The sequence below is a fragment of the Adiantum capillus-veneris genome, chromosome 28, assembly GCF_014529385.1.
Source record: "Adiantum capillus-veneris isolate H3 chromosome 28, ASM1452938v2, whole genome shotgun sequence".
Lineage (NCBI taxonomy): Eukaryota > Viridiplantae > Streptophyta > Polypodiopsida > Polypodiales > Pteridaceae > Adiantum > Adiantum capillus-veneris.
Genome location: NC_140958.1, coordinates 25348266 through 25420354, shown reverse-complemented (window position 1 = coordinate 25420354; position 72089 = coordinate 25348266). Strand labels below are relative to the sequence as shown.

Here is a 72089-nt window from a genome sequence, read left to right as displayed (position 1 = left end):
GGTCGAGGGGGTCCCCAGTAGAAAAGTTAGGTTTTTGGCAAATGCCAGAATTCCGACCTAACTCCACATATGGTTTGCTAATGAGGTCCATATACTATGTATATGATTCGTTTGGTGAAATCCATCAAGCAAAGCCCTTGAAAAGCAAAAAACGGCTCGAAAATTACAAAGCGTCAAATTCGACATACGGGGTCAAACTAACTCCAAATGAGCCAGAATTGGACAGATTGCTTCACGACTATGTTGCGGATAAGTCCAAAGCCTCAAAGTTGATCAACCAACCCAACAGACAGAGTAATCACAAAAAACGGTGATTTCAGAGTCGACAGAGCACAAAGTGATGCCGGCATGACCAAACTTGACCAAATTCAATTTAGGACTTGTATTAGGTGTATTGAACATGTCTAGGTCAAAATTTGTAGGTTTTGCAAAGTTTTGGTCACTGTTGTAAATAATTGTGATTATTTACTTTTGCATCAGTTTTGCTTGGAAATTGTAAAATCGTCTCACCTATCATGTGTACACACCTATTACATACCAAAAATCAAGTATGAGCTAAAATGACCACCCATTACTTGTAAAATTGCCAGAAACGCAAAGAAGTCTTTGCAAGCCAAAATTTGGGTTATGGCCAACATTTCTTGATCCAAATCACTTCATATCTCATACCCGAGGTCTATACAATGCCTAGAACTAATTTGTACCAAAAAATATCAATTTTGGAAGAAAATTTAATAATCTCGATATTATTTACTTTTTGATCAAAATTGTGGAATTATGATATTTTTCCATCATACATCCAAAGTACATGATGTGTAGAGCCCACTAGTCAATTTTGAATCAGGTTGAAGCTCAAAATCTCAAATTTCCTTTATATCTACTGTTTCAGAGACCTAAAGCCAAAATCTGGTACCATTTTCACCCTATGCATCCAAATGAATCCATAATTCAGTCAGAGCATGTAATTGGTATATACTTCAAGCCTATAAAGCCAAGTTTGCAAAAAGTTGAAAATTTTTCTCAGTTGTAAATAATCACGATTATTTACTTTGGTTTTAAATTTTTGTTTTGACCATACAGTTTTGTTCCTTGAAATTTTTTATGCATGTTTGCTTGTTCAAAAATTGATTTGAAGCAAAGTGGACCAAATTGTCAGCATTTCAGTCTAAAAGGATGTTAGCAGCTGGACACACCCTACGGAGAAAGATTGCTCGACGGAATATTATTTTTTGTAATTATTCTTAATTTGTTAAAACCCGACAGTTCACCTTTGTAAATAGTGGGGCTTGCAAAAGCTTCCAAATTGTATCCCATTTTTGACATTTAGATTGAGTAGATGGTTAAAGTGGAACATTAGGATTTGAGATTGTAAGGTATTTATACCACTTTTGACCTTACTGAAGAGAACCTTTGTCATTTTTAAAAAAGTTTTGCATGTGTGAGTGAGCGTACTCTGTACGAGAGAGAGTGAGAGTTTCATCTTGACGCTACACGCGCACCGGTGGTCAGAATGAGAGCGGAGAAGTGCAACGTGTTGCCCCCGATGAGAGCTACGCGTCAACACCTACATTGCGGGTGTACGGTCTGGTTTTACAAACACGGCCCACAAGCTACATCTGGTGATTCGGTGAGCATACGTTGTCTGTTTTCGCATTTCAACATATCCACGCGTTCTCATTGAGTAGAGCTACACATTAGGCACTTTAGTTTTTGGAAACGATGACCTATAAATTTTGACCAGACATCCTACGTGATTTTACACCAGGTGTTTAGGGTTGGGATTTTGGTTCATGGACCTTAGGGAGAGTAACCTATTGGTGTTATTAGGGTCTCCTTCAAGTTCTGTGGCGTTTCGAGAATGTTTGATGGGTATTTGGCTCTTGAAAGCGTTGTAGGAAATGTCTCCTTATGCACTCCTGAAGGTTGAAGCTTAAACATTGGGTAGAAACCTCTGTAGGAATTAGTCGAGAGTCGGTCGAGTGTAGATTGACACCCTATGCTTGCTTCCACGCGCCTGCAGGTCGAGATTCGTCCTTAGTTGACAAATCTTGTTAGGTGAGTTCTCGTTGTGCTGACGTCCGTCACGGCGTATCCGCCAACATTGGCACCGTTGTCGGGGACAAAAACCCTAAGTAGGTGACCGAGACTAGTCCTTGAGGATAGGGATTCTCTGGCTTGCCAGAGTCTCGTTTTACATTTAGATAGGATCAGAGGGTGGAGGACTCTCTAGGTCTTAGAGGGAGTCTAAGGAGCGAGTGTCTGGCCTAGATCCTTTCACTTAGGTAGTCTTAGGTAGACTTAGATAGTTTTAGGTATTAGTTGAGTTGTTGTGTAGAGAGTAGGAGTTGGAGTGGCAGAAGCGGTGAAAGGAGAGCTTGAGTGTCCGGAGAGGCCAGAAAGCAATCGAGACACCAATTCACCATTTCACATGATGAGTAGGAGTAGGGTAAATAGGACATCATGATTTATGATCTGGAGCACTTCATGCATGTTATACTTGTTGTTAGGCTCATCACAAGGTTGTAAAAGACGCAAAAGAGTGTTTGAAAGCTGAAGTGAAGTTCAAAAGTTTCTGTGAGTGTTTGTGAGAGAGCTGCAGAGCATCAGGAGAATTTCTGTCAGGAAAAAATTACATTTTAAGCCAAGAGACATCCTACGCGTAGGATGTCTACAGGCTGATCTGGTGGAAATTTTGAAATTCTGAAGTTGACCAGCGTGTTTAGAAGGTAGGTTTTACCCTATTTTCACCTGGAAAGTGAAAGTTTGACCACATCTTGACAGGATAAGGCCAGATAGACAGAAATTTCCATACATCCTACCCAAATTGTGCCAAGGCATTATTTTAAGACCAAAACTATAGGATGGCTGCATGAGCATGATCTGCATGATTTATTGAGTGCCTGAGAAAGGTTTCACCTCAATAGGGTGAGAAAATTGGGTTTTAAGCAGCAGACTTTAGCATTTTTGACTGAAAAGGGCTAGAATAGCTAAAATTGGGGTCTTTTGAAATCCAAACCAAAATCTAAGCTTAGCACTGGGTTGCTGACATCAAAGGGAAGCCGGGGCTCAAGTTTGGGGTAAAACAGGCCACATAGACATCCTACGTGTAGGATGTGTTCTGTGTGATTTAGCACACATCCTACGTGTAGGATGTGTTATGTGTGATTTAGCACTCCAAACCCAGTTTTGAGCATACCAAAGTGATCAGCACCTTAAGAGGAGTCTGTGCTTTGCATTTGAAGCCATTTGGAGCAGTTAGACATGCTACGCGTAGAATGTCTAATGCATGAAATTGAAGCCAAAAGATGACTGTAGGCATAGTAGGGTGTTGTATAGCCTGAGGCAAGCCTCCTAGTCAGTTTGGTCCAAATTGGAGTTGATTTGACTGGTCAGACCAACATCAGGCTGCTAGAACAGATTTCTGATCAATTGACCAGCTTGTAGGTGTCCAAATCAAAAAGTAAAAATAGTTGTGGACTCAGCACATCAAGGGGAATCTATAGTACAAAAGCCAGGCAAAATAGAGCAGGAGTCATCCTACGCGTAGGATGTCTACTGGGGCTTAGTGAAGTGAAAAGCTGACTGAGGACATAGAGTGATGTTCCAATTGAATTAAGAGTTCGAGAACTTCTTTCAGAAGTGAAATTGGACCTTGTTTGACCTTTTGACGGAATTAAGACTTTCCATGTAAATTGACCAACATCCGAGGGAAGTACAATTCCAGATTAGCAGACCTAATCCAAAACATCATAAGTGTATAAAATACAGTAGTGGTTGGGGTTAACCCTCCAGTTATACCAATCATTACTAAGACCACCTCTAGCGGTTAAATGCTTTGATTTGATTGCCGAAATTAAACGCTTGTGTACATGTATAGTCAGCGGCAAAGCAAGAAGTTGTGCGAAAACTAATCCTTTACCATGTGAGTGGTTGGATTTGTGTTAAGTTGCATTGCTAAGTTTGATGAATTTAAGATCAGGAAGACACATTCTTAGAGATCAAAAGGTGGCAGGTGACCAGGGTAGCTTAGTGTCCCACTGAGGAGAGTGTAACTCAGACAAGGCTAGATCCACTAGCACCGATCATTGAGGAGGTTAGTGATACTGACACTTCATCAGATAAGTCCTTCTTCATGATGGGTAGTCAACAGCCAGGAGGTTTCTCCGATGAAGGACCAATGCTAGGAGGAAGCACCTCCCTAAATCCTTTGAACGATTCCAAGTTCACTATAATCTTCTTAGAAGGAACAAACTCTAGGGGAGCCCTAGTTTATTCTGACTATCGAGGATGCAAGTGTATTTGTATTGAAGAAAGGCCTACTCAGAGACTGGAGATAATTTGCATCTATTATGATGGAGATAGATTTCGGGTCGAAAGGGGAACCACTATCTGATAGTTAGTAACCCTGAGGATTACAATAGATATGGAGATAACGTGGCGAAAGGAAAAATGGTTCAAAAACTCAAGAACCGCCTCCAAACATTGATTCGACATGGAGCTCTTTTTATGTATGATAAGAAAACAACCAGGGTCTCAACCTATGATGAAAATGTGGGGATTTACAAGCATGAGAGCGAGGGAATAGTCTCTTACTTTCGTTGCAAAGAACCCTATCCAAATGAACTAAGCAAAGACAAGGTTCTTTACTTATTCTCTTATGAAATTGCTATGGGGAAGGATATCATTTTTGTTGATAGGTACGGGTGAGAATACAAATGTATTCTCCTAGAGGAGATCGAGAAAAAGCAACAGGTCCAGAAACATCAACATATGCCCTCTAAGAAGTGCCAAGGGTCACCTATACTCCTAGCAAGTCGACAAATCCATTTTCAGAAGAGTACGACACAACCTCACATTCTACCCGACAACAGATGTTCAACTACCAAAACCAACCAGCAACTCAGCCATCATTGCAGGCATGGCTTCGATAGAGTGCAACATTAGAACAAGACCAAAACCGAGATGGTTATCCAGCCGCACGAGGGCTAAGGGATCTACAAGAACCATCACTATATTCACGGTATCAAGGCGAGAGTAAGCCAAAAACCCAAGGGTCAACAGAGCCTGGAAGACCACCCATAGAACGAGTTCAACAAGATGAACCATATCTTGCAAAAATCGTCAAAAATTACAGCTTAGGAGCACCACTGGGAGAGGAACCCGCCCACTACCGAAGGCCAGAGGAGGTATATCGATTAGGACGAGGAGATCCAATGATGAGATTTGTAGACCATTGTAGAATTAGACCTTCTCAAGTGCAAAAATGGGTAAACAAGAAATACAGGGGAAACAGAGATCCTAGAGATCATGTAGCAGCCTTTGTGCGTGTAATTAGAGTTGAAGAGGTGTTAGACTTCCCTACCCAATTTGCAGGGTTTGGACTGACCCTAGAGGAGGATGTTGCTACTTAGTTTGACTCTGTGGAGCGTAGAGACTTTGAGTCTATGGAGGAGGTGTTTGACGAGTTTATTGAGGAATTCTCACAAAGGGGGATAGCTCATAATACTCTCTCACAAATCCACAAATTCCAACAGAAAGAAGGGGAATCTGTGCAAAAGGCGGCCCTAAGACTAAAAAGATATGTTAAGTTCTGCCATGTGGAAGAACTGCCAACTCAGTCATGACTTATGCTTATATTTATTCAAGGACTGAGGAATGCAGATCTCCAGAAGGACTTACATATGAAGAGGAGCACGACGTTAAATGAGTTAACTAAGGAGGATCTTTACCTTGTAGACAATTGTACGGTCTACAAAGAGGGTGAATTGACGATGATTCATCCTCACAACAAAGTGGAAGCAAGTCCGTTAGGACAGCACCAAAAGGAGAAGTAGCTGTAAGCCAGGAGCAACTTGTAGAGGAAGTGCTAAAAAAGATTAACCTGTATACCAAACCTCAGGCTAAACAGCCAAAATGGTGTGCGATTCAACAAAAATGGACAAACCATGTGACGGAGGAATGTTATTATAACAAGGGATATGTGAGAGAACGACCTTATGCTCCCCAGGGTCAAGTAGCATCTCCTCAACTTCCATCGATGCCTAGGTATCAAGTAGGCAACCTACCAGGACCTGTAGGCGTAGAAAGACCACAACCAGTGTTGGGACAGCAACCACCCCTACCAGGATTACGACCAGTCGACGTAAGATACACACCAACAATAACCAAACCAGAAGATAAGGCTTTGGTGCCTATGCATGCATATTACGAAGATCCCAATGGATATTGTGCAAATCCTGTGTATTATCCACCGGAAGAACCCTGAACGCCAGAACCATGGAGCATGATGGGAAGTGCAGGACCACCAACAGCTGCACAGGCAGCAGGAGAAGGAAGATATAGCTTGGATGAACGAACATTTTTGTTCATAGCCAACGGAGGCATGGGCGGGCAGAGACATGCATATCAACAAAGAGGAGCTCAAGGATCACCTCAACAGCCTAAGGGACCCTGCTACAAGTGTGGTGGAGACCATTGGCTAAGAGACTGTCCTCATGATGAAATCATTAGAGTCAACGCATATTGCACCGAGTGTGGAATTACTCATTTGATTCATGATTGCCCTAAGAACCCGAGAAAAGGAGCAAAAACTACCTTGAACATGTTGGAAGCAGTGCCTTCCAGTGGAGGGTCAGAAAACGAGACAGTAATACTTATTCAGGCAGTGACACGAGCCCAAGCTCAAAGAATGACGAACGAACCCATAATTGAAGAGCCAGAAACCGATGCCCCAAGTTCAAAAATGAAAAATCAGAGAAGCACTTGGAAAGCTGGAAAGGCGCGTATGAAAGCCAGGAGAGAACGAGAGCAAATGGCTCTATCCGAGGAGTTAAAACACACAAATAATAGATTAGAGCAGTTAGAGGATCTAGCTAATCTAAGCTCACATACTAGGGCAACCATAGCACCCAAGGAAATCGTAGAACCCAAAAGTGCAGGATCAGGAGGATCAGTGCTGGCAGGAAAGGTAAATGCAGTTAAACGCACTTTTAAAAGCTTACGAAGCTAGACTCAAAAACAACCAAACCCAAGAGCAAAGATGGATGACTTATCCATATGCCGGAATAGAAAAACAGAGGTTGGAAATGTGTCGAAAGATGATTGAAACAGCCCAATCCTTGATAGAAAACCCGCTTGGTAAACCTGCTAGTTGGCATGAAGTACCAGCTCCAACCCCTATCAAACCAACTTTAGAGAAACAAGTAGACATTAAGGAGGGACTCACGACTACCTTTGAGTCTAGGAGAGAACCTATCATAGTTTCAAATACAACAGATGAGACAAGTGATGGGTTCCAGCCTAAAACAGTGGTAGAAATGGGTAAGGATTGTAACGGTCTAGATGACCTGTGGAAGCAAATCTGTGATGCCAACGAAGCCAACAGGGTGAGTTACCAAATGCATAGCACGAGAAAAGAGAAAAATGAGATCTTACCTCCTATTGAAGAATTTGAGGCAAGATCACAAATGAACTTTGATATACATTCACAAGGGGAAGACCAGGGATCAATTAGTTCGGGGCACAGCCCACTAGACTCGCTAAAAACTCTACCCTCTTACCTAGGGGATTATGAAGCCAAGTCTGAGGTGAGAGAAATCCCATCTCAAAGACTTCCTTCTAACAGAGTGATGGATTCACAAGGGTTGATTGAGGTATTTTCCACCCTTGTGGCATGCACAATCACATTAGCCGAACTCCTGAGGTTACAACCAAACATGTGGACCACCGTAGGCAAATGCTTAGAAAAATTTGGAGTAAAAGACCCCACCTCGAAGCTTCAAGAAGGGATCAGAGAATTGGACATGCCTCAACATAACACTAGGCTAGTACCTTTAAACAAGGTTGGAGAGTATTGCGAGGGAGAAGATGAAACACCACGCTACCAGTAGAATTCCAAGGAGTAGTTTCCAAATCTATTCTTGATAGTGGAGCAGGAGTCGCTATCGCCACCAAGGAAATCTAGAAGAAATGGAAAAAACTGGCTTTGAGAGCTACCATAATGAAATTTCAACTGGTAGATGGGTTCATGGAAAAGCCTCTAGGACTTTTAGAAAAAGTAATTGTCACCTCGTGCGGAATCGAGTATGAGCATACATTGCAATAGTCGATTTCGACAAAAAGAACAATTACGAGATCATCTTGGGAAGACCATTCATGAGACAATTAAAGATGGTCCAAGATTGGGGTTACGAGACAACAACCAAAATACACCTATAAGACCATAGTTACAAAGATGTGAGCCAGACACCAGTGGAAGTGTTTGATTCAGCTACATTGGCAGGGTCCGAACTCCCAGCATGGTTAGGGCAAAAAAAGAGCTATGGATGTGCGGAGCTTCACATTGTGGAAGCTTAAAGAGAGAGGAATGTGTCTTAGAAAGAGCTATTGAGGACAAGGATTATATTCCGGAACCTTTTCCCGAAGATGCCTTAGAACCTTTGGAATGGGAACACATACTAGCAACATTGGATGTCTGTACCATTACAGATAGCCCAACGACAAAATTTTGCGATAAGTATGGCTATGATGTGCTACCCTATTACATGGTAAGCCTTATACCAGGAGGAGATGAGAACACATACTAGCAACATTGGATGTCTGTACCATTACAGATAGCCCAACGATAAAATTTTGCGATAAGTATGGCTATGATGTGCTACCCTATTACATGGTAAGCCTTATACCAGGAGGAGATGAGAATGTAGAACCACCAGAACAAGAAGAGTTTTATAACTGCTCTGAGCATCTGGAGGTAAATAACGATGCAGATAACGAGTGTTCGAACAGCTCAAGCAAGCGTGGGGAGAAAACAACGAATATCCAGTTTTATGATTCTGCCAATCAGCACCCTAGACGCAAGAACACTATAAAAAAAACGATCAGAAAACAAAATGAGAGAGAACCTGATGCCCAGGATAAAAGATAAAACTCACTATCTAATGCTTGTCAAAGCAGAGGATTGTGTAAAAGACCAAATATGAGGCAGATTCTCAAAAGTTCGAAGGGAAGGAACGCAAGAGGAAATAAAACAAGTACAAAAGACTAAAACAGAAACAAAATCAAAAAAATTTTAAAAATCAAAACAGGAAAAAACAAAAGACCCAGAGTGGACCAAATTGGAGCGTAAAAAGAAATACCAAGAACTAAAACGGTCATTACGAGAGGTATGGACGACTGAGGGAGAAAGTGATGGTAAGGAGGAGTCAGAAAAAGAAAACATGAATGTACCATCCCACTATCAAAATTTCACCATCCAGAACAGAAAACTCATAATGACACCACCAGTCAGGGAAAGAATAAACCAAGAATCTTACGATGGGCTAGAAAATGCAAAACAAATAGACCTCGCGGAGCCATGAGAAAAGCCTCAGCCGATCTATATAGCAACTGATTTAGAGCCTGAAGAAGAAGAACTGCTAACACAACTTCTCAAGAAGTATAAAGATGTGTTTGCATGGTCCTACAAAGACCTCAAAGGAGTTGATCCATTGATATGTCAACATACAATTCCATTGAAATCAGATGCCAAACCTAGCAAACAGCGTCCTTACACATATAATGACACATTTGCTAAGCGAATCAAAGAGGAGATTGACAAGCTGATGGATGCTGAATTCATCTATAAAATCAAACATACAGATTGGGTGTCACCCATTGTGGTTGTCTCCCAAAAGAACGGAAAGCTGCATGTGTGTGTGAACCTCAAAAAAGTAAATGCAACCACCATAAGGGATAATTATCCCTTGCCGATCACAGAACATGTACTTGCGAGGGTGGCTGGGAAACGGGCTTATTCCTTTCTAGATGGGTTTTCAGGGTATAACCAACTGGCAATTGCAATAGAGGATCAACACAAAACAACGTATGCCACAGAATGGGGAGTATATGCATATAGAGTTATGCCTTTTGGCTTGACCAATGTCCCAGCTACCTTTCAAAGGTTAATGACTCATGCGTTCAAAGAATACCTGAGAATATTCTTAGAACTATATATGAATAATCTCTGTGTCCACTCTCTTCTACGAGAAGAACATATTGACCATTTACAAAAGGTATTTGAAAAGTGCAAAACATATCAAATCTGTCTTAACCCGGAAAAGTACATTTTTATGGTTAGGTAGGGTCGCATCTTAGGACATATTGTCTTAAGAAATGGCATAACCACTAACCTAGACAAAATCAAAGTCATAGTAGACTTACCCAGGCCTAATAATGCCAAACAAGTACAATCCTTCATGGGACACTACGGATATTATCGAAGATTCATATATATGTATGCAGTCATTGCACAACCTCTGTATCGCTTATTAGTCAGCTTCGACTGGAGTGAGGAGTGTGAAACTTCATTCCAAAAGCTTAAGGAAAACCTTGTATCAGCACCTGTACTTAAAGCACCAAATTGGGAAAAGATATTCCATGTTCACATTGATGCATCTGCATATGCAATTGGGAGTATTCTGGCTCAAGGAACTATGGATTTTCCATTTGTTATGCAAGCCAAGAGTTAAATAGTGCAGAAAAGAACTACACAACCACTGAAAGAGAGGGGTTAGGAATGATCTATGCTGTAAAGAAATTTCGACATTATTGGCTCGCAAACAAATTTGTGTTCTTCACAGATCATCAAGCTCTTTTGTATCTAGTAAATAAACCATGCAATACTGGAAGAATTGTATGCTGGTTTAATATATTTTTAGAGTTTGACTTCACAGTGGTAGTCAAAAAGGGTAAAACTCATCTACAGGCTGATCACCTTTCAAGGCTGCAAAACGGGGAAGCTCCTGAAGGAGTAGATGATGACATACCTGATGCTTATCTTTTCAATATTAAAATGATACCCAAATGGTCTCAGGAAATTGTTAGCATTCTTTCCTTTGGAGGTAGATTTGATAACAAGGAAGATAGATCCAAACAACAAACAATTCGACAAACAAAAAACTTCCAGTTGATTGCAGGACGACTGTATCATCTAGGATCGGACCAGATTCTACGATTATGTATAAATCTGGAGGAATTCGAGTGTTATCTTGAAGAAGCACATGTCCAGGATTGTGCATTTCATTGTTCAAGAATGAAAACACACCAGAGACTGAAACAATTAGGGGTTTATTGGCCAACTATGTATGCTGACACACACACTTATGTTAACAATTGTACTATATGTAATGCCAAACGACCAGTGGATCACGCAACATTGTTTCAGGTAAACATTGCACCTGCATGGAGTCAATATATCATTGATTTCTTAACAACAAGAACATTTCCTGAAAACATAACAAAAGCACGGAAAAGGGCTATAGAGTTGGAGGCTCGTGACTTTAATTTAATTGGGAATCAACTCTATAAGCGAGGAAAGGACAATCAACTTAGAATCTTTGCAAGTGAAAGTGAATACCTGCTGATTCTAGAACACACACATAGAGGAATAAGTGGAGGCCATTTTTCAGGCGATGAGACGGCAAAAGTTATCTTACGGCGTAGGAATATGGTGGCCTACATTGCATATGGATGCTGAGGAGTTTGTAAAGCATTGTGATGCATGTATTTGTTTTATAGATTTCTTGAATGGTCAAATGTGAGTACAAACTGGCCGGCCGGACATAAATGGCCAAAGCTCATAAAGAGCACTTGAATAATAACATGTACATAAAATATAATATCCTTTTGCAATAGCCTAGCTCGGTTAAGTCTTTTCCACCTGTCAGCTGCAATAAATAATAAAATATCAATTCCATAACATACCTCTCCGTTGGAAAGCAACTGTCCTCAATTGTTGCAAAGATAAATCTGCACACAATACTTGTCAAAAACAAGGATTAGAAATCTGTATCAAAGAGTAAAAGAAAAATCCATAAAATTAGACAACATTGCTTATGCCTACCGTCATCCATATACTACCTATTCTAGTGTCCCATACCACTAGAATAAGCCGTATATGTCATACCCTGATGAATCAGGATATCATTGGTCACACTCATCATTCAATAATCAATTCTCATCAATTTGAAATCCAATTTCATAAATACTGTCATGACAGAAAAGCATCGACATATACCAATTCCCAATCCAATATCAATTCCACAATATAAGTCCAAATCCAAATCACTTTCATTATGTACCCGGGTAACAAAATCGTACCAGTTGCAGTGGTGGCCAGCCACTACAGCATGATTTTGAGATCGGTGTTGCCTCATCCGACGAGTCTACACCAATAAAACGTGCTGCCTAAATCGGCGAATCTGCATTAATGCTGCCTAAATCGGCGGATCTGCATTTGATATTGTTTAAAAATCATAAATCTGATCTTTAAACAATATCAAATGCAAATCCGTCGATTTAGTCAGCATTAGTACAGATTCGCCGATTTAGGCAGCACGTTTTATTGGTGTAGACTCGTCGGATGAGGCAGCACATTAATAAACTTCAGATTTATGATTTTTAAACAATATCGAATGCAGATCCATCGATTTATGCAGCATTAGTGCAGATTCGTCGATTTAGGCAACACGTTTTATTGGTGTAGACTCGCCGGATGAGGCAACACCGATCTCAAAATCATGATGCAGTGGCTGGCCATCACTGCAACTGGTATGCTTTTGTTACCCGGGTACATAATGAAAGTGATTTGGATTTGGACTTATATTGTGGAATTGATATTGGATTGGGAATTGGTATAAGTCGATGCTTTTCTGTCATGACAGTATTTATGAAATTGGATTTCAGATTGATGAGAGTTGATTATTGAATGATGAGTGTGACCAATGATATCGTGATTCATCAGGGTATGACATGTACTGCTTATTCTAGTGGTATGGGACACTAGAATAGGTAGTATATGGATGATGGCAGGCATAAGCAATGTTGTCTAATTTTATGGATTTTTCGTTTACTATTTGATACAGATTTCTAATCCTTGTTTTTTGACAAGTATTTTGTGTAGATTTTTATCTTCGCCAACTGAGGACTGTTGCTTTCCAACGGAGAGGTATGTTATGGAATTGATATTTTATTATTTATTGCAGCTGCTGACAGGTGGAAAAGACTTGACCAAGCTATGCTATTGCAAAAGGATATTATATTTTATGTACATGTTATTATTCAAGTGCTCTTTATGAGCTTTGGCCATTTATGTCCGGCCGGCGAGTTTGTACTCACATTTGACCATTCAAGAAATCTATAAAACAAATACATGCAAGAGGGAAATGGTCACTCTTGATGTTATGCTGCTCGCACCTGGTGCTACTCGCCTTGGTGATGTGTGGAGGATGCAGAGAGTTTTGCGAGGTTCAATAGCGTGATGTGAGGATTATTTGAGAGACTAAATTGGGGGTGATTCCTAATTTCCTACTATGCAATGAGTCCTTGAGATTGCTCCTTATGACAGGAGAGAGAGACGGAAAAAATAAATAAAAATCCGTTACAGCTTCATCTTCCTCGTTGGGTCTTCTCCTTCTTCTTCTACTTCTTGCTCATCGAAACTCAGGCTACCTTCCTCTTCATAAATCTATTCTTCTTCCTTTTTCCCCTTTGTCAAATTCTCTCGTGGATTTCTTATCAGCTACCAACAGGCAATTGAAATCTAACATTCCTCACCTGTTATCCTATATTGTGAGTCATAGACGAACCTTGATATCATGAAAGAGATTCTATTCCTCTCTTGTTATTGCATATTGCCATAAGATTTCGAGCATAAGATTATGTTTAATCTATTCTATCAATATGTTCAATTAACATAATTATACTAATAACTACTATATCATGATAATAAAGAAAGGATTCTCTTCAATTTCTAAAGATCACTATCTATCTCATACAATCGACACTAATAATTATTATAAATTGAAGAAATTAACAAAACCTACGAGCATAAGAAAACAAAACACTTAGTTGCTATTTGTCAAAAATCTTTAGTCTTGGAGCGTAGCCTATGCTCTGATACCACTGCTACAAATGGAAACGTCACGAGCCCTACAAAATAGCAAAAACAATATCCTACAAGCCATGAAACGAACAAATCTGCATACCTCGAATCACACGATGCATAATCCAAGTTGTACACGAGGAGAGAGAGAAAGAGAGACTGATAGAATGAGAGAGCACGTGCAGGCGCACCTCCTAGAGCGGAGTGCTACGCCGGCACGGCGAGAGAGAAGAGGGAGAGGAGAGAAGAAGTACACAGACACTGGGTGCTCACTACAACACTACATGAAGATATCGACGCGTATATATCGACGGCCATGCTTTTCCACGTGTATATCGACGTAATTAGCGTGCGTCACTATGCGCGTCAATATACGCATCACAGTGTGCATCGATATACGCGTGGAAAGGCTTTATTTGCCACGCATATATCCACGCGTATAGCGACGCAAAAAATTTTGGGGGAAAAAAGCGAAACCCGCGCGCAGGGGCCATTTTCGCCTGCTCAGATCTTGGCCGAAACTTGCTGCGCAGGTATTATGTCCATCTCCGGCCCCCCCGAACCCCTCAATTACAACCTCCCACCGTGGCTTGCCATCAAGAAGGGTCATTTGATATTAAGCTTGATTGTACCTAGTAAGTTCAAGGAAAAAAACATGGATGTTTATCTAGCTCCACTAGTTGACGAGCTCCAAGAGTTATGGCATGGGATCGACATAGCAGATGCGGTTGAACCAGTAGGACAACAGCATGCAAGGATCCATGGACTTCTTATGTGGACTATGCATGATTGGCCAGGATACGGAGAAGCTTCTGGTAATGGTTATTGATTTACAAAATTCTCCCTATTCGCAAGCCCTTTGCCTTGGCCTGATTCATGCTTTAATATATGCAGGGCTAACAACTTCGGGATACAATGCATGTCCAATTTGTGGGCAGTCTTTGGATGTGCGCTATACTGCCTCTCTTTGAAAGACAATTTATCAAGGCCACCATCGTTATCTTCCAGATGGCCATCACTTGCGCGAAGGTCAGCTTGGTCGCGTCGAATGTCGTCCTATGCATGTACAAGAATGGCGTCGCCGATGGGAGCAACATGAGGGGCAACCTGTTCCAGGAATGAAACGTTTGTCCATTCTCCATACGTTGCCATACTGGGGTGATCTACTAATTAACCATTTGCTGGATCCAATGCATATATTCAAGAATGTGGGAGAGCTCCTCTGGAAGACAATCATGGGAATGAAAGACAATCGAGCTTCAATGGGAATGCAAGACAATGGGAATGCAGCTCGGAAGGCTCGGCTCGCTGAAGCCTTCGGGCATCCCACACGAGACGTGGCTCAAAGTGGAGTTGTCAAGCTTGCTACATTAGCAGGTGAAGAAATGCCAAATTGGATTAGTGGGTGTCGACTAAAAAAATATCATTTACCACTAACATAGGACATGCTTCAACAAATCCATCAAGAAAAACAAAAGATGAAGGAGAAACAAAGGGTAGAGAAGAAGCTCAAGCAGAAGCAAAAGAACGCATTGCAAAAAGATGGCTTCTACGACAACAACAACAATGTGGATCACCGTTGCGAATAAATGCTATTCGACTAACGAATTTTGAAGACACAGTGGAGCCAATAATTGCAGTCAAAGTGGATAGCAATCAAGTTGAATTGACGGCATTGCTTGATTCTGGAGCTCAAGCAAACTTGATCTCTTACATATTATACAAACAGCTCAAGCCCGAGGGTCAACTACATCCTACTCCACAAGTGTTGGAAAGTAGTACATCACATACGCTGAAAACATTGGGTTGGACTATATTGCATGTACAAATACATCAATATATTTACTTACACAAGTTTTATGTGGTTGAGGATGAGAGCACACAACACCCCATGTTGTTGGGACAACCTTGGCGAAAAGAGTATAATGTGCAGATAGATTGGAATGCGGATGCAGTCAAAATTCATAATGCACAAGAACAACAAGTGGTAGCCTTTGCTCAGCAACCTAGGAACAACCAGATAGCAGCACCACAATCACTGGATAAAGAACCAATGGGATGGATGTCACTAAAGAACAACACTATATCCATGGCGAACAAACAGGGAACTGCCAACCATGTTCACTACAAACATAAAACAACACAGACCACAGTGCCAAGGTCAAGGTTAGCAACACGCGACAAACAAGTATGGGTGTGGAAGGATAGAGATGACATGGCAGACAAACCACAATACAATAGAAGAAGTCAACAAAAGCAGACATTTCAACCAAAAACCAAGGGAATAAAAAAGATATGGATCCCAAAGAAAATGCTCAGCAACAACTTTAATGCGACTCGCATTTGGATCCCGAAACCAAAGCAACGGGAACTCCCTTCAGTACAAGCAACATTGGCATGCAGACACACACTACATATGAAACCGGCAAACCAATCAATATGGGTGCCCAACAGCAACACAACAATGAAAACCGTGGAAGTAGCAATAAACCTACAAAGACAATGAGTATGTTTACTGGTACCACAGGTGTACTTTGTGATGGCTCCTCGGTAAACTCAATCAAGTTTAATGGCGTGATCTTCGATGCATTTAGATTATTTGGACATTAGGCAATCAAATGATCTATGCCACATCGATTACACATAAGTATCGGCATTGTAGACGTGCTCGCTTGATTGGTTTGCATTAGTGTGGCGTTCTTTTGTAGCCTAATAGGACACTCGCCTACACGATGTGGACCTCCACACTCATAGAATTGAAGAGGTGGTCTCTTAACAGTGTAATTGATCTTTTGGCCTCTTGCAGCAAGAGCAACTACTTGATAAACAGGTTTGACTTGTCCCCAATATGTAGTATTGTGGACTTTCTTCAAGCACATCCATCCCATAGGCAATATTAGGATCTATATCGTCCTCACAGCCTTCCAAACAAGCAATAGATGACTCACAACCCACTTGATTCACAGAAGTGATTCTGAGATGTGGTGGTTACGGTCCTAGCACTGGAGGTGGTAAGGGTGTTGTTTGAACAACATTTTGGGCCCTAGGGACCGTGTTGTGCTATTTGTTCAAGAGCTGGGTCCGGCATCAATGCAGGCACTCGAGGTGGGTTTGTCCATGCTAAGGTTGGTCTATTGGCCATCGCGTGCTTAAATACTATGCAATCCTTAGTTTGATGACCATACCTCCCACAGGCATTGCAGTTCCCATTGAATTTTACTCTAAAAGTAGGGCATTCACTGGTACTATGCGGTCCATAGCATACTGAGCACCATTGTTGCTCCCTTCTTGGATACATATTATTGTTTTGCGGAGCACGTTTGTCTCTAAGACTCTCTTGAATAGCCTTGGTGAGATCTGCTAAAGTCATCTCAGATATCTTTGGCTCCTTAGCAGCAGGCTTTAGGGTCATTGGATGATGCCCCGATGCTTGCGAGCTAATAGATTTAGGCTCAACAGACACTCTTTCTCCTTGAATCATTAAATTATCCTCCAATTGGATCGCATTGGTGGTGACAGCTTCCCAAATGGTGATACCTCTACTGACTAGGCCATTGTAGATATCCTCATGCCGTAATCCCCTAATGAATCTATCAAGCAATTGATTATTGTTGAAGCGTTCATTTGGATTACAACGAGAATTCAAATGCTTTAAGCGACTAATAAAGTCTCTCACCGACTCTCCTTCCTCTGGTTGGGCTTTTTGGAGCTGAGGGGCTACACCCCAAAGTACTCCCTCTGATATGTATTCTTTCAAGAACAATATCCTAAGAGTAGGGTAAATCATTTTTTCTTCCACCCTTAGGGTTCTATACCAATCCCCTGCCTTCCCACTAAAGGTTAGGCTTAAATCATTACTCTTATGCAGGTCATTGTGTTCTCCTAGAGAATCGCATATTTGTTCAAACACTTCGATATGCTTTCTCACATCCCCATCTCCACTAAATTTTTGTGTGAGCTTGGCTATTTGTAGAACCTTACTTCTAGGCTCTCTATTAGGCGTGTTACGCATATTCTCAGCGATAAATCGACCGATAGCTTGAGCAAATGTTGCCAAGTCACCTAAGTGAGCAGGAACTGTGGGTGGAGGTGCTCCAGAGACTACATGTGGAGTAGGTATTGGCATTGGACTTGGTGCATAGGAAGCGCTTGGGTTCCACGTTGGGTACGATGTTGTGCCATGTGGTGGCCCAAAGTTCATATATGTGGCCCTAGGCATAGCAGACGTCGGATGTGACATGCTAATGCTAGCCGGTATCGTCCCATGGAAATAAGAACTTGGTTGTTGTGGTTGTGGAGGACCTATAGGTATATACGATTGGTACACACTTGTAGGTACTGTTGCAGGCATTGAGCTACCATGTAGTAGTGATTTACTAACAAATGAGGTCCATGGTGTGTTTCTTGGCATGCCCATCATTGGGGTAGGCATGGTAGGCGTGGCGTCATCAAGGGAAAGATGAGCTAGACTTGGAAAAGTAACACTATCATTGGTGGTCTCAGATTGCATTGAGACCCCTGGCGAAACAACATATGGAGGATCCATCGGACTTACCGAGGGAGTCTCCATTTGCGATAAGGTCGGTTGTTTAGCCTTTTCTGTATCCAAGAATCTCATGAGACCTATTGAAGGCATGTTGATCCCCTTGTTCTGTCTCTCTAACTCAATGACCCTATGGATGACCTCACAAACTCTTTGTTGTTGATCCTCCACACTAGTAGCACCCGTTGTGGATTGTAGGACATCTAACCAACCCACGTGATAGGCGTGACCTCTGTATAGGTCGATTAGAGTTTCCGTTTGTAGTTCGTACTCCCAGTTCTCATTTAGGAACGCTCCATCTAGGCTTGAGGTGCTAGGGGTGTCCTTTGAACGAGATGCAATGTGGCTCTCTATGGGTTGACCCTTAGTGGTCGCTAATTCAGGAGCACTCGATTGCTCTCCTAGCAAGGATATTGACATAGGAGCTTTCGATTCTAACTCTCTTCGTTGCTCCGCCTTGCATAAGCTCTCAATTTCCTTTTCCCTCGCTGTAAGGATATACCACTTAACCTCTTGCACTTCGGCAAGGCTACTACCATCAGGTAATATAACCTCGGAGGGAAATAGCTCTGAAGAGTTAGGGGGTGCAGTGAATGGAGTATTCACGTGCACACTCTCTAAGAGCATAGGGTCTACCTTGGTCATGAATGGTGAATTTACTTCCCCACCCCCCTCATTTATATCGTTAGCTCCATGTTCGGAGCGAGTGGCTCTACTAAAGGTTTCCTTTAAGCAGCTAAGCACGCCCGGCCCGGACCGTGGGCCCATGGCATGCATGTCTTGGCTTGAGCTATCGGGATTAGGCATTGGAAAACCCCATATGACATAAGAGTCACTAGCTGCTATGTTTGGGTCTTGGTTTGTACTACCTTGGGTCCCCGCCGAGGGCCCGGAACCTAAGGTAGGTGGATAATGAGAACTCGCGTAAGTCAAAATGCTCTCTAGTTGCTCGGTCTCTAGCACATGAGCAGAGCGCACATGCATGTGCCTTTGGCACCCTACAAGCGTCGGTGAATAACTTCGAAGGTTAACCGCTTACTTTTTTAGGCGTCCGTTTTCACTCGTTTTTTGATGTTTTTTAATGATCATTTTTTTAATTAAAGTGCGTGATAGCTCGAAACAAGCGTATCACTCAAAGGATCGCGGTGTGATTTACAGCACAACGTTCGGTCACATGAAGCTCCGTTGGTCTTCAAAAAGGTCGATTTTTAGCTACGTGTGAGGCTAAAATATGTAATTTTAAAGGGCGACTGAGGCCTGTGAGCCTGAGAGTGAGCTTGGGCTTGGGTCTAGGAGATATTCCCAATCTTGGTCCTACCTTTAAATTTTATTTTTAATTTTTTTTAAAAATAGTTTTTTAAAATTTTTTATTTTTTTAATTTTTTTTTTGGGATAAGGTCACGGCGGCCGCGATGTGCGCGCTAGCACACACACACACACCTAACCTACCTACTTACCACTAATACAGCTATTGTTACACACTAACACACTACTACAACTCACTAGCTAACAGAACTACTTACTATACTTTACGCAGAACTAACATTATGGATCTACAACCTTAATACTAACACCTTCTCACAAAGAAAACACAGTACCTTTCAAAACCTTATTAACAAAGAAAACACAATACCTTTCAATTTCTTATTAACAAAATAATACACAGTAGCAAAACAAACTTCTTCTTCTCAACACACACACCTTCCTTCTCTACCTTTGCTACAATTGAAATTGCACCACGAAGAAGCACAGAGTGCCATTCAAGCTTAGTGTATGGCATTCCTCGGCAATGGCGCCAAAAATGTGCACGTCTGTTGTACGTGTCAATGCAAGGGACTTGCCAATACACTGTGTGCGAACCACAAATGGCTCCAAGCACGCAACTAGCCTAAACTAGTAAGCTCAAAGATGGCGATGGTGTGTCACTCACCGCTCTACACTTGCTGTCGTGGAGGATTCCTCGTTGCGAAGAAGAAGGAGCCACCGCTGCACCGCACTCAACCGCTTCGTCGCCGCCGTGCCGTCGTCGCAATGCTCGATTGCACTCTCTCTCTCTCTCATGCATACACACACACACACATACACACACACACTCAAGGAGATGAAGAAGAAGAAGATGGAGATGGAGCAAGAGCACTCTTCAATTGCACAAATGAGAGAATGAGTGAATTTTAGGTTTAGTTGACTTTTATATGAGCTCGTCCCATTCACACTTGGGCGCCCATGCTTAGCCAACTAATCCCTTGAATGTTCTAGTTAGAGTGCACCTCTCACTGGCGATCACTCTTACCCTTTTCCTATTGAACCGACAAGCCCGATACCTGACTCTACCAAATAAATAATACAACGTCTGTCTTAGGTGATAGGAATGTGCGTGAGGATTAACACTCTTTCTCCCACAGCTCGCTCAGGTCATGCAGACCAGGATCTGCTACCTCTTTCACCATTGAGTCCGAATAGCTCCCCCCACTGGTCGAGCAGTCTTATGTTCTAGTCGCCCTGAAGCTTTGCATAGCCATCACCCTTTTTCACTCTATTTTGAGCCTCTTCTATAGGCCGCCCACTCACACAAATGAACCTGGCTTGCAGAAATCGACCTGGTTGCTCATGTGCTTCAACGTCATCTCATAAAGCTGCCTTTTTGGTCGACCTTCCCACGGTCGTGTGCCGATTCAATGCCCACTACACTTGCACCTGGTTGCCATCCATGGACGCAATTATGAAACCTGCAATCAACATCTCACTATCAACAACAACCCTACTGCACCACCAAAATCTACAACATCTAGCCCCGCCATCATCTACAATTAGTGCTAATACCTGCTCAAGAGCTTATTCCTTGCATCGAGTGCATCTTTGCCAAGCGCTAACCAATACCTACCTCATCCCGGCCTCGTCTTGCCCCACCTACTACGAGAACCTGCACATTCTTCCGACTGGGAGCACATTTGCCATCAACATCAATAGTGCACCACGTTCCAAGTTGCATTTTGCCAAGGTGTTACCATGTTACACATCAAATTAAGCTTAACATTATTTTTTTTGTTTTTTGGCCATAGCAGCCGTTCTCACTTCAAACATTGACGGAGTACACCGAAGGTTTTTTGTGTGTTTTGTGAAGAGGTGTTCCACAATAGTGGAAAGTGGCTTCACACTTGGTTAAAACCATTGTAATTTATTGAGAAATTGGTGTACACATCTGCACGAGGACTAGACACTGCCCATATACTCGGGTAAGACCTTCCTAATATTATCAACCTATTGTGCAATAGTCTCTCTCAAGCTCTACACTAATCTCTCCAAGTATGCCATTACCATGAATGGCACACTAATTCACCCACCTTAACCCTACACTTCCCTTGTGAACGAAGGGAGAGGTGGAAGAAAAAGTGTGAGGTTTCTGTCTAATATAATGTATGTGTTTTACTTTATTTCCTTTTCATTTTATTTTGTTTTCAAATGATAATGTGCAATGTGCACCTTTTAACTTTATTATTTAAGTGGGGCCTTTTCTAATAAATAAACCATTTAACACCATATTAGAGAGTTTGAGACTTTAGAGATAATTTGGGAATCACCTACATTTTGAAGATTTGGCCATATGGACAAATCTCTAACTCTCTTTTGAGACCAAAGACTTCCACAAGGTAGTACTTGAAAAGATATTTTGAGTCATACTCTCAAAACTTTCACGAAGATTAGACTGTGCAATAAAATCTTAAGCTCTTTTAAAAAGTGGGAAATAAAAAATTTCCAAATTCTCTAATATGGTGTTATTTGTGATTAGGTCTCCCCAATCTCAAAAAAATAAAAAATATTTCAAAACATATTAAGTGCGTAAATAAAAGGTGAGTTTAGGGCATGAAAAGACAGATGAAGGTGGAAAGTCAAAGACATATGAAGGTGAAAATTCAAAAGACCTTTTATGTCCATATAAAAAGGTGGTTTATACATTGGTATATTTGTGTTCTCTTCTCCTTTATTTTTGGCCTGCCCAAAGGGCTAAGGCCATAGTGATGTGTTCCCTTTTTCTTAGTGAAAAATCTCATTTGTATTAAAAAAAAAAAAAGAATGAAAATGTTTGATTGGTGAGTTGCCACTCAGTGCTGTAGTGAACACTCATGAGAAAGTTAAGAGTGATAGTGAGTGGGTCATGTTTTCTCAAAAGATATTGAGATATCCAAGAATGTCTAGCTCCTCTTTTCCCGTGCAACCTCCATCTCTCTCGTAACCCTTGCCTTTGCACAGAACAGAGCTCCCTCCACCTCCTTCTTGTCGCCTCCGTAGGGCAAGGGGCAGCCCTACGAGAGTGCTCTTAATAGCCACAGTTCCACCCGTCCCCCTTTCTCCAAGTCAACCCATGTCCGAGACGCTCTTGCTTAGTGGCTTGCAGTTTGGCTTCTACATCTCGCAACTTTGCATGTGAGATGCTCCGACTTAGTGGCTTGCGACTTGGCTTCCGCATCTCGGTTCTCAGCTCGCGAGCCTCTAGCTGTTGGTGCTGCATACCGGTTGTTGTGATGATGCCCCTTGGAGGATCAAGTTGAGATACATCATACAATCAATTCACGAGGCCTGCCAATGACACATAATGCAATCGATGATGCGGGAGATCACCGCCAAAGGGTTCTGGCATCCGGCATACTCAGAAACAGAGGAAACGAGGCCTTCCAGGCTCGAGATTGGAAGCTCTCGGTCCAGTTCTATACTGACGCCCTGCTCTTGCTGCTGAAAGACGGAAGGCTTGGTCCCGATATTCAACAGCTCACCGCCTCGAAGCCCTTGCTCTGTGCGGAGCTTGTGCTTGTGCTATCCAATAGAGTTGAGGCCAGGTTGCGGTTAAAGCAGTTCGAGAAAGCTGAACAAGATGCACACAATGCTTTTAGTCTTCAACCATTCCATATTAAAAGCTTGTATAGAAGAGGACTGGCCCTTCATTCCCTGCATCTGTACGAGGAAGCAGCACTCGCCTTCAAAACAGCCATCAACCTAATTACTAAGCTGCAAAGCAGCAGCAGGAGCAGTACTACTGACACTGGCATCATGCACGAACTACCTAGGGCGTGGGAAGCAAGCAGATTATGCCATAAGCAGGCTTCAACCGGCAAGTATGACTTTGCTCAGATTTGCAAAGATGAGGATCAACAAAGAGAAGCCATTTGCGCAGAGTACATTGGCCCAGTAGTGATTGGGTGAGCGAAGGACAAGGCCCTTGGTAGGGGATTGCTGGTAACAAAAGACGTGGAATGTGGAGAGCTGCTATGGTGGCGAAAGCAGTGGCAGATTCTTCTTGCATGAGCGAGGGAGCTGAAAATGTTATTAAAGTGGAGAGGGTGGGAGCTGCAAGTCCTGCAGGGTGCAAATCGAGTCGGCCAACTTACTTATTATACACGTTGAGATACATCATACAATCAATTCACGAGACCAAGCGACACAAGCAGCAGAGGTGCCGATTTAGCAGGGACTCATGCGAAAAGAGAGGCGGTGCCTCCTGTTGTGTGTGCGTGTGTGTGTGTGTGAGAGAGAGAGAGAGGTTGTCCTCTAAATTGAAATGTGGGAGGGAGGGAAAGATCAACTGCCTCAAAATTTGGCCTATCTTACTTCCAACACTTTCTGACTTAAAATTGAGTCTAATTTCTCCCGGGAATCCAAATTCCAATGACCCCATGGTTCATGGCACATGCCCATTCCCTCTCTCCTCGGTCCTCACGTATGAATGAGCGTTGTCTCGTCGATCGATTTGACCTCTCTCTCTCTCTCCCCCAAAAAACCTGCACGCCATAGACCTGTGGGGAACCCTCTCTGCCTTCACCTTTCTCCAGAACCTTGAATGCAGTGTTCCGAAAAAATGTGTCTCAGCTTAATATGATGCCGTTTGTGCACCTTCCTATGGAAGGCCTCGTGATTTTATCACTTTTTTCCCTCTTGTTCCTTTAGCGTTTTCTTCTCTTTAAAGTGTCCTCTCTCTCTCTCTCTCTCTCTCTCTCTCTCTCTCTCTCGCAATGTTGTATCCTTCCTTCTCACATCTAGTTGATACTGTTGCAAATCTATGTGCTTCATCATTGCCCATTTGCGTGATATAGACTAGCGCATTGTTTTTGTTGTTGTTGAGGAAATCTTTGAATTAGGTATACCTTTTATTTTTCTTAGCCATTAGGTATACTTTTTAATTTTATAATGTATTTTATATCAAAACACAAAAAAAATTCATGTAATAGTAGGCACTCACCTTGTTTTTCTTTGTTTTAACAAAAAGTAAATTTTTCTATGTAGCAACACGACTGTTCCCGCTCGAATGATACAATGAGCGTTCGTGAGTACTATCAGGGTTGCCTGACCGCACTTGAACCTATGACCCAGGTCACGGAGGAGAAGAACTCATTTAACCAAACTAGCTCCTTTGGACATATAAAAAGTCAAAATTTTAAACATGCCATTCTGTATAGTGCTTCTTTGCATTAGCTAGTTCAACCAGTCTTTTTGTGTGAGAATCAAGTTTTACTTTGGGATTGTGTACAAGCTTAGGAGACATGAATCAATGTGTGCTTCTTGAATTTGAGTCAATGAGAAAATGTTCAATTTTTATGCAGATTCTTATGCAGACGCTCTCAAATTATACACGGATGTTGTTATACAATGTGGTAACTTAGGCCAGTTTTCCAAGAATTGGCCTACATTAACGTACACATCCTCTAACATGATTCCATTGTATCCGGAGATTAAGACTAAAATCCCTTATGAAAAAATATTCGAACGTCCATTTTAGTCCTTCCAAAGTCCCAAAAGCTCCCCTCCACCTTCCCCACCAGTTTATGCTAGCGCTCCATGAGACATTCACACAGCCACCCAATCTAAACCTTCATATTCCAAGGTGGTTTCAAGTAACAAACACAATTCTAACTAAGTTATTTATTTTCAACCAAGAAATTTACATTACAAAATGGGATATGCGAGCACTGCTACAAACTCCTCATGGTAAAGATTCCCCTATTATCAAGGGGTACCTCTTGTAAGTTTAAAGATGCGTCTCTTTCTTTTGTCAAGGGGAGTTGGCCTAGTGGTAAAGGTGAGGGGCTTTAAATGCACCCATAATGGTTCAACCCCTCAGACGAGACATGTGGATGTGGGTGAGTGGGCGCAATCCCATAAAACTAGTTAAAGCAAAGCTTTGAATGGTTAACGTTACATAATTGACCATAAAACCAGTAGGGGCTTCAATTCTTTTAAAGGAAAAGAGCAAGAGAATCAAGGTAGATTCTCTTGCACAGTTGTTTAACGGAAAGAAGCCTACCTCGCGAAAGTGCAACCGTCGTCAGACGTTGCAGTTCCTTACATGCGACGTGGTGGGCGTGATTGCAACTCGATCGTAGCATGCAGAGGAGAGAGAAACGGGAATGTACAGTGATGCAGCAAGCGGAGCAAGCAGACGTATGCAAAGGCAACATTGTTTTTTTGTTATATGACAAGTCGTGAGCTGCAAGGTGACTGAGGCACTGAAGTGGTTTATGAGAGTAACTGCAGGATAAATCTTGCCTAGGTGGGGGTTCGATTCCGAATTACCCTTTTGTAGGGGTAGAGGAGACAGACGGAATCTCAAAGAGCATCTCAAGCAGTATTGAATAAAATGGAAGGAGAGCGAGTAGTAGACCAAGTAGTAGGACTCAAGGCATCTCCCTTGATTCCCCTTCAAATGACATGGGTAGTGACCTACGTAGTAGACCAAGTAGCAGGACTCAAGGCATCTCCCTTGATTCCCCTTCAAATCCCCTTCAAATGACATGGGTAGTGACCTACTCGAAAAGTAGTCCATCTCAGTCGAAAACGTGAGTTATTAGGAGTGAATCATTGTATCATACGAGTGTTGTTGCGAGGGAGCCACCGAACCCAACCCCCCCCCCGGCGCCGCTTTCTCTCTCTCTCTCTCTCTCTCTCTCTCTCTCTCTGTGTGTGTGTTTTGTTGCTGACAAGGAGAATGGAGAAGGTGGCGTGTGTGACGGGAGCTTCTGGTTTCATAGCTTCTTGGCTTGTGAAGCTCCTTCTTGAGCGTGGCTACACCGTTCGCGCCTCTGTGCGAGACCCTGGTATAACATACCATACTCCCCATATGCTAAACCCGCGTTGGGCAGGGCATGCGCCACAATGCTCTCTAGGTACTTACTGCCTTTTGTTGTTTTACAGACAATGTGCCGAAGACCGCCCACTTGATGGCTCTACCACACGCCAAGGAACGACTCCATTTGTTTAAAGCTGACTTGCTGGAAGAAGGGTCCTTTGATGCTGCTTTGGATGGTTGCACGGTTGTTTTCCACACCGCGTCGCCTTGCTTCTTCACCACAGATAATCCTCAGGTTCATCCTCCACTTTTCTGTTCTTAATTTACTCCATCTCTTGGGCTTTCATATGTCCTTAGATTTTCTGTTGTTTTTGTGTGTATGTGTTTTTTTGTGCAGCATAAGTATTAAGAATTGAGGGCATTGTATGTTCAATTTGTGCTGTGAATATGTATGTATTGGATTCTTTGACCACACAAGCACACCCACACCCACACCCACACGTGTGTTATGTATATGTATGTGTTGATGGCTCTACCACACGCCAAGGAACGACTCCATTTGTTTAAAGCTGACTTGCTGGAAGAAGGGTCCTTTGATGCTGCTTTGGATGGTTGCACGGTTGTTTTCCACACCGCGTCGCCTTGCTTCTTCACCACAGATAATCCTCAGGTTCATCCTCCACTTTTCTGTTCTTAATTTACTCCATCTCTTGGGCTTTCATATGTCCTTAGATTTTCTGTTGTTTTTGTGTGTATGTGTTTTTTTGTGCAGCATAAGTATTAAGAATTGAGGGCATTGTATGTTCAATTTGTGCTGTGAATATGTATGTATTGGATTCTTTGACCACACAAGCACACCCACACCCACACCCACACGTGTGTTATGTATATGTATGTGTTGCATATTGCTTCAATAGATAATAGATGACAATGTCTTTTGGCTTTTCTTTTCAAGGAGATATTTGTATTCAACAAATGTTGTTATGGAATCTCAATTGGATTACATGTTTTCTGTCCTTGTGCAGTATGTATGTTCTCATGATTATGCTTCCCTTTACTTACAGAAGGACTTAATAGATCCAGCAGTAAAGGGGACACGCAATGTTCTTAATGCTTGCGTAAAGGCCAAGTCTATAAAAAGGGTAGTTGTTACATCATCGATGGCGGCAGTGGTAAATTCACCGTACAGAAATCAAGAAGATGTATTGGATGAAAGTTTTTTCAGTGACCCTGGATACAGGAGGCAAAACAAAGTAAGGAATAATTGGTCTCTTGTGGTTTTGAAGCAATTCAAATGAATCATTGACTAGAATAGTCTTGCGCGCACACACACACACACACACACACATTGGTTCATTTATGAGCTGTCTTGTGTGATCATCACATTGCGACTTTGGTGGCTCTCTCAGCACCTGCACCCATAGAGTTGTGGGTTGGTTTTTTGGTGCCATGTCATGTGTTTAGGGTGGATCTTCTTTGTTTGCTAATTTTTGTTTTTTGGGCTGTTCTAGTCCTGGTATGCCTTATCGAAGATAGAAGCCGAATTGGAAGCTTGGAAGCTCGCAAAAGAACATGGATTGGATCTAGTGACAATCAACCCAGGAATGGTTATCGGACCTCTTCTACAACCGGCTCTGAACACCACCTCGGAACTTGTGCTGAAACTCATTGATGGTGCTTCACCCCATTTAAAAGAAGATTCATGCTTTTGGTTTTTATTTTGCTTTGGGATGTGCATGCTCATTTTCAAGACTGCCCTGCGCATGCGAGCTATGCATCGGCGTGATGTTAGATCTAATTTACGCACGTGTCTAATGCTGAATACACATGCTTATGTATGTAGTGGGGGTCACTACTTACATGTTGTTGCAACTCATTGCTTAGGACGTGTGTATGCTTTGGTATATTTTCGTGCACAGTTAACTACATGTGCCCGCATATCCAATGGGGAACATAAAAAGTGGTACCGGTTTTGGGATTGTTTGCATGTTGATAATATAATCCTTTGGAATTAAAGTGGTGAGTTGCTGCTATAGGATCTACTTCAACGTATGCGAATGCTGCTTACGGATGGGTGCACGTGAGGGATGTTGCTGAAGCCCACATTCTGGCTTATGAAGTTGCGGAAGCTAGTGGCCGCTATTTATGTGTTGAAAGCGTTATGCATTATGAAAGGATAGTGGAGATTCTCTGTCCACTCTACCCTGATCTTCCAATACCAACAAAGTATGAATTTCAAAGGCCTCGTCTGTATGCAAAAACTTGAAAGCGTATTTGGCTCTCTCTGGTGTTTTAAAAAAAAAAGAGAGTAGGAACCTGAAATTATAACTCACACCCGACTCCGTGAGGTGAAGCATCCCAGCCGGATAAGGTTGGCCATCCCATCATATGGACTAGGGGAACAGCCCCTAGGGGCTACATGTCACACGAGCTATCAAGGGGGTTTGAACCCAAGACCTTAAGAGGATCTTGCTCGATCAACTGAGCTAGCACTCGTTGACAGCTCTTTCTTGTGTTGATGCATAAGCAGATGCACGTCGAGATGCAATGAAAAGTTCCGCTCATTTTTTTTTGGTTTTGGGAAACTTCAGGTGTGCAGATGAGGTGTCGCCTCGTGATCCTGGATATAAGGTTTGTACAGACAAGGTGAAAGGTCTTGGATTAGTCTACACTCCTATTGAAGATACATTGAAGGACTGCGTACAAAGTTTGATGAAAAGGGGATTCCTGAAGGCGTAGTGTCACAACATTCAGTACAGCTAGATGTCAAGAACAATAAATCATACCCTGAAATGCAGGATTTGTTCATCATACATCTCCATCAAATTTGCAAGTGGATATACAATGCAAAAGAATCTGTAAAGGTAAATGCAGGATACGTTGGACTTGGAGATTTTCTACTACAGCATTAATGTCTTCTGGTTCTTGGGAGGCTACATTCTGATAAAAATAGTTGGACGGAGCATGAATTGAAAACTCGTAGCGCCTCCGTCGGTGTTCAGGAAATCGTTTTTCACCATACACACATAAATCCCTTTAAGACAGTCCTAAGCAGGAGATTATGCAAAGTAAAGTGTATTTTTTTGCCATTTCTTCACTATATTAGTCCATATTTTAAAGGGATTGTTTCCTTTTCCCTATAGATTATGCATACCCTCCTCCGGCGCAGAAATTTTTCATGCTGTACTGACCGAAATGCATATTTTATATGCATGCATTCAAGTATATACTCAGATTACAAGGAAAACTAGAGAAGTAAAACATGTCAAATATTATCTCATACCACAAAAGAATCATCAAAATAGTAAAGCCATCGGTCTCACCTTCAATACAGCAAGTATTCTATCCGGATAGAGCGGCGCCTGGGGGGATTGAGCCACGACCCTTATACACCCACACATTCACCTTGACCACTTAGCATTTTGCAGGTTTCCACTTAGCATTTTGCAGGCACCACATACGTAGGCGGGCAGGTGCTATTGGGAATATGGGACCTTTAGCCCGCACCTAGCAATGTGTGAATTATTTGTAGGAACTTGTCTATAACACGCGGAGTGGGGTCTTTTGATATTTAGCTATTGCCTCGATCTTAAGATTTTAGAGAAATTAAGTGTGTGTTTCTATCTTAGCCCCACTGGACTTTTGTGAGAAGGAGAACGTGGGCTTTCACTTTTCTTCATTAGAAAGTTTTTTTTCTTTTTTTTTTGGGGGAAATCTCACAATATGTGAAGTTATATCCATAGGAGAAAGCCCCATCCCCGCAAACACCACATTGATGTAGACTTGGTAGTAAGAGTTATCCAATTCCACTCGTTGTAAGTCTTGTTTTTTCCAATCCCAATAATAGTTTGCTTGCTATCATGGATAATCTCTGTGTAGTTGGTTACCGAGAGCTCCTGGAGGAACACTCAACCATTCATGGCCTTCCAAACATCGTGGAAGAAGCAAAATTCAACGATCTGAGTACAAAGTAGAATCGATTAGCTTATCATCCCTTTCCCTCCAAGGAGCAGATCATTCTTGGAATACCCAACTTTCCAAGTCCTTTGGATCATTTTGCACACCTTACCTGCCAGGTCTCTTACCCTTGGGCACTCTAGGAATAACTGAGTCAAATCCTCCCTAGCACTTCTGCAACCTGAACACCTATCGGAGTCTATCCTTGAGCTAAGATCTTGTCACATGTTGGCAAGGCCCCTCATAACATCTTCCATAGAAAAGGCTTCATGGCGAAGGGTGTTTGAGGGTCCCAAATGCTCTTAGTAGATGCCAACCACAGAGCCTCCAACCATTGCTTGTCCCACCATTTGTTCAGGGGGGCGAACCGGTCTACCTTGTCTATAAGAGAAGATTTATGCCCTTGGTGTGTGGTTTGAGGAAGTGGGCCACTCAAAGTTGGGTACACTTAAGGGTATTAAGAGGTTGCCTAGCCTTTCCAAAGCTCTTCTAATCCGCACCCTCTCCATACCTTTAAGGTGAAATTGAGCGGCCACAAAGTCTGCCTCTTTCCAGTTCAAGCTGATGTCAACCCGCAAGTGGGTTAAGACGCTGCGTTATTCACCTTTCTAGCAATCTCTCTCCAGTAAGGGTCCAAACGTATACCAGCAGCTATGGATAGCCATGGGGACCAGAATGTTATACAGTTCTTTTAGTATCTGGTTAAATCCCCCCACTTCAAAGCCTCTGTAGCTTTGTTGAACTTTTGCGCCAACTCACCCATTATGCCGCTCATTCTCAATGTGGCCCACTGAGGGTAAGCAGTTCGGACCTCGATCGCTTCCACTCTCCCTTCATAGTAGAGCTTCACCAAATCCATCATAATGTACGTCATAATAGCCTATGTCCCGTCTTGTTTTGCGATCAAAACCACAAACTTGGCACAAGGGGCCTCTGTTATTAAGTATGGAGCCTGATTTACCCCTTGTAATTTTCAGTATTAAAAAAGCACATATGTAAAGCCCCCGTTATGAGGAGAAGCCATTGTGTGTGAAGAAAAAGCACTCACCGAAAAACCAAAATTTCCACGGCCATTCGCAAGAATATTCTTTTTCGTCGGAATATTATGATCGGACGGTGGTCGAAAAGTGGTAAGAAAACGGTCGGTAGGTTGCTCGATTGGCTTGTAGCCAATGGTCAGTGGCCGGTGGCCGAATTCAAGGAGGACTTGTCTTCTTAAGGGCGGCCATACATGGGGCGCATTGGAGAGTCCAACTTGGACTTGTTTACACAAGGGCGGCTACACACGGCTGCCTCTCATGAGAGATGGTAGCCCTGTAGCCCTTTTGGCTTATAAAAGAGACTTCTCCTACACATAAAAATGCATTGTGGAGTATGGTGAGAGTGAAGCAAAGCAGAAGCTCTATTAAGGGTATAATCCCTTTGTAACCTACTTCTTGTTTGAAGTACTAAAGCCATTGAGTAAATGATTTCCCGTGGATGTAACCCATATTGGGTGAACCACGTATATCGTGTTCTCTCTCTCTCTCTCTCTCTCGCTCTCTCTCTCTCTCTCTCTCTCTCTCTCTACTCTATTATCTCTCGTGTGTGAAAAATTATCTCTTTCCATTAAGTAAGCTACTCTCGTAGCTAAAGTATCTGAATGAAAGGATTCCTTGAATTGAGTGGGAGTAATGACGGAGGAAGGGAAGCTCAAGATCGAGAAGTTCAACGACAAGAACTATCAACACTGGAAGATGTAGATTTGAAAACTATCTCTTCCAGAAGCTCCGGGAGTGCACTATGTAATCATATTAATGTATAGCGTGAGTTCAAGAGGAGGGGTTTTAAAAAGTAAAAATTTTAGACGGAAATACATTAAAATTCATATTTTAAAGGTGGAAAGATTTTGTGGAGAATGAAGCAGATACCAAAGTTAAATGTGACAATGGAGGCGAATATTGCAGCTAAGATTTTGAAAGATTTTGTGTTAGCAATGGCATTTGGAGGCAAAGGACAACATCAATGACACCTCAACAAAATGACATTTCCAAAAGGATGAACATAACAATTATGGAGCGAGCACAAAGCATGCGGCTACATGTAGGCCTACCGCTTGAGCTTTGGACGAAAGCAATAAGTACGTCTGTGTACTTGATCAATCGATCACCCTCAATGGCATTGGATGGAGGACTCCCAGAAGAGCATGAACAGGTAAACCGACGAATTATGCATTTCTCAGAGTGTTTGGGTGTGAGGCTTTCATGCACATAGATAGAAGCAAAGTCCAAAAAGTGTTTCTTTATTGGCTATGGAGAAGTTGACTTTGGGTATCACCTATGGAATCCTGAAGATGGTCAAAGCTAGATGCAAAGTTCAAAAGTATTTCTTTATTGTCTATGGAGAAGTTGACTTTGGGTATCACCTATGGAATCCTGAAGATAGTAAAAGCTTTAGAAGTAGGGATGTAATTTTGAACGAACAAAATATGTAGAAAAATTACTTGAAAAGAAAACAAACAAAAGAAACAGGTGATGAGTATATGGAGCTTGAGGACGGTGAAGACTCAAGGAGTGCAAAGAGTGACAACGTGAAACAACGTCAACCAAATAAAGAGCCTTAATCTATTCCCCGAAGATCCACAAGAGCAAGTAGATCTCCAAAAAGGTTTGTTCCTTTCTTCAACCATCTCTTGGTCTCAGATTTTGGAGAGCCAGAATCATACGAAGAAGCTATGCAACACAAATCCGAAGAAGAATGGATGAAGAGCATACAACTGGAGATGAACTCATTACATCATAACCAAACATGGGATTTGTTTGACTTGCCTAAAGATAGGTGGGCACTGTAGAACAAATGGGTGTATAAGTTGAAGGAAGAAGAAGGTGGGAAGAAAAGGTACAAGTTTAGGCTTGTGGTAAAAGGGTTTTCTCAAAACAAAGGTATTGACTTCAATGAAATATTTTCTTTTGCTGTAAAAATGAACTCAATTAAGCTTGTCTTAAGCCTTATGGCTGCTCATGATTTTAATCTTGAGAAAATGGATGTCAATACAGCATTCCCTTCATGGTGACTTAGAGGAGGAAGTTTACATGCTTCAACCAAAGGGATATGAAGTAAAAGGTAAAGTTTGTAGATTAAAGAAGAGCTTGTATGGTTTAAAGCAAGCATAAAGACAATGGTACTTGAAGTTCGATGGATGGATGTTGGATCACGGATTTAGAAGATGCAACTCAGATCACTGTGTCTACACAAAGAATTTGGGAGATGGGAAGTTCATCATCCTAATGTTGTATGTTGATGACATATTGATTGCAAGTGCTAAGATGCAGGACATCAATGGCCTAAAAGAGGAGCTGTCTAAATCTTTTTCAATGAAAGATTTAGGTGCTACAAAGAGGATACTGGGTATGAAGATATCAAGGGATAAAACAAAAAAGACAGTAAAGCTATCTCAAGAGGATTACATCAAGAAGGTACTTAAAAGGTTTGCAATGAAAGATGCAAAATTGGTTTCTAAACCTTTGGCTAGTCACTTTAATCTAACCAAGGATATGTGTCCAAAGACACAAGAGGAGATACCCTATATGTCTAAAGTTCCATCTACTACAACGGTAGGTTCGCTAATGTATGCTATGGTCTGGACAAGGCTAGATATTGCACATGCAATGAGAGTTGTGAGTACGTTTATGACTAATCCACGTAAAGAGCATTGGCAAGCTATGAAGTGGATACTTACGTATCTAAAGGGGACAATGACTAATGCTTTGTATTTTGGAGGCACTGACATTTTCTTGCAAGGGTATGATGATGCACATATGGCAAGTGACACTCAAAGGAGCAGTACTGGCTACATATTCACAATTGGAGGCACACCAGTAAGTTGGGCTTCAAAGCTGCAGAAAGTGGTCTCACTTTCTACCACGAAAGCAGAATATGTAGCAATGACGGAAGAAAGCAAAGAGATTTTGTGGCTTCACAGATTCTTGGAGGATCTTGGTACAAGTAAGACAATTGCGTCTTATACAGTGACAATCAAAGCGCTATTCATCTTGCAAAGAATTTAGCCTTTCACTCAAGGACAAAGCACATTGAGGTGAGATATCACTTTATACGTACTCAAAGGAGGCCTTTTCTACACACAAAAATGCAATGTGGAGTGTTGTTATGAAGTTGGGTATGAGTTGGGTGTGAGGTGGTGAGAGTGAAGCAAGGCGGGAGCTCTATTAAAGGTATAATCCTTAACCTACTTATTGTTTGAATTACTAAATCCATTGAGTGGATTTTTTCCCGTGGATGTAGCCCACATTGGGTGAAATATCACATGCTCTCTCTCTCTCTCTCTACTCTATAATCTCTCATGCGTGAAAAATTGTCTCTCTTCATTAAGTAAGCTACTCTATTATCTACTTAGCGACTTTCTATTTCCTAACATCCGCATGAACGGAAGGGTTGAGGATACAACACCACCTTGCTCCACTAGTCTCGCGACTACATCCTATTTTGCCCACTGCCAAGGTGTCGAGACTTTGGTGTTAGTTTTTCATAAAAACCTTTTGATCAATTCAAAAACTCTTTCCAGATACATCTGGCTATTTTTAAGAGCCAGCTAGTAAAGCAATGTAAGGGATCATGAAGGAGTTGATCACTTTGACTCGGCTCGGGAAATGCATAAGCACATACTTCACCTTCTCATCATGCTCCTGATCTTACCTTTGTATGTCTATTAAGCCCACCCCCAAGGGGGCTTCTAGATGCCAAAAAAATTATTTTTTTGAGAAAATTCTTCCTGTCCAAAAAGATGGGTCGAATGAGTTGTCCTCCAAAAGAGAGATTATCCTTGATTTTCAATATTGCATTTGAACCCTAAGGCAACAACAAACATCTGCAAAATCTCAAGAGCCTTCTGAAAGACTTGGGGGCAAGCTTTTAAAAAGAGGAGTGAATCATCTGCAAATAAATTTGCCAAGAGCTAGTTGTTATGGGGTAGGGCCAACACTTGTATCTCCCCTCTCGCAGCACAATCTTTAAGCATAGTGATTAGCATGTGCGAGCCGATGGAAAATAACAAGGGGGCAAGAGGGCACCCCTATTTGATAGATCTTTTGACTTTGAAAGAGCCCACAATCCTATCATTGAACAAAATCTCAGAGTGACTACCATCTCCTTGAGTATGGATCAGTCGGACGTAGTCAAGACCCAACGCCCAACGATTTCATGACATCTTCTATGAATGACCACATAATTGTGTCATAGGCCTTGACCAAGTCTAGATGTAGTAAAATATACTCTTTCTTAGTGAAGGAAGCATACTCAATTCCAACCATTGCTGCCAAAATATTGTCATAGATAGACTTGCCTTTTATAAATCCATGCTGATAGAGGGAGATGGCTTTATCAAGCAATGGGAGATCCTAAGGGTGACAACTTTGGAAATGATCTCATATGATATAGACATCATAGAGATGGGGCACCAATGCTTCAGCTGAGAGTAGCATAAAATCTTTGGGATAGGTCCGTCTAGCAATTCTTGGTTAGCCATACTTGTGATACGGGCCTTGAGGTCAACCCATAATTCTCTGAAGAACTCTATAGTCAGTTCGTCCCAATAAAGAGACTTCTCCTTTCCTAGAGCTTGCAACGCAAGAGAGCATTCATCTTTTGAAAAGGAATTCTCAAGGAGGTTGGATTCAGCCTAAGAAATTGTCTTGCAGACACTACCGAGCAAAAAGACTCTGGCTTCTTCCACCTCCTGTGAGCAGGTCTCTGGCTAGCCAATAACTTGGCTCAGATGCTCAAGAATCATCTTGGCCATTTTTTCTTGGTCCTATGTATCATTCCCAACCCCATCCACAAGAAATTGGGGCCCCTATTCCTCTTCATTTTCAAGGCCCAAAAAAAGTGCGATTGATTAGAGGTCTCAGGCTGAAGGAAGGTCTCTTTCTCGAGCACCCTAGGCGATCCCTAGCTCTCTTGACCTCCTCAAGTTGATGGTCTGCTAGATCAGATTTAACTTTGAACCACCTCTTGTGCTCTTCTTTGGAAGCTGACTTAACGATTTAAAAAAAATAATAGAGCCACTTCATTCTTTAGCTGCTTCATACGCTCATCCCGGGCCTTTGTCATTGTGGGGCCCACGCTTTTGATTTCTTTTTGTATACTCTTGGTAAATATCTACCAAGATATGGGGGTTTTGAAATCAACATCTTTATTAAGCTTACATAAAGCTTTTTTGGTTAGGCTTTTGATTAGATGTTCCCATGAGATTAGAATGAGAAAGCTTTCCTCCCCATTGGATTTGCTGAATTTAATGGACAGTGGCAAGTGATTTGACATGTTTGATGTTGTAATACGTCCAACTAAACTTTAGAACAGTTACCGGGGAGATGGTGATAGCCCATTTTTTTTCAAGTTGGGGTTCGTTGTATTTGAGGTCACAAAAAGTTCAAGATGCAACGAGGTTCTATGGACAACCATCAACAAAGTGGATTTTTATCATGGCTTTGCAAAAAGGGAATCTGGTAGTCCAGTAGGAAATGGGGAAAAGCGTGAATTGGTATAAGAGATGGATTTTTGGGGATCCTATAATGGAAGGTTTCAAAACTCAAGGGTATCAAGCCTTGGTAGGCCGCCACATGGCCTTCAAAGGTCCCATATGCGAAAGGGGGACCAATGGGAGCGAGCTATAAAGGCTGGGGTGAGACCCTCATATTGTCAATCAAATGGAGCAAATGGAGAAAGAGGGAGCTCCAATGGAGATCTCCTCTTCTCCTCTCCCATGCGCACAACACCGGTGCTATATTGGCTTTATCGGGTGGCTGTTTGGCGGCTCCTGGTGCGTTGGGGGCGACCTACCGTGTGCATTGGAGGCAAGTGGTGTTTCTGTCGAACATTGGTGGAAATTTAGTGATGCGTGTAAGGGCTTGTACAAATGCGGGTTCCCCAAAGGCGTCCCCCCTTTAATAATTGAAGGAGGACCCCCCCCCCCCCCCCCCCCCCCCCCCCCCCCCCCCCCCCTTTTCCCGCAATATCGCTAGTGCTCGAGTAATTGAGCGAGAGAGTGAGAGAGAAGTGGAAGCTTGAAAAGCAAAGGGGCACCGCCCTCCAAGAGATGCCAAACCAAGCCAACAAGTGGACCAATGATAAAATAGCTTCCAAAAATGTGATGGCACCTCTATAAAGAGGTTTTTTAATCATAAACATGGTTTTTTGGAGCTATTGAAGCCTGCAAAGGGGTTTTTTGAGACAGAGGAGTGTGCCTCTCAAACCCATGAGGTGCATTTCTTAAAACTAGCCATAGTTTTGGCATTGTAAGTGTTGTAAATGGTATTCTAAAGCAAGATCAAGCCCATTATTGCCCATTTTGGTGTCATTTTCCTATTCTCCCCTTATCTCTCTCCTGCTCTTCTCGTGTTCCATGGTGTTGGTAGTGTGGATGTGTGTGCCCCCTCCAACCGGTGGTGTTTGAGCAAAGAGAGTGAGATAGAGTAGTTGTTTGAGTTGCAAGGGTTGAGACAAACCGTGATGTTGCGTGTGTACGGTTGGTGATCTTACAAGAAGGCATGTGTGCATTGGAGTGTAAATAGACGATGGTTTACTAGTGTAATCTGCTCTTTTTGAATGTGTTTCTGAGAGGACATGGGTGATGTGAATGCCTTGAGCTATAAAGAGGCAATCTGTGTGCATTTCGAGTGTGTTCCTGATTCCCCCTCTCTGCCCCCATTGAGGAGCTCACTGATTTCTTCTAGGTTAACAAAACGGCATACTTTTGTACATTGGTAAGCATGGCGACACAAAGCTATGGACCAATTTTCACACGCACAGAGAATCGAGATGAGCGGATTGCAAATTTTGACCTGTTCATGCTATCACTAAATATGCATAACCAGGATAGCAAGATGCATACTTTTTCCTTGGTGATGCAATCGAACGCCAAGGTGTGGTTTAAAGCTTTGGAGCATGAGTTGAGGCATGCATGACCATCTCTATGGGTGCAATTTCTGTATGATTTTTGCAAAGAGATGTCTCTTGAGACGAATGTGAAGCTAAAGGCTCTTAAGCAAGATGTAAGTGAGGATTTCAATCTGCTTCTTGATTCTTTTGAAGCATGTTGGGCAGAGTTGGCGGTAGCCATGCAATTGGCTAATGGGGGATACTTCAAGCTAGACGAGTTCATGGTGTGCTTTCATCCCAAGATGCAAGAAAAGGTAAACTTTGAAAGCCCAGAAAAATACAATGGTGCAGTGGAAATTGCACAATCCAAGAGTAGAAAGATTAAGAAGAAGATCAAGCAAGGCATGATAGGCCACCATAGAGTCCTTGTGATGACGTCTATGATGAGAATCAGGAAAATCAAGGTATGACATCTTGTTCCATAGCATTGGGTATGCACGGTCCATGATTTGTCCGAGAAAATGTAGGAGTTGCGGTTAAATCATGATGGACAAGTGACAACGAAGATGAGGAAGAGGTAGGTCTAGGCCACTACTTGGCCAATGTTATAGCTTTGGAGAAGAAGGTCATTATGCTTCGGATTGTCTGCATCCTCCTAGGGAAAGATGAGGCATGTACCCATTGTTTGGCAGAGGTCGAGGGCAAGGGTAGTTCAATGGTGAGGGAGCAGGCAATTGAGAACTCGGTACCGCAAGATCCGTCACATAATGGTAAGGTCCCTAGACTCAATATTATTGGTGTGGACAAGCTGGACATGCATGTCTTGGCTAACAAGAGGGCAAGAGGTGAAAGGGAAACATAGACTGACTAGGAAACCAAATCTCGCAAAGGGAAGGAGAAGGTGTATGCAGGTAGAGGGCACCCATAGACTAGCAAGAAGAGAAGGTTTATGCAGGTAGAGAGCACCCATAGACTAGCAAGAAGAGAAGAGGTCACAAAATAAGCAGGCCAACTTTCAGCTTGGGCGAGGTCATCCCGAATATGATCTGGTGAGTGATTTCCAAAGTCAAAAGGCTAATATTAAATTTGGGTGGCTGTTGGCATTGAATTCCAAACCTCAAGTCCCCAAACTAAGAAGGAATTGATCTATAAGTGTCAACACTAGACTTCCAAGGGTTAAGGGTGATGTGCATGTTGTGCAAAATATGTCTTAAAGAGGAGGAAGTCCATCATATATTCTCCCTCTTGTGGATGCTATCATTAAGAAGAAGATGCAATCATGCAAGTGCAAGCAGAAATCGACAAAGGAGATCATTTTCGTGTCATGATAGAATCAGCTATGAGGGATGCAGGTGTCAAAGCAGTGACCAAGTCGAATGTGCGAATGAGGATGAAAAACCATGCTAAAGCGAGGTGTTTGGGCATGGCTCAAGATGTGAGGGTGGGAATAGAGTGCCTCATTTTTTGTGATGAAAGTAGGTGAAAACGCTTAACCTATCATCATGCTCTACTCCAGTGAACTCATGAAATTTCAATTTGGGAAGGCCATGGCTTCTTGCAATAGGGGCCAAGAAGGACTTGAAGAGTAGGGGGTTCACCTTGACTAAGAAAGATAAGGGGAGATAGATAGTGATGGACCTAAAGGCCAAAGAGAACCATTTCCACCCTATGGTGGGAGGAGGGAAAGATGATATGACAACAAGATATGAGTACGAGACTGAGATGGCTTACGATGAGGGCTACACCAGTACAGAGAAAGAGGAGAGCAATGACGACATGTTGAATATTGATGCGGATTTTTTTGTTGTTACCTTAGATGATCCTCATGCGAAAGAAGGTATGCAGCCTCATCTTGATGGTATAGGTGCAGAGGAAGTGGTTGGTATGTTGAGTGAGGAACTGACTAGACAAGAAAAGGAGAGTTATGTTCACATGTGCTCTTCCTATCTTGATTTGTTTATGACGGAGTACAAGGACCTATGAGGGACGAAGGGTGTGGAGCACAAGTTTATAATCAAACAGGGATATATGCCAAAGATGTAGAAGATGAGAAGATTGGGGGAGTTTCAAAAGGAATCCCTATAACAAGAGATTAACAAGCTTTTGGATGTAATCCAACAAAAGAGTCGGAGTGGGTTTCACTAGTTGTCATCACCCTGAAGAAGAATGGAAAATGGAGGGTGTGCATTGATTACAAGCCATTGAATGCTACTACAAAGTAGAATAACTACCCTTTTCCATTTCAAGATGAAATCTTAAACCAGGCAGCGCTCATGAAAGATACTCAATTATGGATGGGTTTTTTGGGTATTTCCAGATAAGTATTTCTCTTGAGGATCAACTGAAGACTACATTCATTTCTCCATGGGGATGTTTTTCCTATTGTAGGATTCCCTTTGGCTTGGTGAATACACATGAAACTTTTCAGGATTGGATGAACATGGTATTCTGGCCATACTTGGCATGCTTATCAGGGTGTTTATCGATGCTATCAAGTGCTACAATTTCAGGTCACATCATCTATTAAAGCTAAGAACGTGTTTCCAAAGGCTTGAGAAGGAGGGTGGTCAATTGAACCCCAAGAAGAGCAAATTGGTGCAACCTCGTGCTCAATTGTTGGGACATGTGGTGTCGCAGAGAATGGGATAGAGATTGATCGAGAGAAGATGAAAGCTCTAATGCTGATGGAACCCTCGTCAAGTGCTCAAGGTTTGGCTTCATTTGTGCATAAGCTGAAGTATTTGTCATGGGATTTTTGGATGCTTTCGCTCCTCTTCAAAATATGATTCATCAGGTTCATGGTTTTGGGTCGACTAAAGAAGCACAGGAGGCTTTTGATAGGGTGAAAGAGATTCTTTGTCAGTTATCAATGGTGTGTCTTCCAAACCAAGAGGATGATTTTTATGTTGCCATGACGGTAGGTACTGCTGTTATTGGAGCCATGTTCCTATAGAATTTAGGGAAGGAGCTGCAAAACCATCTACTTTGAGAGCAGAGTGATAAGTCCCTGGGAGATAATCTACACTGAAGCAGAGCAGTGGGTGATGGCTTTGGTTTTTTCATGCAAGAAGTTTAAAGTGTACTTGATTGTGCACAAGATTTATGTGTCGACATCTAATAATCTGTTGCCTGAAGTGGTGCTGCATTTGAAGCCAAGGAAGCGCATCATGACATGGGTGATAGAGCTGCATGAATCGAGTTTGAGCTCAAGGTCGACCATACCAGCCGGTTGCACTTAATATATATTTTGGTCAATAAGGGTGCTAGTTTTCCAATATATCCAAGGGTAGTACGAGATCAAGCTACAGAAGATCCAGACTTGGAAGGGACTTTTGTGATGTGGTAACAAAGTGTTAGTATTGAAAGAGCACATCAAAGTCAAAGATCAAGTTTGGATACACGACTCACAAGTTTAGCCTCAACAACTAAAGGTAATAGGGTGGGGAGCATCAAATGAGTCAATCACTACTCAAGGATACTTTCAAGAAGTGATTGACTCATTTGATGAAATTTAGAGTGAGTTCACACACATTATTTCTCTTTGGCCTAATTTGACAGTAGCGGATTATACGCTTGACCACATTTGACCCTGATTTGCTGTAGAGATTCATTTGTGGCCTTGATATTGACCAAATTATGCTAGTTAGAGCCCATTCACATGAGAGATTTCAACTTGGTCTAACTTTAGCGATTGATCATATGCTTGTATATGATTAGACACCAATTTGATATGTTGACTGCTTTTGACCGCGACTTGGATTGAGAGATGATTTTTAAAGCTTGTCCACACGTTGTCAGAAGTTTTTTGGAGCAAGGGATTGCGCATATGTACATACACATGCAGGGTGAATCGAATAAAGGATTGCCCATTTTCCTTAGCCAGGTGGTTACGTGGGGCGCACATGTGTACAGGTAGGACACCATGTACATAGTGCATCGATTTTCACTACTACCAGTACCAGTGTGTTTTTTCTACAATAATGAGGAGTTGGTAGCGTGTAAAACTTCTCGAGGAAGCTATCCACGGGCCGACGACATGAGGTAAGCAGGTGCGTTAGATGGCATCTAGTGGCGTCAGGACGTCGAATGGGGTCAGTACTTGCACGCGGAGAAGTACAGACACGACGTGGGTGTTTTCTTGTGATACTTATGCAGAAAGGTCATCATGAGGACCAATTTTTGGGGCTAATTCACGTGGTTGCGGGATGCATTATTGGGAAAAGCTGAGTGCCAGGTGTGCGGGTGATGCAAAAAGGTGACTACTATGTACTGCGAGGTCAGTTTTTGGCCTCTTCGGGGTCCGTTTGAGGTCATCTAAAAGGCCAAGGGTGCCCAACTAAAAAATTTAAGTGTGGGAACTGAAAAAATAGAGAGAAGACCAGAAAAAACGTGGAGAAGAGAGGAGGAACAACTGCAGGTGTGTTTTTGGGGTTTTTGGAGCCTGTTTTGGCCGTAAACTGCTCATCCGATGTCGGATTTGAGCACTTTGACATTGTAGACTGTGGTTTTGGGCCATTCCGGACGCGATGGCACTGTCCTTTTTGCCAAATTACTCATTCTTTTTCTGCTATTTTGGCTATGTAAGTTTCTCCTATGAGCGAAGCTTCTGCTTCAATTTGTGATTGTATCTTGTATCTTTTACGCATATTGTGTGAGCTATTTGCGCCATTGGTGTTGGCCCAAGCTCAATTGTATCTAAAAATCAGATATTCTCCTCTTTTGAGCTGATTTTTTTGGGTGTTTGAGTGTGTGTGTGTGTGTTTGTGTGGAGTGGGAAAGTGGATAGTCTCTCTCTTCTCACTCCAGAGGTGTGTTCCCTATCTCGGCCAGGTGTGTTGTGTAAGCCGAGTGGTGCCCCATAGTGTGTGTGTGTGTATCTTCCCAAGAGTGTGTTTTGGGTCGTTATAGAGGCGCTGTGTGTGTTTTCATCCCGACCACATTCTTTTGGCGCCCCCACGGAGGATCTTCTTCGAGTACCTTCTGCTTCGAGCTTCAAGCTTCGCGATTCGGGATTATAGGTTGCAGGTTGCAGATTACAGGTTACAAGTTACAGGGACAGGTACAGGTACAGGTAGCTAGAGTACAATGATATACTAGCAGTGGTGTCACTTGCAGCTGTTGTGGGTATGCATCATTTGGCGCCTGTTTGAGCGCATTGTCTGCTGGATTGTACGTTACTTGTGGAAACTTCCAATTGTACGCCTTTGTGGAGCCATACTTAGTTTTTTTTGGCAGTCCCAGCCATTTCTGAGACTTGGTCTGGAAGATAGCCATTTCTGAGACTTGACTATACGAGATTTGCATAAGCCTTTGTGTGAGGGTCGATAGCGTGAGGTTTTATTGAGCTGGGGGATTCTCAAATGTAGAGATCCTTTCGGTGATACAGGTAGCTGGAGCACCCTTTTCGTGACCTCGCCATAGGCTATGTACTAGTGAGTCCTATTTGATGCTCGAGTTCTATTGTTGACAGTTTATGCATACATATACAGTCTATATTTTGGGTTCTTACTTCTCTACTTCTGGGGAAACTCTGTCAAAATTTTTCCAAATTGTGATGGCTGGTTTTTTGGTCTTTTGAGCCATTTATGCTGTTATGCTGCTGAAATTTTGGCAAAATCAGAGGATAAGATAGGTGTGCTTTTTTGGGAGCTTCATGGTTAGCTTTAATGGATGATCAAAATGGACCTCAATTCACTCCTTTTCATTTAACACAGAGAATCCAGATAAATGTTCATGTGTCCAGGAAGATTTTTTTCCAGCAGTGCATAGTCTTTATGTTCGGGCCAAGAAGATCAAGAGAGATCCTGGAATGTCCTTTGCCTGTTGTAATTCCGATGATCAACTATGAAAACTCATTTGATGTGCATGTGTTTGTCCTTATCTAAAGTTGAGCTCCATTGAAGTTTCTGAGAATTGAGTCAGTAAAAGTTTTGGGTTCTTGCACGTGTGTTCAAAGGGGTTCTCAAAGCATTGAAACTTGGGTAGCCATGGATTTCTCTTATCCGGAGTTTCATGGAAGAAGTGATGAAGATGTGGAAGACTTTCTGGAAAAGATGGAGGCTGCCTGCATTAGCAACCAGATTCATGACCCTGCGCAGATGCTACGTCTTCTCCAGATCTGTTTGAAGAGTGATGCACGAGTTTGTTCCAAAGCATTTGAAGAGGAGTTGCGTGTGGCTGATCCACCCGTAAGATTGAGTTGGGCATGGATTGGAAGTGGAGTTTGTGAAGATAGAAGATCCTGACAAAGTGTGGCAAGAAGTACAAGGTTTGGTGCAGAAAGAAGGTGAGCCAGTAGATGCGTACATACGTAAGTTTTCATTGGCATGGGAGCGAATGTGCAAGGCCTTAGCACCACAGGTACCCCTGCCTGACATGATGAAGAAGGACAGGTTCTTGGCTGGTCTTTGGGAGAATATACGTTGGAGAGTGGAGCTAAAGAAGCCTAGGACATATGAAGATGCATTGGAGGTAGCAAGGAACAAAGAGTGGAAGTTGAGGAAAATGAGCCAATTAGGGGTGGAGTCTTTGCCCATGAGGTCTGAATTTCATCCTATGGACTCTTTACAAGGTCGCATGCCAGGGGTTCATCACGAACTAGCGGTTCCTGTTACTACTCAGGTTATGCCAGCAGTGGTCACTACGTTGGTGCAAGATGATGGGCTAAGGCAAGACATGAGGCAAGTGGTAGATTTGATGAAGAATCTCAGCCTAAACATGCTAGGTCAAGTGGGAAATAACCGAGGTCGAGGGAGGTTTGCAAATCAGCCAAGAGGTGAAGAAAGGCCTAGGAATGGTGTTGGACAAAGCAATGGTAGGTTTTGGAGGTAGACGCTCACATGTTACAATTGTGGGGAGTTGGGTCACATCAGCTCGCACTGTGATAAGCCACCAAGGATGGGGGGAGACATGTATCCATTTCCAAGACATGTATTAACTAGGTCAAATGATTATGGCATCGAAATTAAGGGAGATGAAGGAACCAGTGGACTAACCCAGGAGGAAAAGGGAAAGACAAAAGTGCTAAGTGTAGTCACCTTGAAAAAGGCATCAAAGATAGAGGATACATTAGCGATGCCCATTGGGAAGAGGACCACAGAGGATAAGGAAGGAAGAAATGGCCCAGGTCCTAGTAAGACGAAGGGAAAGATTCATAAAGGCGAGGATGTCAAGGCCAAGAGAAAAAGGAGGGCTCGTCGCAAGTTTCATGTTTCAGATTTTCCACTAGGGGATGGGCAATTAAGATATGACTTGAAGGAGGATCTGACGAGCAGGAAGGCAGATGTTACTTTTGGACAGCTTATAGAGATGGTGCCTAAGATAAAGCGACAGTGGAAGAGGATGGTTAACCCAATGGAGAAAGAGCCAGAGAGAGGTTCAGTAAGGGTGTTGGAAATGGATGAGCTACCAGACATTTGTCCAATACTGGCATAAAAGGAAAAATTTGGGACAAGGTTATGTGGATGGCGGAGCCCAAATATGCGTCATAACACACTCATGCGTTGAGAAGATGGGTCTCACAGTGGCTGGGGTGTCAGGTTTCCGGATCAGATTGGCAAACCATCAGAAAGTAAAATATTTGGGTGTTGTAAAGAGCTTAGAAGTGGAAGCATATGATGCAAAGGCAGTGGTTGATTTTCATGTGATGCCAGCAGGGTTGGGAGCATATCCTATTATACTGGGCAGACCATGGCTACGTGCAGTGGGAGATGTTCAAGATTGGCGACATGGTACGATTAGCCTCTATGGAAAGACAGGTGCCAAGAAGCTATACAATATGGACACAAGGAAATGATTAGAGGAGCTTTATGAAGATGAGGATGGGTCTAGTGATGAAGACTCTTCCACGGTGACAGATGAGGACAGTGATAGCACTACCAGCAGTGATGAGGATACTGATGTTGCATTTCTTTTGATGGATAAAGAAATCCAGGAGTCTGGTTTAATCGCATTTGCAAATGAAGTTGAGGATGAAAGTGAAGGGCCTTATGAAGTGATTGAAGGGCTGATGCAAACCAAATTTGAGTTGTCAAAGAAGCAGGAATTGATGACACAAATGATCAGCGGAGACCTCTCAGCTATGGAGAAGGAGATATATTTGCACATGCTGGCTAGTTTTCCCGATTTGTTCATTACTTCATATGAAGAGATCAGAGGGTTCAAGGGTGAAGAGATGCATATAGAATTGAAAGAAGGTGCTAAACCAGTGCGGCAAAGGCTAAGAAGGATGGGTCAAGAGAAAATGGAAGCCTTGCGAGAAGAGGTGGAGCTGGAGTGTAGGTCGAGCCCCGTGCATCACTATCATCCTGCTGGTGGAGGATAGCTCAAATTGAAGGCAGGGTTCATAGTCCCTGTGGAGACCACAGAATGGGTGAGTCCAGTTGTAGTCAGTCGAAAGAAGGATGGGAAGTGGAGAATTTGTGTAGATTTTAAACCCTTAAATGCATCCACTAAGAAGAACCCATATCCCCTTCCATTCATCGATCAGATCTTGGATTCAGTGGTAGGTTATGAGAGGTACAATGTGTGTGATGGTTTTTCAGGCTATTTTCAATTGAAGATTGCTCTTAAAGACCGCAAAAAGAAAACTTTTATTACGCCATGGTGCTGCTATTGCTATACAGTATTGCCGTTTGGGTTGTCAAATTGACCTTCCTTCTATCAAGAGAGAGAAAATTGGGTGTTGGAACCATTCATTGGTAGTTGTGTTAAAGCTTTTATGGATGACTTCTGTGTCTATAGCAGTAGGGCTGAACACCATGAGAAGTTGCAGATGGTATTGGCTCGATATGATGAATGTGGAGGACAACTAAATCCAAAGAAATGTCATCTAGCACAGCCAAGGGTGAAGTTATTGGGCCATATGGTGTCAGAAAATGGCATTGAGGCTGATCCAGACAAGGTTAAGTCTATTATTCTTCTTCCATGCAGGCTGTTAGGGGTTGAAAGAGGTGCTAGGGGGGTTGTCATCCATGCAGGCTCCTGATTGGGAGCAAGTGTTTTATGTAAATCCATCAGTAGGTGATGATGCCATTGGAGCCATGCTATTGCAAAAGGGGAAGGGCAGCCATTATATGAGGCCAGTGTATTGTGCAAGCCGTGTGAAGCTGGTAGCAGAGAGAAAATTCTCGGAAGTAGAGCTAGTGATGGCTAGTGTAATATTTGCTTGTCGACGATTTCGTCATTACTTACTACCACGACCTTTTGTTTTCTTGATGAGTTATGCCTTTTTGACACAATTAATTAATGGCACTAACATGTCAAATGTGGTGAAGAAATGGGTAATTGAGCTGCAAGAGTTTGAGTTCTCTTTTCTAGTGGAAGACAGTACAAGGGCTACCCTAGCTGATTTGTTGACCTACAAGGAGAATCCCCTTATTGTTAAGGAAGAGGTGGTGAGAAAGGTAGTTGAAGAAGTGCCACATATCGGCAATGCACATGTGTTGTTCTTTGATGGTTCATACAGAAAGAGCCATGATGCAACTTCAGGGGGTATAGCACTTTATGATCCAGAGGGGAAGCTAGTATGCAAGAGAGGGTTCAAGTTGGATGCGCATAGTAACAATGAGGCTGAATATGCTACGTTGGAAGCTGGATTACACATTTGTTTGAAGCATGGGGTTAGAAGGTTGAGCATAAAAGGTGATGCCTTGTTAGTGGTGAAGCAAGTGCTGGGTGTGTGGAAGAGCAAGAACACCTCATTGAAGGAAATGTGTTTCAGAATTAAAGGCCTGTTAAAAAAGTATGAAGCATGGAGCATCAGACACATTGAACGTGCTCTAAATGGGGAGGCACATGAAGCGGCTCAAGGCATGATTGGGGAGCTATTTGTGTTGAGGACCAACTTACCTCTTTACCATGGTCGGGAAAATTTGGCTCAAGAAGAGGAGTTTTTGCTAATAGGAATCATTCCAAAGGAGATTCAAAAGTCTAAGAAGTATGGTTTTGTGCGTAGAGCATACAGGTACAAATTGATTGGTGATGTCTTATACATGAAGGGGGCTGATCTCGTGTTGAGACGTGTACCTTGGCGGGAGGAGCTTTATAGAGTGTTGGAAGAGAATCATGAAGGCGCATGTGGTGGACATTTTTCTCTAAAGATCACCTTGCATAAGATCTTGCAAGAGGGGTATGTATGGCCTAGTTTGCACAAGGATGTTCACCATTGGTGTAGGTCTTGCAATAGGTGTCAAGCATTTGGGAAGAGAGTGTTGAAGCCAGAGCTACGAAAAACCATTATGGCGTTTGATGTGTTTGAAAAGTGGGGGATTGATGCAATAGGCCCGTTACCTATCACAAGCAGGGGCAAAAGCTATATTTTGATTGCGGTGGACTATCTCTCTAGATGGGCAGAGACTATAGTAGTAAAACAGATCACTGCAAAGGATGTGGCAAAATTTGTGTATGATGAAATATGTTGCAAGTTTGGGGTGCCATTGGAGCTACTTTCAGATAAGGGGCCAGGATTTAGAGCTAAACTGCTAGACTTTTTATGTGCAAAGATGAAGATTAGGCATCAGCATACCACTCCTTATTACCCACAGTGTAATGGCTTAAATGAAAGATTCAATGGTGAGTTGGTGCAAATTCTCTCGAAAGTGACAGAGCACGAAGGAAAGAATTGGGATTTGGAATTGCCTAGTGCATTATGGGCTTACCGTACTTCAGTGAAGACGGGTACAGGGTTTACTCCATTTCTTTTGGTATATGGAAAGGAAGCATTATTGCCTGTGGAAGTGGAGTTGCCTACAGTCAAGATTGTAGAAAATTTGCTTGGGCCGCCTAGTGATGCATTCAAAGAGAGGCTCTTGCGGTTACACGAGGTTCAGTTGGATAGGATGAGCGCATTGGAGCATTATGGACAAATGCAGGATAAGGCTTTGGCAAAGATAAATGAAAAGGTCAAAAGTAAGGGTATCAAGAAGCATGACTTGGTTTTGCACTACAACAGTAAGCTGGACAACACCTTCCAAAAGAAGTTTCAAATTAAGTGGGAAGGCCCTTTCAAGGTAGTAGAGTGTTTTCCGAATGGTACATATCAGTTGGCTAACTTGGATGGGGTTCTACATAAGTCAAGGGTAAATGGATTGCGTCTTAAATTGTATCATGCTAGATTGATGATGGTGGAGCAAGATGAGCTGTCTGTGGATCAAGCAGTGTAGGTGAAGGATGAGGAGACTTGTGACGCTGCGAGTCTCATATCGCTTTTTGCTGCTGCTGATCATGAATGATCTAGCAGGCTAGGGGATGGGCAAATTATGTCAGGAGTTTTTTGGAGCAAGGGATTGCGCATATGTACATACACATGCATGGTGCATCGAATAAAGGATTGCCCATTTTCCTTAGCCAGGTGGTTACGTGGGGCCCACATGTGTACAGGTAGGACCCCATGTACATAGTGCATCGATTTTCACTATTACCAGTACCAGTGTGTTTTTTCTACAATAATGAGGAGTTGGTAGCATGTAAAAATTCTCGAGGAAGCTATCCGCGGGCCGACGACATGAGGTAAGCAGGTGCGTTAGATGGCATCTAGTGACGTCAGGACGTCGAATGGGGTCAGTACTTGCACGCGGAGAAGTACAGACACGACATGGGTGTTTTCTTCTGATACTTATGCAGAAAGGTCATCATGAGGACCACTTTTTGGGTCTACTTCACGTGGTTACGGGATGAATTATTGGGAAAAGCTGAGTGCCAGGTGTGTGGGTGATGCAAAAAGGTGACAACTATGCACTGTGAGGTCAGTTTTTGGCCTGTTCGGGGTCCGTTTGAGGTCATCTAAAAGTTCAAGGGTGCCCAACTGAAAAAGCTAAGTGTGGGAAATGAAAAAACAAAGAGAAGACCATAATAAACGTGGAGAAAAGAGGAGGAACAGCCGCAGGTGTGTTTTTGGGGTTTTTAGAGCCTGTTTTGGCCGTAAACTGCTCATCCGATGTCGGATTTGAGCACTTTGACATTGTAGACTGGGATTTTGGGCCATTCCGGACGCGATGGCGCTATCCATTTTTCCAAATTACTCATTATTTTTTTTCTGTTTTGACTGTGTAAGTTTCTCCTATGAGCGAAGCTTCTGCTCCAATTTGTGATTGTATCTGGTATCTTTTACCCATATTGTGTAAGCTATTTGCGCCATTGGTGTTGGCCCAAGCTCAATTGTATCTAAACATCAGATATTCTCCTCTTTTGAGCTGATGTTTTTGGGTGTGTGAGAGTGTGTGTGTGTTTGTGTGGAGTGGGCAAGTGGATAGTCTCTCTCTTCTCACTCCAGAGGTGTGTTCCCTGTCTCGGCCAGGTGTGTTGTGTAAGCCGAGTGGTGCCCCATAGTGTGTGTGTGTATCTTCCCAAGAGTGTGTGTTGGGTCATTATAGAGGCGCTGTGTGTGTTTTCATCTTGACCACACCGCTAACCCTAAGTGTACAGCTATACACTTGTGTGAGCCACTAACACTAAGTACAATGTGTATTGTGCCTTAGTGCATAAGATAAGAGAAGAAAGAAAGGGGGCATACAGTACGTTGGCTCCCCCCCTTCAACCTGGTGTGTAGCTATGGTGGCGTGTGTGTGAGTGTGTGCGTGCGTATTCTTCTTCCGTTGTGCTCCCAACTCCTCCCCATCATCTGGTATCAGAGCGGTTTCATTCCCGAAATCGTTTCCGCACGTGTGCGCACTTTCAAGAGTGCAAACAGGATTCCGATTTTGCTATTGGCAAGTTCAACTTCCCGAGAGTGTTTCCAGCAGGTGTCCTAAAGTTTTATCCCCCTTTCGGAGCCATTCGAGCCATGAAAAACCCCATTCGAGCTACGGTTCAAGAGCTGAAATTTTCAACCCTCTTGTGGTAGTTTGTGCTGCAGTGCTTCCATAGCCAGTTACAGGTACCTTTGTTGCAGTCTCTGAGAGCCCACGGCTCATTCGGGAGTGTGTAGCCTCTTTCAGAGTGGCCTCATACACACACATAGAGTGGAAGCTTGATAGCATTGTCTTCTTCGACTACAGGTACATGTACAGGTACAGGTACAGGCTACAGGTCTCAGTGCTTGCGATATTATGGTTCCAGTGGGAGCAGTTGTTTATGCGTACATGCATATGTTGACACTTTTCACAGTGTTTGAGCTCTTTTGAGAGCGGATTGACTCCCTGCAGGGATGTTTAGTTGCAGGCACATGATTTTGACGCCTGTTTGAGCGTCTTGACAGAGTTGTACGTCTTTGTGGATACTGCCATTGTACGCTTTTGTGGAGACATCTTTTGGCTATTACGGCAGTCCCGGCCATTTCTGAGACTTGGTCCGAAAGATAGCCATTTCTGAGACTTGGCTATACGTTTTTTGCTGCATAACCTACGTTGTTGAGGGTCGATAGCGTGAGGTTTTCATTGAGCTGGGGTATTCTCAAATGTGGAGATACCTTCGGTGATACAGGTAGCTGGAGCATCCCTTACGAGGCCTTGCCATAGGATATGTATAGAGTGGTATAGGTGCTTTTGACGCCGAGTTGGCAGTCTATGGTCAGTTTGACTGTTTATGCACCTCAGTTTGTCTCTATACATTGTGCTTTTGAGAGGCATTGCTCTCTTTTATGCTTTGTGGGTGACATACTTGGTCATTTTGTCTCGTATTTTGGTTGACATAGTCCCAAATACAAAAGAGACTCTGCCAAAATTTTCCCAGAATCTTTTGGTAGTTTTGTCACCATGTCTACTAGCAAAGACCGTGACATTTATGACATAAAGAAGTTTGATGGCACTAATTTTCAACTTTGGAAGAACCAAATGTATGATGTGCTTGTCCAAAAGAAGCAAAAGTTGCCTATTACCTATGTGGCTAGAACTGAAGATATGCACATGACTCAGTTTCAGTGGGAGGAGCTTGATGAGCTATGCAGGTCTACGATTAGACTGCACCTTGGAGAGTCGGTGTACTTTTGAGTGTTAAAATGAGAGACTGCTCATGCTTTATGGCAGAAATTATGCGACACCTATGAAAGGGATACGGCTAGCAATAAGGTTTCCTAATGCAAAAACTTTTCAACCTTCGTATGAAAGAGTCAGCTAGCATTGCCAGCCATATCAATGATTTTGATTCTCTTTTTGCCCAGATTCGTGCACAACGCATGAACATTGATGATGAGATTAAAGCAATCTTTTTGCTTTGTTCGTTGCCACCCTCTTGGGATATCTTTTGCACAGCTATTAGTAACTCTGCTCCTAATGGTACACTAAAGTACGATGATGTTACTAGTGCATTTTGTCACACAGGAGATGCGTCAAAAGACCATGATTAGCTCGCATCATGGCGAAGCTCATTATGTGCAAAGGGATGATAAGCAACGTAAGGACCGTTCTTCGCAACACGAGTCCAAGAAAGAGGGCAATAGAGATCGCCGCAATGTTCAATGCCATTATTGTGATAAGTTTGGTAACATAAATAAGGATTGTTATGCTTGGAAGCGTGACAAAGGTAAAGGCAAAGGCAAAGACAATGATGATAAAGAGGAGAAACCAAAGAGTTCGGTTAAGATTAAAGAGCTGAACATAGTGCAAGATGATTGTGATGCACAAGACATCAATATGTTGACTGAAAATAATGATGTATTTTATGATGCACAAGAAACTCTATCTTTGCAGAGTTCTATGCCAGCAGAGCTACTTGTTAGTGGTGGTGAAGTGTCCCATACATGGATTCTTGATTTGGGCGCTTCGTTGCATGTCACACCCCATAGACATTGGTTTACTACATATGAGGAAACCATTGGCACTGCTACGCTAGGTGACAGCTACTCTTGTGACATTGTGGGCATAGGTGATATTGCTATGGTTATGGCAAATGGGGTGAGGTTTACCATACATAATGTGCGTCATGTTCCAGCTTTGACACGAAATTTGATTTCGGTTGGACGTCTTGATGACTTGGGTTACAAAGTCACTTTTCATCAGCAGTCTTGGCGTATTGCGAAAGGTCATCTTATTTTAGCCCATGGTTCTAAAGTTGGTACACTTTATCCTCGTTATGTATCTGACAAGAACAGTGTTCTTTCTGTAATCGAGCTGCCAACTGTTGCTTTGTGGCATAGCCGGTTAGGTCATATGTCAAAGAAGGGAATGGAAACTCTTTCTCGTTTGGGCTACTTACTGTCTTTATCATTTTCTGATTTTCCCTTTTGTGAACACTGTCAATATGGTAAGCAAACACGAGCACATCGTACACAGTCTTTTGACAAAGAAAGAAAGCCCTTAGAGCTTGTGCATAGTGATTTATGTGGGCCTATGCCTTCTAAATCCCATGGTGGTGATTCTTATTATGTTACATTCATTGATGATGCAACACGACATGTTTGGGTTTATGCCATGAAGTCTAAAGATGAGACTTTTTCTTGTTTCAAAAAGTTCTTATCTAGTGTGGAAACTCAGTGTGAACATAAGTTGAAAGCTTTAAGCTCAGATAATGGTGGAGAATATGTCTCCAAAGAGTTTTCAGACTTCTGTTCAAGTAGGGGAATTAAGCACGAGTTTATAGCTCCTTATACCCCTGCACAAAATGGTGTTGCCGAACAAATGAATAGGACCATCCAAGAGAGGATTATTTCTATGCTATCATAGGCTAATTTACCGCAAGCGTTTTGGGCTGAAGCATTATACATTGCTGTGTATTTGATTAATAGATCACCACATGCTTCATTACAGGTTCGTGTACCTTTGGAGTTATGGTCAGGACATAAGTTGTCTTATGAAAAACTCCGTACATTTGGCTGCGAAGCTTATGCACTTGTACCCAAGGAGTTGCGTGTACCCAAGGAGTTGCGTGCTAAGCTTGACCCTAAGTCCAGGAAATGCATCTTTATTGGCTATGGTGTAGATGGTCAATTTGGCTATCGTTTATGGGATCCTGAAAGTCGATCAGTAATCCGTAGCAGTGATGTTGTCTTCAATGAGACCAAGATGCATAGGTAGCCAACGAAAGAGGTTGAATTCCGGAAAGTGACGTTTTCCGATGTATCACCTCCTGTACAGATAGCTTCAGATCCAATTACTACACAAGCTAGTACAAGCTCTGATCAGTCGAGAAGATCTCAAAGAGTCTCACATCCGCCTGAACGGTTTGTTCCAGGCATGGACTTTGTGTTGCTGACAGATAGTGGTGAGCCTTCTTGTTACAAAGAGGCTATACTAGCCAATGATAAGGTTCAGTGGGAACATGCTATGAAGAGGGAGCTATCCAATATTGCAAAGAACAAAACATGGGAACTTCTTCCATTGCCAAAAGGTAGGAAAGCTTTGCCTTGTAAATGGGTTTACAAGAAGAAGATTGCATCCAATTTTGAGAATTACAAAGCTCGTTTAGTGGCCAAAGGTTTCAAGCAAGAATATGGTGTAGATTTCCAGGAAATCTTTTCTCCAGTGGTCAAGATGACGACACTAAGAATGTTGCTTGCTTTGGTTTCCACTGAAGATATGGAGCTTGATCAAATGGATGTCATTACCGCTTTCTTACATGGTGATCTCGAGGAAGAGATATATATGCAGCAACCTGAAGGGTTTGTGCTCAAGGGCAAGGAAAATTTGGTCTGTAAGCTTCTGAAAAGTATGGCTTGAAGCAGTCGTCTAGACAATGGTATCAAAAATTTGATGCATTTATGCGTTCCCTATGCTATAAGCGCAGTAATGAGGATCCATGTCTTTACATGAAAAGACAACCAAATAGACAGCTTATTAGGCTTATCCTTTATGTAGATGACATGCTTATTGCTGGTCATTCTAAGAAGGACATTGCTGACATGAAAACCAAGCTGAAAAGTCAATTCGACATGAAAGATTTGGGTGAAGCCAATCACATTTTAGGTATGCGCATTACTCGTGTGATCGTAAGAAGAGGTTGTTGTACCTTTCTCAAAAAGAGTATGTGCACAAGGTTCTTGATCGTTTCAACATGCAGAAGGGGAAGGCCTTGAGTACTCCATTGCTTGCATATTTGAAACTTAGCAAGAACGATTGTCCCAAATCAGCTGAGGAAAAAGCTGCGATGGCTAAAATTCCTTATGCTTCATCTTGTGGTAGTCTCATGTATTCCATGGTGGCTACAAGACCTGACATTGCACATGTAGTGGGAGTTGTCAGTAGATTTATGTCTAACCCTAGTAAAAAGCATTGGGATGCTGTCAAGTTGGTTTTTAGATACTTGAGTGGAGCTCCAAATAGACAGTTATGCTATGGTCGTGGAGAGTCATCCATTCAGGGATTTGTAGACAGTGACTATGCAGGCTGTGTTGACAGTCGTAAATCAACAACAGGTTGGATTTACACATTTGCTGGTTTTGCTATTTCTTGGAGATCTGTTATTCAAGATTGTACATCCATTTCTACCACAGAGGCAGAGTATGTTGCATTGAGTGAAGCATGCAAAGAAGCTATTTGGCTTGCTCACCTAGTGAAAGATCTTGGATTGGAGCAGTGTACACCAGTTCTTCAATGTGACAGTCAAAGTGCTATTGCCTTGGCTAACAATCCAATGTTTAATTCCAGAACGAAACACATTGATGTGCGCTATCACTTCAGTCGTGAATGCCTGGCAAACAAGAGCCTTGATTTAGTAAAGATTCCTACATCAGAGAACGCAGCGGATACACTCACTAAGAGTCTCTCCAGCCATTAGTTTCAACACTGTCGTAAGTTGATGGGCATTGGGTGAAGAGTGGTGCTCTTCCATTTTTATAGTCTCCCACATTGGCCATCAAGTGGGAGAATGTTAGGTTTAATGGCCATGTGGCCGACCGCCCATCACTAACTGCCGCTAGCCCTAAGTGTACAACTATACACTTGTGTGAGCCACTAACACTAAGTACAATGTGTATTGTGCCTTAGTGCATAAGATAAGAGAAGAAAGAAAGGGGGCATACAGTACGTTGTCTCTCCCCCTTCAACCTGGTGTGTAGCTATGGTGGCGTGTGTGTGAGTGTGTGCGTGTGTATTCTTCTTCCGTTGCGCTCCCAACTCCTCCCCATCACCTAGGAGTCTTCCATGTGTCCAGTATTCTCTCTGGGGAAAGCTTTGGAGTGTGTCTGTGTGTTTCTCTCTCCTCCCTTTCCCTCTCCCTCCTTGATAGGGATGTGGGAAGACTTTTGAGTCTTCCCTCCACCATCCAATTTTCCTAGCTTTGACCATTTGGACTTTTGAATTAAAGTTTTGGAACCTCAGTCTATGCAAGTCTTAATGGAGTTGAACCTCAGGTCTTTTAAGATCTAGTTATGCATATTGCGCTTTTGCAGACTGCCCCCCTTTGAATCCCTATTTTCTCTCCTTTGGATCCCTACAAAGATGGGTATGGCAACCGTACCAGTATTCTAGCTTTCACTCCCCTGGTACTTCCCCATATTAAATGGTCAGCTAACATGAGAAAATCATTTGGGGGAATTAGATATTAGTTTTTATGACATTACATCTCTCTTGAAATCATAGTCGTCCTCAACTAATAGGTAGAGAAGATAAGCCTAATCATTAGTCCATTTGCTAGCGGGTAAAGGATCCCTATTCACTACAACATAACATCAAGATTTCGATACACCATATATTGACGGCCGTACCTTTCCATGCCATTTTCGACGGACTTGCAGCCCGTCGATATACGCGTGGGAATATCCGTCGATATGCGTGTGGAAATACGCGTGGAAAGCTAAATGTTACCATGCGTATATCGACGGATATTCCCACGCGTATACTGACGCATATTTCAATGAAAAAATTGGGAGAAAAAAAAGGAAATCCGCGCGCACAGGCGGTCATTTTTGCCTACGACGCGCTCAGATCTACTCTTGGCCGAAACCTGCTGTGCAGGTATTATGAACTCTCCCCCCCCCCCAACCCCTCTCTCTCTCTCTCTATCTATCTATCTCTATCTCTCTCTACATCGTGTGTGTGTGTGTGTGTGTAGGAAAGAGAGAGAGAGAGAGAGAGAGAGAGAGAGAGAGAGAGAGAGAGAGAGAGAGAGAGAGAGAGAAATATGTGTGTGTGTAGGAAATCAGAGAGAGAGAGAGAGAGAGAGAAACGTGTGTGTGTGTGTGTGTAAGAAACTAGAGAGAGAGAGAGAGAGAGAGAGAGAGAGAGAGAGAGAGAGAGAGAGAGAGAGAGAGAGAGAGAGATGTGTGTGTGTGTGTGTGTAGAAAATCAAAGAGAGAAAGAGAGAGAAATGTGTGTGTGTGTGTGTGTAAATAAGAAATAAAAGAGAGAGAGAGAGAGAGAGAGAGAGAGAGAGAGAGAGAGAGAGAGATGTATGCGTAGGAAATTAAAATTAAAGAGAGAGAGGGAGAGAGATGTGCATATAAATTAAAGAGAGAGAGATATATAAAGAGTGATATATATATATATATATATATATGTAGAGAGAGAGGGAATTAGAGAGAGAGAGAGATAGGAAAATAGAGAGAGAGAGAGAGAGAGAGAGAGAGAGAGAGAGAGAGAGAGAGAGAGATAGATAGATAGTTCTATTATCGTCCTGGGAGGTCAAATATGACCTATGGGACCAAATGAACATGTCACGTGGTGTGAGTGGAGTTCATAAGTGACTCTCAATGCTCAAAAATGGATGAAATGAGCGTCGCAATAGAGAGTCCACATCGTGGTTGGGAGAGGAAGGTATGTAGGGAGAGATCATGACTGAATATATGGGGAAAAGAGGACCTAATGTGGTCAAAAGCTGAGCACTCAAGTAGTGTGTGGTACTCACTCTCTCACACTTGACGAGGGCATAAGGTGCAATGTCGATGACACTCCTCGCCAGTGCCCCAACGTCCTGTCTCGCAGCGTAGAGAATGGGAGCTAAGACGAATGGAGGCAATGGTGCGGATCGTACTCAACGGGATGGGCTCAAGGATGTAGGAATGGGTTCGGTTACCTCGTTCCGAGAAGAAGAGAGATTTGTAGTTTGGGGCAACGTGTGTGGTGTAATGGCTGAAGCGAGAACCTCCGGATTTCTCCCAAGCCGTGATACATTGGCGTTGTAAGAAGGCCTCATTAACTTGGGAGTCAATCGACGCATCCTTGACCAAGTGACATGCATCCCATCTTCCAAACCATTTCTTGATATCAAGCATCCACCCCGAACTTAGTATTTTGCTCTTGCATGTCTTTTGAACCATTTGACTTGCTTCATATGCGATTCTAGGAAGTCGATGCAAAGGGCTACGTTGTGTCTTACGCATGTACTCCACAACCCTTTGCATGCCCAAGACCTCAATGGGAAGCAATCCGGACTCAAGAAGTAAGAGCATGTAGGGTGTTTGTGTCTTGACTTGGAGAAAGTTGGTGAGAAAACGCTTTTGGACATTCTCAAACTCTTTCCAAGTAGACTTCCCGATGCTTCCACCCCACACCCCCACTCCATAAAGAAGCACCGGTGTCACCAATGTGTCAAAGAGGTACTTTTTGAGAGCCCAACACTTGATCTCTCCTACATTGCACATGTTCTCAAATGCATAATAGGCCCTCTTTCCGGCTTCCAAGCGACGCATTGCACAATCCTTCCATTTATGATTGGATGGAACCTCAAGGCCAAGGTACTTGAAGTGATCTACCACTTCAAGTTTCTCATTGTTAGAGAGAGAGAGAGATAGGAAAATAGAGAGAGAGAAAGAGATAGGAAATAGAGAGAGAGAAAGAGAGTGGTATATATATATATATATATATATATATATATATATATATATATATATATATATATATATATATATATATATATATATATAGAGAGAGAGAGAGAGAGAGAGAGAGAGAGAGAGAGAGAGAGAGAGAGAGGAAAATAGAGAGCGAGAGCGAGAGAAAGAGGAAGAGGGATAGCGAGAGCGAGAGAGCGAGATCGAGAGATTGAATTTGTATCCCCATTGAATTTTTGCATGAGTTTGGCAATTTGTACTGCCTTACTTCTAGGGTCTCTATCAGATACATGACGCATATTTTCCGCGATAGATCGACTTATGGTTTGAGCAAACGCTGCCAAGTCACCTATGTGAGGAGGCAGGGCCGGTGGAGGTACTCTTGGAATCATATGTGGGAGAGGGACGGGTACCGGTCTTGGCATATGTGTGGATGATGAAGGATATGGAACATAACCAGGCATAGGTCCACTCGGATAAGGGCTAGGGAGCGGCACTCGAGGAGCATAAACAAGTGGTACAATTGGAGGTGTGGGGGCCATGTGTGCATAAGGGGCTAGAGGCACATACGGTAGAGGCCCCATATTAGGTACTACGACACTAGGTAGTGGCACTGCGCTAACCGTAGATGTCATCGGTACATTCTCTGTCAGGCTTATCCCTGGAGTGAGCACTGTGTTTTCCTTAATAGAGGGTTGAGCCAAGTTAGGGAAGCTAAAGTTGTCGCTTGGAGGCTCAGATTGCATAGAGACCCCAGGTGAAATGACGTAAGATGGGTCCATGGGGCTCATTAGAGGAGTCTCCATTTGTGATAGAGTAGGCTGTTGAGCCTTGCTCGTATCCAGAAATCTCATGGGGCCAGTTGAGAGTATATTTACCCCTCGGTTTTGCCTTTTTGATTGAATAATGCCATGGATAACATTACAGATCATTTTCTGTTGATCTTCGATGCTCGTGGCACTAGAGGTGGGTTGTACAATCTCTATCCATCCTACATGGTAGGCGTGGCCAGAGTGTAGATCCGTCAACACCTCAGTGTGGAGGTCGTATGTCCAATGATCATTAATGAACAATCCTTCTAGAGTTGACGTGTTAACGGTTTCTTGTGAGGTAGAAGCAATGTTGCTCCCCGTGGTTTTACTTGTCACCAACGGTACTCTAGAGGGAACTTCTGAAGGAGGCAGCTCAACAGGGCCTTCTTGGTAAGAAGTTGGCAGGATATCCACATGGACACTCTTTGGGGGTGTGGGGTCCACGTGCGATGTGAAAGGAGAGTCCACTTCCCCACCCCCTTCGTGTGCTTCATTTGCATCAGGTTCTGAGCGAGTAGCTCTACCTAATGTTTCCATGAAACGGCTAAACATACTAGTACTAGGCTGTGGAGCTTTGGGAGGTGCATGGCCTTCTCTCTCAGTGTTTTGGGTAGGGTATGCTTCCATGATTTCTGAGTCGGAGGAGGAATCACTAGCGGCTATTTTAGGGTCTTGGGTGGTGCTACCTTGTGTCCCCGCTGAGGGTCTAGAGCCTATCGTGGATGGGTAATGGGTGTCCGTATGAACAGAGGCACCCTCAATATGCTCGTGTGCTAGCACCCGCCCAGAGCGTAAGTGCATGTGCTTTTGATACCCTAAGGTGTCAAAAAGCTGCTCTAGGAGGCCTTGTGACTAGTTTTTTGCGTGTTTTTTTGCTAGATTTTTTAGAGCGTATCGTGGAATGGGCCGTGTGATAGCTCGTAACGAGCGTATTGCTAGGAGGGACGCGCTGTGCTTTACAGCCCACCGTTTGGTTCTATTTTGCTCCAGAAAAGCCCGAAACAGTCTTTTCCTAGCTGGGGAACTAGGCTCCAAATAGCAAGTCCTAGTGTGCAATGAAGGAGAGGAGAGTGTAGGACTTATCCCACATTCCTCACTCCCTCCTTGTGAGTCTAGCCTATATATATAGGAGTGAGACTACCCTATATAATAAGACAGAGACAGAGCCAGGGCCTGGGCTTGGGATTGGGATTGGGTCAAATGATCCCGATCCCTCTTTTATACAAACCAACCCGTCCGTTTTTATAACCTCCCCCTCACTCATGTTTTTATTTTTTGATTTTTTAAATATTTTTTTAAAAATATTTTTTTTTGATTTTTTTTGGATATTATTTGGTACGCGTTTTGGTGCGCGTTGACCTCACCTAACTATTTACTGTCTCACCTACCTACTGACCTGCTAATTAGTGGTTCACCTAATTACTAACCTACTTAATTAACTAACTGAGCGCCTAACTGTGCACAAACCAGAAAACACAAAAAATGCAAAAAATTGAAACTTGACAGAACTGTGCAGTGCAAACCAGAAAATGCAGAAAACGCGGAAACGCAAGAAATGCTAACTGTGTAAGCTGAAATCTGAGCTTAATAGAACTAGCAAAACAGAGCTTAACAGAACACAGAAAACTTGAATGTAGTCAACAACATTGTGTCTTTCTCTACTGTTTTTGAATAGCAACAATAATCAAACTTAAGCCGCGCCTTTCCTACATAAAAAATAGCTTCAATACAATTTACAGGTCACCATTGGAGCTTCACACGCAGCAGCTCCCCGGCAACGGCGCCAAAAATGTCACGGCTAGGGACTTGCTACGCGCCGTGTGCGAGCCACAAAGGCTCCTAGCACACAGTCATACAACAGACAAGCTCACAAGGAAGAATGGTGTGTCACTCACCTTCCTACGTAGTTGCGAATGAAGGATTCCCGTGCCGCGAAGAAGAGGGAGACGCCGCTACGCTGCGCTCAACCGCCTCGCCGCCGTCGTGCCGCCGCAACGCTCGATCACACACACTCTCACACTCTCTCTCACACGTACACACACACACACACACAAGGAGATGGTGAAGGAGAAGGTGGAAATGGAGCAAGAGCGGCTTCTATTGCACAATGAGAGAATGAGTAAAAATTAGGTTTAGTGGCTTTTATATGAGCTCACCCCATTCACACTTGGGCGCCCATACTTAACCAACTAACTCCTTGAATATTCCAGTTAGAGTGCGCCTGTCATCGGCGATCACCCTTACCCTGTTCCTATTGGTCCGACAAGCCCGGTACCTGACTCTAAACAATACAACGTTTATAGATCATAGGGTGTCCGTGTGCCGTGAGGGTTAACAACGTTGTATTAGGAAAAATTGTAGTTCCTAGAAATTTTCAAATACCTAGTAAGACTTGTTAAGGTTATAGTTAAAAAGCTTCAATGGATGGTTGTTTACACATGTAGCAAAGCTCTATTTTGTTAATGAAAATGTTTTATTATTTGTACCTAGATTTGATTTATGTTTCACATTCTATTATGGTTCAAATGTTTTAGCAAATCCTTCAAGTGATTGTAGTAGGAAGTATTTAGTTTCTTGCTTAGAGCTATTTACCCTCATGCTCAATGAAAATACAGGTTCACATCAATTTTTGATAAATGCATGCACACTAGGTGTTATGGTCCCTAGTGTTTAGCAAAGGTAGGTTTAGAGACTTGGGCATGCAAATTCATGAAATTGATAGCTTATGAAGAAATTTTCACTATAGGTGTAGCATATCTATCAGATTTATTATTCCTACCAATCACCATGAGAGGTCATTTCTCAGTTTGGGTGCTTGTAGATAAGTTAACTAAACTTTGTATAGTTTATTCAATCCACTATTCCCATCTCTAAAATTAACTAAGTTGGTTGTATATAATTTGTATTGATTACATGAATTACTCTAAAATATTGGACATTGTTGTGACCCACATTCACTAGTCATTTTTGGAGGACTGTCTATAAGCAATTGGGGAGATACAAGTCGATATTAGTATTGTTATTAATCCAAATATGGATAGGTAGTTTACAAGTATTAATCTATTGTTAAAGGGGGGAAGCAATCAAATTGGAAAGGTCATTTCTCTAGTTTGGAGTTTTCTTACAATAGTTGGGGGTTTTTAGCACAGCTCAATCCACCAACATAATGTCAAATCCGATGGATCTAAATCCAGCTAGTGCATGGAGGCATGGAGGCATGAGATCGTGCAATAAGAGAATCCTAATCAAGAGAGTGAAAAAGAGGGGAATAGAATTCTAATGGAGAGTTCTACTCAATGTCTGCTCTAATCTCGCAAATCAAGAGGACAACGGGTACACACTCTTATTAATCTCTCTCTCTCTCTCTCTCTCTCACACACACACACACACACACACACACACACACATTCATTGAGCTCAAACAACAAGTGAAGGAGAAGAGAAATGAGAGAGGGTATCACTAATTAGAGACGTATTAATACTTACCTACACACCATTAACACAAATGAAAAAGAGAAAGAAGAACAAGAGCACTTAGCTTTCGATTGCATGCCATAGAAAGTGTGAAAGCACAAGAAGAAGATCCAATTTCAATCATCTCCATTTCTATCTTCACGACAAGATTTCCATGAAAGCTCTACTCTCATGAGGATAAGTGAAAAGTGACCTAACTTCAATTTTTATACCTAGGACATCTCATATAGAGCCCATAAATGCATCAAAGGTGCATACATAAACGATATGTCTGTCAAAAAATGCAGCACTTATAGCCTATGCATCATAAGTGTATGCTAAAAGTAGCATCATTGAAGGTCGCCCGCTCTTTCTTGTTGGCGCTACCAACATTACCCCCTTCCTAAGCTTTGTCTCCCCTAACAAATTCATGTTGTGGTGAACCCTTGACACGAAGAATGTGCCTGCAAAAGAAAAAACATTGATGATGTAGCAAGCTCAATCATATGGCAATAAAGCATAAGGGAAAGGAAAAGCACATGTAGTAATGAGTAAATGCAAACAATTGTCAAATGTTACACTACTTTGCTAGAATTAATTCATCAAGAGTTTTGAACTTATGGATGAGTTTATCAATTACTTAGCTATGATAAGGGGTAAAACAATTACTCTAGTACTAGAAAATTAAAAAGATTATCTAAATGCAAGATTCCCTAATTGTGTCTTGCATCTTTGATTAGCTAACTGACTCTCACAAATCCAAACAAAGCCTTGAATTTTTTTTTTACTTGAAGCTCAATGGAACTCTTTTTCATTTCAATTTTCTTGCTTTTCCTTTTTCTATTTTCCACATTGATTAAAAACTAGTTGATGTGTGTTCTTATTTTGTATGCGTGGAAGGTTTTTCTTCTCAAAGAAAAGTGTCCACACTGGGAATATCTAGGGCTCTAGTACCATAGGCCATACATGTGAGTGAAGTACCAAAATAAAACCAGGATTTATCTTCCAGCTTAAGCTTTTACACCTGTGGCACGTTTCTTTTTTTTGTTCCATTTCTTTTGTATTCTCACTAGTGTTCTTCATTGTTTAAGTGAGCAAGCCTCTCTATGCCTAAAACACTCCCTAGGTCTCAAACAATTCAAATAACTTTACCAACTAGGACTAGCAGTCAAGCAAATGAATTCACATAAAGTCAGAGCCCACTAACCTCAAGGCTCATCAATAAAACTAAACTCTAATCAATTAACTAAAGTAAAGAAAAACTTATACATCTATAATGGAAAATAACAAAACATAACTAAATACAATCAATCAAACCCATGGGAAACCACAATTAGCAAATGGAAATCTCCACAAACATGAATCATGGAAAGTACTACACTTGGAGGTATGTGATGCATTTCCTCAGTAGTTGTGGAAGCAAATATGCATTGGTGAAGCTCAACATATATATGCTAGGTGAAAGCTGAAGTCCATCTACATTGCAAAATCATAAACACCCTACCACCTTAGAAAGGTGTGTCATCATAGAAATAAAAATTTTCCCAAGATAATCACTATACACCAATCCACTACATTTCACCTTCAAAACTCACAAATGACAACAAACCACATTGATTTTTGCCTCTTTACGATCGTGTTGTAGCACACACTACTCTCTCTTTCTCTCTCACACACATATAGTCTTGGGGAGGCATGCACATCTCTAACACCGACATCAGATGACTGGAACATAGCAAAGAGAAGAGGGGGAGAAGGGGGGAAGAAACGGTTCTAGAATCTGATATGGTTTGCATCAATAATGGCAAAAACATCAACTACAAACATCATGTGATTTGCAACGATTGGCTCGGCACAACAACATATCAAGCAACAACCAAAGAAAAATGGGCAATCACCAGCTCCACCGTTGTGCGACTCCCCTCTCTGAGAGCACGGCCAAGGAAAAACACTCGTGCTGCCCTTCTTATTGTTTGAAAGATCCTCCACAAATCTCCTAGTTAAGCTCCTCAAACGGCTCTTGAGATCTCCTTTGTCTACTCCAAAAGAAGCCTCAAGATCTCCTCCATGAGCCCTGCTCTGGCCTCTCCTCCTCTCCAAAATAAGCCTCCTCCAAAAAAAAAGTTTTTTGCCCCTTGACGTGTGAGGCTGCCTTTCTATTAATAATCAAATCTAGCTATTCTTGGACTCTCTTGCATGTGAAGGCTCTTTAATTTGGCCTTGCTTGCGGCTTACACCACTGTATGTACCATTTCTCATGAGAGGTGCCTCGAGGGGCAACGACGGCGCCATCATTGCGCTCGTAAAAAACTATTCTCTCAAAAAAAACTTTGGCCTGCAGCTTTGTGAACACATCATCCATGTAGGCATGCCACATCATCATCACTATGCATTTCCACCGCCACCTGTAAGCACCACCACACCGCTCAGAGCCTCCAAGAGGCGCATGTGAGAGGTCTCTATGCATGCTAGCTCTAGTGGCACACTATTAAGGTTCTAGCTCCTGTTCTCCATATCTTCCTCACCTCTCACATGCACTAAAAAATGGTCTATCTCCTAGATGGTATGGATTGTAAATCTTGGAGGTGATCTAAGTCATGTCAACTGTGTGAGGGTATGATCATCGAGTCTATTGTAGGTTCAACTAAATTACCCTGAGAAGGGAAATAGAGCCATGACACAATAATGTATAGGGAGTCTCATCATAAATGCTCCTATAGGTACTTAGTAAGAATGTCAGGACAAGGGTCCTACGGGGCAAGGCCCAACCTAGGGGGTCAGGGACCTAGGCCAAGGGCCTGGACTGGACCAATGCGGACTGGGGATCCGCTTAGCGCAAGTGCTAGGAGCTAGCCTATATAAGGGGCGGTAGGGAGGAGGATCCTATGTTCAGTTACCCTAGGCCTTATATTGGTATCAGAGCTAGGGGAGAAGGAGCCATCGAGGAGGGGGGAAGGTTTCATGAATGACTTGTTAAGGTACAAGTACTGTTAAACAACATTACAAGATGGTTGTTTATACATATAGCAAGGCTATAAGTTATTAATGAAAAAGTTTCATTGTCTGTACCTAGAAGTGATCAATGTTTCACCTTCTATTGTGATTCACACGTTTCAGCAAGGCTTGCAAAAGATTGCAACTAAAAATATTTGGTTCATTTTCAGAACTACTTACATTCCTTTTAATGCGTGCTAGGCGCATCACATTTGTCATATGTATTGGCAAGGATCATTATGGATATACAGGTTCGGGTTAGTTTTTGCTAAATGCATGCACACTAGGTGTTATGGGCCCTAGTGTTTAGCAAAGACTGATTTGGAACGGCATGCATATTCCTCGGGTTATTGCTTACGTAGCATTTTGCACTCTATGCGCACTATCTCTATGAGATTACTTTTGTGTCTACTAATCACCAATAGAGGTCATGGCTCGATTTGGGCGTTTGTGGATTTTTTCAAGTTAACCATGATGGTTATTTCGGACATTGTTGATTCTTCACCAATGTTATACACTACTGCGATTCCCCGTTTACCAGTCATCTAGGATGTCTGTCTGTAAACCGTGAGGAAAACACACCTCAGTACTGTCAGTTATCCAAGGGGATAGGTAGATTACAAAGGGTAATCTTGTGCTAAAGGATCTGCTAAGAGTATACGTTAGCACAACGCATTTCTGAATAGATGATTTTCTCCCTATTCTAGAATTTTCTTAAGTACGGTTTTCGATTTTGAACACCTGTTGTGGTGGGGTTGGAGATTGTGTCAATACTTTCATACGTCAAGGACTTACCAGGTGTGCTGACAAAGTAGGTTGGCAAGTAACCTTCATTAGGGATGAACATGTAGTTCTTTGTGTTGCAAACTATTCAGAATTCTAACACGAGGACACTCCCTATCTACGGACTTTTCAAGATACTCAGGCGAGTAGGAAATCTGGCTCACAAATGCATGGAAAGTTACGCCAAGGTTTCCTTGCATTATTCCAGTACCTTTAGAAGATCTGAAAACTGGTTATGCCTTTGGAAAACTCTTAGTTGTGGTTACTCCTTTACAGTACTCAAGTGAGTTATAAATGGAGTTACCATTTAGACCCAAGTGGTTGCAAATGGGCAACAATGTGGAAAATCAAGATGTTGCTCTTGGTTTCATTGAACCTCCTCACTACACCAATTATCGGTCATACAGACAACTGGCTCACTTATGGGATGTCAATAAGGAAAACATCAGTATTCTTAAGAAGATATTACTACTTGTGTTTTCGAGGACGAAAACTCTTTCTTAAGGGGGGAGTAATGTCAGGACAAGGGTCCTACGGGGCAAGGCCCAACCTAGGGGTCAAGGACCTAGGCCAAGGGCTTGGACTGCACCAGTGCGGATTGGGGATCTGCTTAGGGCAAGTGCTAGGAGCTAGCCTATATAAGGCGTGGTAGGGAGGAGAATCCTATGTTCAGTTACCCTAGGTCTTATAAAGAAACTTGGTGGGATAGCACTAACTGTATTGTAGGTAAGGTACTCTCCAAATCTGGCTCTCTATCTCATGTACATGCTTTGAGACTCATCCTCATAAAAGGATTGAGTCTCATACAAGTCTAATAATATAGTCTATGGTAGCTCAAACGTGTCTGGGAAATCCTCACAAAGGGATTACATGACACGCTATGGAATCTCCTCCATCATGTGTCTACATGATGTACCAAAACCATGAAGAAGGTGATCTGGCAAGGTCAGGTGTGCTCGAGCTCTAAGCATCTGGAAACTAGGTGTTTAACAGTCTGTGAACTGAAGTTGGATATGCCTCTGCTAGGTGTCTACATGTGTGTATATATTCAATCTATCTAACTCACCATAAATCCATGATAACCTATCAAACAAGGCCTCAAGATCCATGATCACCAAAGTCTATCGATCTAGGTCAAATATGGTGTCAAGGAGGTCAATAAGCAAGTGCACTAGCTATGGTGCATAATCTGGTAATCAAAATCTAGCCACTGCTAATTTTGGGTGTTAGCGTTGTGGTCGGGATGAAAACACACACAGCGCCTCTATAACGACCCAACACACACTCTTGGGAAGATACACACACACACACACTATGGGGCACCACTCGGCTTACACAACACACCTGGCCGAGACTGGGAACACACCTCTGGAGTGAGAGGAGAGAGACTATCCACTTGCCCACTCCACACAAACACACACACACACACACACACTCACACACCCAAAAAAATCAGCCCAAAAGAGGAGAATATCTGATGTTTAGATACAATTGAGCTTGGGCCAACACCAATGGCGCAAATAGCTCACACAATATGGGTAAAAGATACCAGATACAATCACAAATTGGAGCAAAAGCTTCGCTCATAGGAGAAACTTACACAGCAAAAACCGTAGAAAAATAATGAGTAATTTGGCAAAATAGACAGCGCCATCGCGTTCGGAACGGCCCAAAACCCCAGTCTACAATGTCAAAGTGCTCAAATCCGACATCGGATTAGCAGTTTACGGCCAAAACAGGCTCCAAAAACCCCAAAAACACACCTTCGGCTGTTCCTCCTCTCTTCTCTACGTTTTTTCTGGTCTTCTCTCTATTTTTTCAGTTCCCACACTTAGCTTTTTTAGTTGGGCACCCTTGGCCTTTTAGATGACCTCAAACGGACCCCAAACAGGCCAAAATTTGACTTCGCAGTGCATAGTTGTCACCTTTTTGCATCACCCACACACCTGGCACTCAGCTTTTCCCCATAATGCATCCCACAACCACCTGAAGTAGCCCCAAAAAGTGGTCCTCATGATGAAATTTCTGCATAAGTATCACAAGAAAAAACCCACGTCGTGTCCGTACTTCTCCGCGTGCAAGTACTGACCCCATTCGACGTCTTGATGCCACTGGATGCCATCTAACGCACCTGCTTACCTCATGTCGTCGGCCCGCGGATAGCTTCCTCGAGAAGTTTTACGCGCTACCAACTCCTCATTATTGTAGAAAAAACACACTGGTACTGATAATAGTGAAAATCGATGCACTATGTACATGGTGTCCTACATGTACACATGTGGGCCCCACGTAAGCACCTGGCTAAGGAAAATGGACAATCCTTTATTCGATGCACCATGCATGTGTATGTACATATGCGCAATCCCTTGCTCCAAAAAACTCCTGACATAATTTGCCCATCCCCTAGCCTGCTAGATCATTCATGATCAGCAGCAGCAAAAAGCGATATGAGACTCGCAGCGTCACAAGTCTCCTCATCCTTCACCAACACTGCTTGATCCACAGACAGCTCATCTTGCTCCACCATCATCAATCTAGCATGATACAATTTAAGACGCAATCCATTTATCCTTGACTTATGTAGAACCCCATCCAGGTTAGCCAACTGATATGTACTGATAGCCGTTTTTTGGCTCTCTGTGATTGCCATAGTGAGTTATCCCCCCCTATCAAATCACTCAAACACTGTGGTTACCCTCACCCTTTCACTGTATATAGGTGCGTGTGAGTTAGGGGACTTTTCCCATATCTCCTTACTGAAATAAAAAACCCTCAATTAGCTAGGCATTGGGCTAGTTGAGCCAAAAAAAATTAAAATATAAGTATATTATGGCCCATGCGTATGTAAATATTTCTTTGTATATAGGGCCTAAATAAAAGATTTTTTCATAATTATTTTGGTATTTATTTAAATATTTTTACCTAGGTGTGTGTTATTTATGCTCCGTACATTGCCTCACCATTACCACAATTTTTCTTACCATTTTTCATACTCTTTATTCCATATAGAAATATTTTCATGTAAGCTTCTCTTATATTTGGTGTAACTCCACCCCAACAAAAATCCAAAAAAACTAGTTTTATTTATGTGTATATTTTTTCACTATTGTGATTTTTCCCTTCCTACATCTATTTTGTTTTTTTCTAAAAAATTAGAACACCAAAAATATTTATCTTTTTATGGTAGCCTCATAATGAGAGAGATTTCTTTTGACCCCTTTATATTTTTTCCACTTATATTATTTATATTTGACATGTACATATTTTTTAGACCCCTCAATATTTGATTTTCTTAGTTGTACTATTCACTTATATCATGATCTCAAAAATATCTTCAATTATAGACATACCAAATAAGGTCAAGGGTAGGTGGCATGCATACATGCACTATGGAGGGCTCACTCTTGGAGGTATTCAAAAGAATCATCCAAAGAAGGACCCCACAAGGACCTTGTGCAGTGGAAAAAAACGGTCGGTTTTGCTGAATTTTTAAAGTTCACCTGCTCTCCAAATTTGAAAAGGTGATACAAACAAAGGTTGTAGCTCGTGGGCTGAACTTTTGTTTCAAATTTTTTCATATTTTTTTGAGGTACGAGCTGTGAGCTATGATTTTATTAGTGGACCCCAGTTTTCCCATGCTATGCAGCCACACTCTCTCTTCCCCTTTATCATTTTCCTCTTTCACACACACTTCTCCACTCATCATCCCCACCTCTCTCACCACTCCTCTCTGCACCCTACTCACCTTCTCCTCAACCTTGAAGAATAAGAGAAACCATGGTGAACTCAACTCATACCTCCCACACACAATTCCATTCCAAAATTGACCACCTAGTCTCATTTTTCCTCCTCCAAATTACCCATATCTATCAAAAAAACCACAAAATTCAGCCTCTTCTCTTGAAAGACAGCATCATGGTGATTGATTACTCAGCTTCAATTACCTTGTCTCTCAAGGAAGGTCAAGAGTGGAGAAAAAATGTACCGTCAAAGCTAGTGGACCGTCTACAAGCGTCAAAATTGGCCCTACTCAAGACACTTGGAGCATCAACCTTGTAAGAAATCCACCTTTTCTTACCTCTTAAGAGTTTTTCTTCCTTATTTGTATCCTACATGGATACTCCCATTGTAAATATCCAATTCCATTCGTAAATTAACACTAACTCTACTAACACTAACCCACTATGAAAAGTCCTATCACCTCCATTTCTCTCCTCTCTCTTTCCCCACCAACTTCTTGATAATTCCAAGCAAAAGAAATTAGATAAATTGCTGAAAATATAACCCAACCATGGTTAGAGGAGTAACCCTAGCCTTCAAAATTGCTATAAAAGGAGGGTGTAGCTAGCACAAAAAAGGGGGGAGAAGAAAGAGCACTATGCTATAGCTTGAGAAGCCAAGCTTAACCTCTTGAGAAGGAGCTCTTGAGTGGAATCTCATTGGCATTAGGCATATGTATGTGTTGTATTAGGGGTGATTAGCAAGGGAATTCTATGCCATTGTAAGAGAGAGTGATCATTAAATTGAGAGTAGGAAATCTATCATTTCTCCTACTAGAGTAAGCCCCAACATTTGCTGAATCAAGGAGGGTGAATTTGGACTAAGCATGGATACCTTGTCTCCCTTCCAACGTGAAGTCATGGACAATAATGATGTGTAAGTGTCTTGGTGTTTATTTAAGTTCTTGATAGCTTGTCTCCGGGTATTGTTATCAATTTATCCATAAATCCCACATGCTGTAAGAGGGCGACAGGGTGGAGAGGACTCCCCTGGCCTTAAGACAGTGATTGGGGTGGCTTTTTTCTTGTGATGTGTTGTGGTGTAATTTACTCAGGCTATGTTGAACAAATACTAATCTCACTTGATTGGTCATGACAGATTTGTAAGAAGGCATTAGTGCAACAAGCACCCCCTTCCCCCTTCTCTCTCTTTCTTACATATATATATTTATGTTTGCTTGATCATTAACGATACACTTCAAAGTAGCCCGAGCACCATCTCTCTCTCTCTCTCTCTCTCGTGTTTTAGTGTGTGAGAGTGTTCCATTGGTGTTAGGGTTAGTG

General features: G+C 42.4%; 1 protein-coding gene across 2 annotated transcripts; it reads left to right on the top strand.

Moving 5' to 3' along the window:
- The first annotated feature begins 26355 nt into the window (after nt 1-26355).
- Nucleotides 26356-29657, top strand: LOC147420195 (phenylacetaldehyde reductase-like). 2 transcript variants are annotated; one of them, XM_086504215.1, is made up of 7 exons: nt 26356-26545; nt 26643-26812; nt 27065-27187; nt 27582-27770; nt 28029-28191; nt 28554-28743; nt 29109-29657. In XM_086504215.1, the coding sequence occupies exons 1-7, from the start codon at nt 26437-26439 to the stop codon at nt 29254-29256; spliced, it is 1092 nt and encodes a 363-aa protein (XP_086360341.1). In that variant the 5' UTR covers nt 26356-26436; the 3' UTR covers nt 29257-29657. The 2 variants fall into 2 exon arrangements, with proteins under 2 accessions (XP_086360341.1, XP_086360340.1); XM_086504214.1 differs by lacking the exon at nt 29109-29657 and having other exon boundaries at nt 28029-28690.
- The last annotated feature ends 42432 nt before the right edge of the window (nt 29658-72089 follow it).

Excerpts from the sequence above, each read along its gene's own strand:
- LOC147420195 (XM_086504214.1), top strand. The coding sequence starts at position 26,437 with ATGGAGAAGGTGGCGTGTGTGACGGGAGCTTCTGGTTTCATAGCTTCT. Across the intron at positions 26,546-26,642 it reads CGCCTCTGTGCGAGACCCTG|ACAATGTGCCGAAGACCGCC; the intron begins GTATAACATACC and ends GTTGTTTTACAG. Across the intron at positions 27,771-28,028 it reads GATACAGGAGGCAAAACAAA|TCCTGGTATGCCTTATCGAA; the intron begins GTAAGGAATAAT and ends GGGCTGTTCTAG.